The 72,089-nt window shown below is 37.8% G+C and overlaps 1 long non-coding RNA gene across 1 annotated transcript; it reads right to left on the bottom strand.

The window, feature by feature from the left end:
- Positions 1–532: 532 nt before the first annotated feature.
- LOC139046463 (uncharacterized) lies at positions 533–44,221 on the bottom strand. Its single transcript, XR_011506564.1, has 3 exons — positions 44,108–44,221; positions 2,617–2,732; positions 533–1,269 (listed from the first exon to the last, which is right to left on the bottom strand). It is a non-coding gene; the product is annotated as an uncharacterized lncRNA (long non-coding RNA).
- Positions 44,222–72,089: the final 27,868 nt, after the last annotated feature.

A 72,089-nucleotide genomic window follows, 5' to 3' on the forward strand; every position in this document is an offset into this window, starting at 1 on the left:
GGGGTTTGAGTTCCGTTGAAACGTCTTCTAAAGGAAGTGTGCACTTCCCCTACATATAGAATTTGGTGATGGGCAGGTTGCCTGAAAAGATATTTCACTGCAATTAGTTTTCTTTACTCCCTGACAGAAGGTTTCAGCGCCCAGAGGCAACTTCCACCAGGATAAAAATACTCTGCACTGTCAGTAGAAGATACTCTTACATAACATGCACCGATTTCTTTCCCCCATTTTGCAAGAACTCAGAGGAATAGAATGGTGGAGTTTGCTGACATCCCCAAGCAGGTCCATCAGGCATTAATGCTTTACTCCGTTGTCTGACATAACCAGAACATTGCTAATCTCAACTATTCTCTGGGTAAGTTGCTGAAGAGAATGCTAGGTCAAGGGTAAAGATTCTTCTCGTCTTGTATTTAAGCATGTTATTTCTTTAAAAAATATTAGAAAAATAATGAAATATTTTATTAAAAGAGTAGTTCTCAACCAGCGGTGATTTTGCTTTACCCCCTTCCCCACCAGGGCACATTTGTCAATGTCTGGAGACATTTTCGGTTGTCACACCTGGGAAAATTCTACTTGCATCTAGAAGGTAGACGTCAGGGATGCTGCTAAACTTTCTGCAACGCACAAGAGACCTCCTCCCAAAGAATTACCGGCTCAAAATTTAGAGTTGAAAAACCCTGCTTTACAATTAAATGCATCTGTATATTCTAACATAGCAGTCGATTTTATTTTCTATGAGTCTTTTGTTTTCCTTCATAAGCAAATATGAATTACATAGTTATAATCATGGTTTACATATAGTTTAGCACTCTCTTTTTTATTAATATTGCATTATAAACATTTTCACATTCATGTTTATGTCTTCCTAATTACTATTTTAATGGCTGCATGAGAATACACCGGGTTGATGTACCACAATATACAATATCATTCTCCTATTGCTGATCATTCAGGCTGTTTCCAACATATCCCCTTATTGTAAATGATTTGTTATGATAAATTTTCAGGGATGCAAATTACTGCTTCAATGAGTACTTTTAAGCCTTCAGTTCTCCAAAGATTTTTCACAGTTAATATCGAAAGCTGGGGGGCTGGCCCCGTGGCCGAGTGGTTAAGTTCGCACGCTCCGCTGCAGGCAGCCCAGTGTTTCCTCGGTTCGAATCCTGGGCGCGGACATGGCACCGCTCATCAAGCCACGCTGAGGCAGCGTCCCACATGGCACAACTAGAAGGACTCACAACGAAGAATATACACCTATGTACTGGGAGGCTTTGGGGAGAAAAAGGAAAAAAATAAAATCTTTAAAAAAAAAAAAATATCGAAAGCTGGGATAGCTTTTAAGTGACTTGACCAAGGTCACTTAAAAGTATTTACCATACATACATGTATCAAATTAACATGTTGTACAACTTAAAATTACACAACATTATGTCAATTATATCTCAGTAAATCTGAAAAAAAATTAAAAACAAAAATCCCTAAGCTTCCTGTGTAAGCAAAAAAAAAAAAAGGACATGGCAATTGTGCGATTCAAATTTAGTTATTTAACTCGTGTGTTTTTCATTAAAAATACAATTGGAAAGAACAAAGCCAAAAAGCATGGATAATTTACTTTTTCTAATCTCTAGAAATATGTTTATTTCCCAAGCAAAAAGAAAGGGTGACTCCAAGTCCTCATTCCCACCTCCATAATTTTCCAGAGAAACATATATATTACAGACTTCAGTGAAGAGTCAGGTCTGAGCACAGTAACGCATGACACATTTCAAATATCCCCATAGTTTTGCTCCAAGTCCCCAAGGAAGGAAAAAAATGGGAAATGGAAATCACTCTGCTGTCCTAAGTTGGAAATAAATAAGGGAATGGTTTATAGTCAGAAATCACTTTTTCTTAACAATGGTTCTTTTTTTCTCTTTTTGCAGCAAATAACTTTTTGATAGTCTAACGCTGTATTATCCCAAGTCTTTCTACCTCATTCTGACTTCCACCATCTTAGCTTGGAACATAGTGAATTGTCCCTTTCCTCTTGAACTGTACTTTTACCCTTGATTATTGGAAGAGCCAAATAAGTAGAGATTTGAGAAATGCTGGAGTAGACAAAGTTAGTGAGGGCTGGGGAAGCATCGAGAAAGTAAACAATCAACCACCTAGAAGGGTTGTGGAGGATGGTCCAGAGAAAGTAGAATTCAGATTCGTTCTTGCATGTTAGGTAGCAGTTGATCCCATGTGCAGTGTAAGAGAGATGGAGGGGATGTTCGCAGAAAATTGAATGGGCGTATACAAATCCAGTTTATCCTTCAACATTTAGTACAAAATGCTCCCCTTCCAGAGCCTTTTCTGATCCTCCAAATAGGAAGCGATTTCTCCCCACTCTTAACACACAAAGACCCTAAAAATACCCCTTTTGTGGGAAGCTTCATTTTCTACATTTTTATTTTGTTCCAAATGCCAATATCTTTGATGGCAAGAGGCATATTTCATTCATTTTTCTGTTCCAGATGACAGTTGATACAATGTATTAAAGATACTAGCTGCCCATTAAGCAGTTTTCCTGAAATGACAAAAGAATGAATATTGTCCAAAGATTACAATTAAAGGGAAGCCGGGGATACTGACCTTTCCAATGTGCAGATTATGTTTGCAGATACGTGATTCGGTTTGATGGTTTCTGAGAGTAAAGCATTCTGATTCCTATAGCTTTCAATGTCACATACAAATTTGAAATCTGTGTGCTTAAGAACCAAGACAGAGGAAAAAAGAAGAAAAGATAGAAAGAGGTTCAATAAAAGGAATCAATGAAGAGGAGGAACATGAAAGGATATGGGATGCATTAATTATCTATTGCTATATAACAAATTACCTCAAAACTTAGAAGCTTAAAATAATAAACAGTATCTTAGAGTTTCTGTGGGTCAGGAATCTAGGTGGGCTCAGCAAGGTCCTTTGGCCTATGGTTTCTCATGAGGCTGCAATCAAAATGCAAAAATAAGGCTTCAACTATCTCAAGACTCAAGTGGGGGAGAATCTTCTCCCAAGCTCACTCACATGGCTATTGGAAGGTCTCAGGTCTCCAGCTGTTGGCTGGAGACGCCAGGTGCTTGCCAGGTAGGCCTCTTCATGGGCAGAGGGATGGCTCTGAGAAAGAGAGCAACATGGAGGAGAAGCAAGATGGAAGTCAATATCCCTTTCATAATCTCATCCTAGAAGTCACATCTCATAACTTTCATCAAAATCTATTTATTAGAAGTGAGTCATTAGGCCCAGCTTATACTCAAGGGGAAGGGAATACACAAGGACATGAAGACCAGAGGGATGATCCTTGTGAGCTATTTTAGAGGATGCCTATCACATAGGTCAACAGAGGAAAATAAAAAAGCTGATTATGAGATTGGTTAGAAAAACTAAGAGAGAAGAAGAAAGGAGCTGGTAGAGAGAAATAACTAAAAAGAAAACAGAAAAGAAGGCAGCAAAGTAAAAATAGAAAAAATGGGGAAGGGGATATGAAAGCAAGAGTCTTCACTCACACGCTCCCCAGTTTACATCAAAGTTTTTTATTTCCTCCTGCGATTGCCCTAATGAGAGAAATAAATCTCTTCAGAGTAAACCTTCCAAGAGGGGACATGCCACCATAGAGGACCCAAACTGCTGTTTATATTCTCCATCATGACTGATTGTCTCATTGGGCCTGGAACAACCTTTTAAAAAAGAAGTTTTGATCCTCTAGCCTGGGGAAGAATGTGCTTCAAAATTCTTGACCTTTTCCAGTGCTCCTAGGGGCCAAAAGTGTTTAGAGAAGTGAAAAATTCAATTTCTCTGCTTGACTTGTCATTCAGACCTTGAAAAGAATAGAGAGACAGAGAGACCATTGCGAATATCCCCATGGTTTTGCTCCAAGTCCCTAAGGGAAGGGAAAAATTAGGAAATAGAAACCACCCCACTGCCTCATGCTAGACAGAAATAATAGAGTGGTCTTTGGACAAGAATGGGTACTTCCCCAAAAGCAGTCTTATTATTTTTTCAACAAATAACCTTTTAGTTAATTCTAACACTCTATTGTTAAAAATCATCTACATCTCTTTATATATATATTTTTCTTTTTTGAGGAAGATTAGCCCTGAGCTAACATCTGCTGCCAATCCTCCTCTTTTTGCTGAGGAAGGCTGGCCCTGAGCTAACATCTGTGCCCATTTCCTCCACTTTATATGTGGGACGCCTGCCACAGCATGGCTTGCCAAGCCGTGCCATGTCCGTCCCCAGGGCTCTGAACCAGCAAACCCAAGGCCGCCAAAGCGGAACGTGTGCACTTAACCGCTGCACCACTGGGCCTGCCCCCATCTCTTTATATTTAAAGTTTTAAGCAGTTTTGCATGTTTACTCCAAACCGAAAAGAAATAAAGTCATCTAAAACTTCCATCCATCTTATTTCAGAATTCCTCCCCTATCATTAGATGACTACATAGAAAGGACAACACTAATTTCCTGCCCACTCATAGTTTTAAGTAGAACACCAAGAACTTAATAGGTATCTGTGGAATAAAAGCTGATGGTTGGACTCTATTTCAAAAAGTTTTCTATGTTCTTACCAGTTTATGCCAATATTTTCAAAACCAACCAGCAGTTAATATCCCTTTGCGAATGTTTCTCCCGCTATCTGAAATTTCTTCTCTACAGCATCCTTTGCCTGGATAGCTATTTATTTTTTTCACTTAAGGATTAGCTTAGTATTCATTTCCTTCCTAAGACCTTTCTTGCCCATGCCCCCTCCTTGATTGGACTGATTTTCCTGAACCTCCTATGTTGGAAACCTGGGCAGAGCCTAATCAGAACACAGGAATGTAGTTTGACAAACAGCTCAGAAGGAGCTCTCTTTAAGATGAATTGGAGAGGAAGAGCATGTAGGTGGGAAGAAGACCAGCTGAAAACCTCTGACAAGGGCCTAGGCCAAGGTGATGGGAGACTGAGCTGAAGCAGGCGAGGTGGGAACCAAGGGTGGTAGAAGTTTAATGAATATCTCTAAAGACTTTAGAATACGAGTTGTGTGGGTCTTACTTGGAGGAAGGAGTCAAGGAAGAAGGCAGAATCTGTAGTGTGGGTACTGGGGTCAGAGGGAGGAGTAAACCAAACTTCAGTAATAGCCTGCTCAGAGCCTGGTGCTATGATGCATAACCCTCACAACAACCCTATAAACTAGCTAATATGAACCTTTATTTGTTTTTTGTTTCTTAATAGATGTGGCAATTAGAGATACCAAACACTTCTTGCTTTCTCTTTTGAAGCCATCCCTCTAAAGTCCAGTGTGCTCTAATTATACATTGAAAATAGAAGCTGTGTCTTTTATCTGTAAATTATTGGCACTTAGCTTATTGCCTTACTCATAATATATGCTTACTACGTATTTGTTGAATAAATGAGCAAACAGAAATTAGATCTATAACTAGGTTTTAAAACTGATATGCTAGAAAACTCCCTTGTCTTTCGTAGGATATCTTTGCAAAGAGCCAATATGTGCCAAATTGGCGCTGTACAAATGTACTATAATATCTGGCCATTGGGCTATTTCTTAGCAGCAAGGAGCTAGGTCTAGCTTACACTGAGGGACAGGGAATTTCACAAGTGCATGAATAGCACTGGGCCAGGAATGGATATCTGATCCCATCTGAGACAACTACATTATGTCCCACGGGAAATGCAAATCTAGTCTCAGAGATCCTACCTAGTCTCTGTTGAAAATTTGCATTGAGGCATCATATGGAGCCCAAGCTGAGGAAGCCATTGTCACACCACATATAAATGGAACAGGGTGATACTTCTTTTGGGAAATACCAGTGGGCAGGATCTCTGCTAACAGCCAATTCTGAGAATGGCAGGTTTGCAACGCTGTCCATCTGTTTAGAATGTCAGAGTGCCAGGCAAAGGAGGTGGGAGAAGACACCCTTTCACCTCTGTACAGCCAAAGTAGATGCAAACCTATTCCATCCTGGACAACGGTCTAAGGGCTGTGCACATAAACCTGACCTTCACCTAGAGGTCTGAGATACGGTATATCCAAAACCCAAGTGGACAGAGAATAGCCTCAAGGGCAATGCACACACAGCTTGGAAAATAACTGGGACTTGATAGATGTTCCCTTATCGATGCTGAGTAAACTTAAAAGAATCACGTGGAACTTATGAAAAAAAGAACAGATCTGCTTAGTAAGCAGAGGATATTCAAAAGCCTTACGGGAAGATAACAGTTTGAGAAGTTAGGGAGAAAAATCTTATATGTTGTGTGCTGTGATTGATTTTGATATTGATGGTAATTCAATTTTCTAACATAATTTATATATATATATATAATTTGCCTACACTATATTTTAAAACTCCCTTAAATATATACATTCATATGTACTTATGTGTGTATTTTTGTGTGTATGTACACACATGTTATGTACACACATATGTGTATATACATATATATGCATGTTTATATATACGTGTGTATAGAGAGAGAGAGGGAGACAGAGACAGACACTCTTTTCCCTTTGGCTCTATGCCAGGTGTTGCGGAAGGTGTGAGCACACTTGCCTTGGCTTCAGGGAAACTTTAGTACGCATGGAAGGCTTGGCTTACTCACACAATTCTTATGGCAGTAGGAAAAGTCAAGTGGAAAAATGTGCAGTTGGAAGGTTTCTGAAAGGCCATCTAGTCCTTCACTGACTTTCATGGGCCAAACAAGCTGATGCCTAGAGAGAGAAAGTGAGGGGAAAATACCCATACAGACATATGGCTCTCCTGATCTGCAGGTCAAATGTCACAGAAACCCCAATTCTTTTCCTTACTAACCATGGCAGTATTGTGCAGGGTTTAAGAACTCCAGTTTTGTAAGCAGAACGTCAGGTTTGAATGTCGACTCTGCCATTTGCAATCTTTCATAGGCAAACGTGGTCACATTATAAAATCTCTATCAACCTCCATTTTCTTATTTCTATTTGTAGGTTCACTATAATGATCAATTAATTAATATCCATAAAGCATTTAGACACTGGCACACGATACTTGCTCAATTAATGTTAGCTATTGTGCTCACTATAATTGCCATTATCGTCGTTATAGCTCCTTGTGCTCATGGCCATATATTAAACACTTTGGTTACGATAGGAATGATTCAATAAATGGTTCATTGATATCACCTATTCTATGAGGTTCTCCTGGGCTTCCTTCCCCATAGCACTTTGTAAAGGCCTTTGTTACAGCACAAATGGTGTTGTTTATACACACCTGTAGCCTCATCGGATTGTGTACTCCTTAAAGACTGTTTTCTTCTTTAATTAACCTGGCACTAACTAAGGGAATAGGAATGTTTTGAAGTCAGTTTGTTCTGCTTATGAATGGAGGCTAGCATTGTGATTGTGTTAGGAGTGGCCTAGCGGTGTGCTGGGACTGAAAATAAAAATAAAAAGGGAGCACATCATAGTTTCAGTAGTGGGGCTCATCTGAGACCTTCTAAACTGCACATTTTATATCATCATCATCCCTATCCACAGCATCATTGTCACTGGTAAGATTCATTGAGAGCTTAGTACATGGAAATACTAGAGTTACATTGTCATTAATTCACCGCAGCGTTGACGTTAATAATCATTATCCTCCTATTACAAATGAGAAAACAAAGTATCAGAGTTAGTCTCCTAACTAAGCTAGTAATTATCTGAGCTAGAATTCAAAGCTATAAATTGTTTTTATTTCAAAATTGAGGTTCTTAACTACCACGTCGTGTTGCCTCTGATCTATTTTTCCATTCACTCATTTATTCAGCCATTCACTCTTTCAACACCTGCTAAGCACTTAGCATGTGGCAGGCTCAGTCCTAAGACAGATTCTGGTATCATTCCATCTTGCACACAAGTGAGCAGTTTTTTGGAGAGACAGTATGAAGTATCCCCTGGTTCGCTTTGCCCAGGTACACATATTTCACTCACAATCATTACCCGTGCCTCTATCCATCCCATTCCCTATGTTCTCGTTTCCCAATTTATGAATGGAAAAAAAAAAAAAAAAAGAAACCCAATAGCCCCGTTAATTCTCTTGGTGATGGAGCCAAGTTTTCTTGGCTCTGAAGGACTTGCCCTCCCGACTCAATGCACCATGTACCAAAGGTAATTAGGGCAACTTATTTAAAACTTACGATCTAATTAGTGGCTTTTAATGGTAGTTAATTACATAGAGAGCAACAAAGCAGTTACATTTCCAACCAAGCTTTTTCCCAGACCCAGACGGGAACAGGTATTTATTTGGAGTCATAAAGGAGAAGGGACACTACCGTTAACATCTAATTACACAGAATTGTCCCCGGTAATTATGAGCAATGTGATTTTATTTATCTGGCAATTATATGGGCTTTGCAAAATCTTTGACCTGGGAGATTTGGAAAGGGGACAGAGAAGGAATTAAATGCTATGCACCGTCCTGGCATATTCTAAAAATTTTCCAGGTGATTGGAAGTTAGAATGGCCACGTAAGAAAAAGAGGGCGAAATGGTGTCATTTCTATTAGAGAGGTAATGTAAGGTACACTGGAATATGGAATATAAATAATGTAAGATTGAATTAATTGATGAAACTCTAATTCAAATACCAACTTCACTGCTTGCTAACTTGGCGGAAAACTAACTGCTCAGAGCCTTAGTTTTCTAAAAATATTTGCCCTGAATATCTCTTGGAGATACGAGGTCAACATCCCTCAAATGCTTGCTATATGAGTGATTATACTAGTATAATTTTGAGAGGAATAAGACATTCTGTCTCCCTTCAAGAGGCTTCAGGTTTAGTAAGAGACAAATATGTAAATAAAATTCATATTAATAAGACATTTTAGGTTCTAGAGTAATATTCTGAAATCATATGAGTTATGTAATATTATCATTTATTATTGTAATGTTATTATAAGTAATTATTATGATGATTGCTATATTATGATACCATTATTATAATTCAATTTAACAAACATTTATTGAGAACTTACTATATGCTGGATACTCCAGTTTATCTGCCTACCTGTGGGAGGCACTGCCCCGATTAAGACCCAGGCAGCATAAAGTACAATCTCAGCCAAACTGTGAAGTGCGCTCTTGGTGGTTCCAGCCTCCACACCCTTTATACAGATCTCCCCATTCCCTAGTGTGTCCTCTCTAAGACAGCCAGCACCCTTCTTCATACAAGATAGGCTTTGGAGTCAGATCTGGATTCAAATCCAGGTCCACCCGTTTAGTAGCTCTGTAACATTGAGGGACCCAATTTCCTCATGAGTAAAATGTCAGTGATGCACTGTCACTTCTTGGAAGGACCAAATGCCCCACGTGATTTCAAACCCACTCAACATTCCCTTCATTAAGGTTTTTCAGTCTAACTATCCCTAATGAGATATCAATGTCACTGATTATTGTAAATTCTAGGTTCAGAGGCCATATAGTTAATGAGAAAAGGATAATTTCTGGACTCAAACAAAGTAGATATATTCTCTTGACTAATGTACCCTGTTTTTACAGCTTGACTTCTTAAGCTTGGGGATATTGAAAATATATATTTAGCTCTTCTCTGTGGCACTTCTGGATTTTATTTGAATGTAACGTAGAATTTTGATTTTTCAATAAATGCAGCTTAGCGTACGGAAATAGCACAAAACAGGGGAATTGTTCCAAATTGAGAATCATGTGATTTGGGTTCCTACCCCAATTTGGTCATAGAGTGTGCGATAATCGATGAGTCGTCGTTCTAGTTTCTATTTCTGCATTTCTAAAATGGAATGCTGGTGGGAGGACAGGGGACTCTATGTTCCCTTTCATAATTAATAATTGATGGTTCTAAAAAGATTTTTCATTTTCACTTTCTTCCCCACCCCTACTCCCTCTCTAGAGAACATGAAAATAGAGTCTTTTCCCACCACTCAATCCTTCAGAATACTGTAGTGTTCACCCTAAAAGTATTTTTGAGAAAACATTATATGCTAGAAGTATTTTTCAAAAGAAGTGTAAGAAAGAAGGTTTATTATATTTTTCCAAGTTTTTCATTTTGTATTATTTTTACCTCATCGGTGAGATAATAAGACATGATCTATAGTAACTGAATTGTTCTGTCAAATCACTATTAAACGTGGTTACTAACTGGAAGGGACAAGGAAAGGCACTTTTGATCATAAGGAACAAAGAGTTAAATGTATACATAGAAGATTTTATTTTAATTCTTACTTTATACTCACAAACCTCTGTAACCTGAATTTCTATAACTTTCTAACTCCAAAATGCAAACTCATGATCAGGATAACAAGAACCCAGGAGCTGGCAAATGATTGCTCATTATTAAGTCTGTACGCCTGGTGGGGTGGGTGGGTGACGTGGTGGTGAGTGAGAATGCGTGTTGGCTTGAGGCCCAGCTCTGCCACTAAATCACTGAGTGATCTCCAGCGAGTCACTTATCCTCTGACCTGAGTGAACTGGTTGTGACCTCGCAGGGCACTCGCCCAATAAGAGTTTCAATTTATGTTCCCAGGCAAAGCCCACTCTTAGAGTAATTCAAAGTGCTAGTCCTAGGCACTATTTGCTCTTCATTTCTCCCTCCTTCTGCTCCTTCTTGTTTTCCTTCCATGGATCATTTGTTTAAAATACATTTATCATGTATCATTCATGCGTTAGTCATTTTCCTGGACAGTAGGGCTTCTACTGAGTGAAAATAGGCATAAATCCATGTTCTTAGGCAATTTACAGTCTACGGGGGAAGACAATTTTTAAAAATGAGACAAATATATGTTTTAGAGGGCAATAGGTGCTATGGGGAAAAATTAAGCAGAAAAAGGGGATCAGGAGTGTTGGGAACAAGGAATTCTAAATGGATGGTCAGAAAAAACCTCAGTGGGGTGAAGTGACCCAAGGGGGGTGAGAGACACGAGGTAATCAAGGGGACAAGCATGCCAGGGAGAAGTGACAGCAGGTGCCAGTCATGAGGTGTGTCTAGAATGCCTGAGGCACAGCAAGGAAGGCAGACTTGTTGCTTGAACAGAGTGAGGAAGTAGAGAGAAGCTGCAGACAAGGGAGGTCATAGGAGAAAGCAGTAGCCCAATTATGCCCGGCTTTGCAGGCTATTAGCCTTCCCTTGGAAACGGAACGGGAAACGATTGGAGGGCTTTGGGAAGGGGTGCCGCGCCATCTGATTTTAATTTCATAGGATCACTCCAGCTGCGGTGAAAAGAGCAGAGAGACCATTTTGGGGCCACTGCAATATATTGCTATAATCCAGACTAGACTCGATTAGGGCAGAGACCAAGGTAGTGGCTGTAGAGGTGATGAGAGATGGTCAGAATTTGATGAATTTGAATTTACCTTTACTTGATATTAATGACAGAACTTGACTTCCTTCAGAGTTACTCAACTACACTAGATGTTATAAACTACCAAGTACTCAAGATATGAAAATTGACAGGAAATTCCTCTTCCCCTAGGTGAAGCATACATACAGATTATGGCATTTATCCTTCCATCAGGCCTGCTGTGTTTTCTTTCATTCTACAGTCATATTTCTTAATAACCTACCATGGTTCAAACACATGCATCTGAGTCACAGTCTAATGGTAAGAAACTTATAAAATAAATCATTATAATGAAATATCATATGTAACTGATATCTAAACATAACTGCTCAAGACCCAGGTTATGTTGGTTCTTCCTCATGCAGAACCCTAATGGATATGATCCAAGAAGCAGCTTCACCTTGTCCCATCTTGACCCTTGTCTTACATAGCCCCTCTGTTTTCTGACGGCTACTCTATCAGGGGTCCTTCGTATCCAAACCACATTTTACCCAATGAGAATATCCACTCAGGAACTGCCTGTGAGTGAATCAGAATTAACTCTGTGAATGAAATTCCAGTGTTCTATAAACCCTGTATTTTAGAGTCTATATGTACTATATTAGAGAGAGAGAGGCAGACTATTTCAAATCTCTAATAAACTGGAGCTCACACAGTGTTTGTGCCATTCTGTATTCTTTGTTATAAAGTAAAGAGGTCTGATTAATAAATAGACACTAAGGTGTGGATAGTACTGTCTGGCTTTCCTGGTATATTTCAACTTCAAAGGTGTCTGTTGACATTATCAGTGTTAAATCCAGAGGAATAATTCCAAAATCTCTAAATGTTAATAGGTATCATGAGGTAGATTCTTTTGGGTGAGTGTTTTCCAGGGACTTCCCTCATAACGTTGGCTTGGGTACAAGTAGAATCTTAAGTGGGATGAGAGCTTGAATGATCTAAGACATCCCTTCCAATTTCCAGACAAGGAAATTAATCCAGAAGCAGGGACTATCCTGACCATAGTCATAAGATGAATAAGTGGCAGAATCAGCATCTGATTCAGTTCCACTGATCTTTACATTATCCTTTCCCTGTCACATTGTGCCAACCATCACTCTTCAGAATTCAGTGGCCATACAGAAAAGGTCCCAATGGGAAGTAATTCTGCCTCATCCTCATTATATTATATACATGTATTGGAAAAATAACCACATTTGTGCCCCAAATCCTAAGAAGTGAATACTGATATTCAAAGTTTCATTTTTTTCCTCTATAAAATACATGGGGAATCAAGATAGTTAAAAACCATCAACTCATTCCCCCAGGATATTTCTCTGTTGGAACAGGTCTCTTTCTAGGCAAGTAGCTCTAATTTTAGATTGGCTGTAAATATATTTTGACCTTATCTTTCACCTAATAATTTTACTATTTTTAGAGTATGTGCTGATTGTTGCGGATATTTCTTTTACTGGAAGTTCAGTTAGTCTGAGTTAGGAAGTACACACACACATAAACAGACCCCCCCCACACACACACACATATACACACATATATGTTCCAGTTACATTGTCAAGTTTAAGATTCAATATATCAATATGACATCTTCAGCAAACACAGATTAGCTACCTTGAGTTTGTAGAAACATCTGGAGAGCAAGAGATACATTCCAAAATAGAATAGATTTATTAACACATGAAACATATAGATTTTAAAGCACCATATACTTATATTACCATATTTCTCATACTGTATATTACACATCCCTTTATAGCTTAGAAGAATTACAGACTCTTGTCATTTTTTAAATTAAACAATTTTGAAGTTAGTTAAGGAAAGTAATTTTATGTATCTTTCAAAGTTGGAAAAGCTGAGGGTAAAAAAGTGAACTAGCTTGCCCATGGTAACAATTAGTTTTGAGCAAAACCAAGAGTAGGTTTCCCACTTTCTCATACTTTGTCCGTATTTGATCACTATTGCGTATGCCAAGGTAGAACTGATGCATAATGTGAAGTGATGTTGGCTGGCCAGTGGAGGATGGAACACAACACAATCATGGTCTATAAGACTTCCTCAATACTAGTCAGAAAGTCTTAGAGTAATGCGTTTGGCAAACATAACCAGGCATTTGAAGGTCATTAAGTTCATAGATACGAATCATAATGGATTATTTTCTATATTGTCAAAAACATCAGCATTGCCTTACTTATTCATATCTGTGGACTAAGTAACTCTTGGTCTTCTATTTTCTCTAGCAGCACTCCTCGCCCTCCCTGCCCCCACCACCATAAACGTGGAACATCTCTACTTTAAAATCAACCAACCTGGTAGCAACTCTACTACATTGCTCATCACATTCCTGTTCTGTTTGTGTGTTGAGCCATGGGAGAGGGTGATAAAAGATAGAATGTCAGGACAGGATGGGACCATTAAAACCGTCAATCATAGCCTACAATTGTTGATGCTAAATCCTAGCGGGTTCAAATGACTTTCCCCGCAGTAAAATCTGAACTAGAGTGAGGGGTTCCTACTTTCACCTATGAGAACATCCTGCTACAGGATTTTTCCTCCTACTCTAAACAAGCAGAAAAGTGGACAAAATATATTAAACAATTTTTTAAGATATTGGACAAACAAGCAGTACAGATTATGATGCCTGAGAAGTCAACAAGATGTGATCTGTGATCACCCAGACATTCTGTCTGGAGGAAATTTTCAGGTCAATATGCAAGCTAAGTCTAGCAGATTCACCCAAGTTGAAGAAACCGAGATCAGAGTTCAGAGAGAAGGAGAGGGCTGGAAGTTTTAGAGAAGAATTTGGAGAGGAGAGAGCTAAATAAAGGAAAAATGACAAACATCAGTATAGAGGACTCCTGGGCTCTTGGCTGAATATTAATCTGCATGCGTGCAGGGTGAAATTCCACAAAGCCATGGAAAAGAACTGCCAGAGAAAAAACCTGAGAGCTGTAAACTTAGCAATACCCTAAGCTCATACAAGGCCACACATTATTTAACATCCCAACAGCTTGAATGGAGAGACATCAATGAATAGAAAGGCCATTCGTTAAAGACCCCAAGAAGGTAACACCTAGCTCTAGAGCAGACTACCTCCAGACATGCAAAAAAAAAATTTTAATGAGCTTCAAAATTATCAAGTTGATCCACAAATAAATTAACCACTGGATCAAACTACATTCAACATTCTTTAAGGAAAACAACAGAATTCAGCCCCCAGCAACATAAAATCCACAATGTTTGACAGGCAATCAAAACTTCTTAGATATGAAAATAAGCAGGAAAAAGTGACACATAGCTATAAGAAGAAAATGGTCAACAATAGCAAAAAACTCAGAATGGCAAGAGATGATGGAATTAGAAGACAAGAACTCTTAATTGGTGGGATAAGTTTTATAAGTCTGCTGAAGGAATTAAAAGAATGTATACAGACATAATAAAGAGAGAATCATTATCTAAAATGAAATATTCACCAACTTGGCTTAACACTAGAAGACAAATCAGTGAATTAAAAGACATAGCAAGAGAAACTCTCCAAACTGAAGTCTAAAAAGCAAAAATGTTGAAGAAATAAACAAAGCCTCAGTATCCCACAGAGCAATAACAAGCATGGTAATTAGAATTCAATAAGGAGAAAGAAAGAGGAAGGAGAAAAATGATGGAGGAATAATGACTTCATCCTTTTCAAATTTGATGAAAATAATAAATACAGAGATCCATGAATCTTAACAGACCCCCAAAGGAGAAAAACAAAGAGAGCCATACTAAGGCATCAAATTATTGAAAACCAGCGATGCAGAAGAAAATCTTAAAAACAACAAAAGCAAAAAGACACCTGACCTACAGAAGAATAAAAATGAGAATCCCTGCAAAAGTATGGAAGCCAGAGGACAACACAATGGTAGCTTTAAAGTCCTGAAAGTCAGCAAATTTAACCCAGAATTCTCTATCTTATGGAAAACAATGACATTTTAGCAAAAGTAGGGAAAATTTGCCACCAGAAAATGTGCTCTGTAAGAATTATTAAAGGCACTTCCTCAGACAGAAGAGAAAGGATATCAGATGGGAAAATGGAACTATAAAAAGGAGTGAAGAGCATAGAAATTGCAAATAAAAAGATATTTATTATAACAATTTTAAAGCAAAGTTGATAACGTATTATGAGGTTTATAACATATAAACTGTATATTCTCAACACTTCTATTCAATATTGTGTCAATGGTCTTAACCAGTGCAATAAAAGAAAAATATTTTAAAAGATACTAGAACTATTAAGAGATTTTAGCAAACAACAGGATATAAAGTTAGCATCTGACACCAGAACTATTTCTATATGCTAGTAAAAAAATTTGAAATTGAAAAAAAATACCATATTGCAATATCATATAAAATTTTAAATAATTTGAGACTTATTTAATTAAACTTGTACAAGACCCAGACAATAAAAACTATAATATATTTCTGAGAGAATGTAAAGAAGATCTAAATAAATGGAGAGATAAAACTAAAAGAAGAGTTTGAACATACTCTTTACAAAAGTAAAGGTGCAAATTACTAATAAGCACGTGAAAAGATTTTTAACATCATTAGCCATCATAGAAACGCACATTGAAAAGACAATGAGACACCACAAGACACTAGAATGGCTAAATTATAAAACATTGACATTATCAAACATTCTTAAAGATGTGGAAGTTTCACACATTGCTAGTGGGAATGCAAAATGATACATCTATTTTATAAAACAGATGGACACTTTCATATATGGTTAAACACACATAGCACATAGCCCAGCAATTCCACTTCTATGTATTTATCTGTGAAAAATTAAAATATATGTCTCCACAAAACTTTTATGCAACTTTTCATGGTATCTTTATTTCTAATAGCCCCAAAGTGAGAACAACCCAAAGGTCCATCCACAAGTGAAAAGATATACAAATTTTGGCATATTCTTCCCGTAAAATACCACTCAGCATGACACATTTCAGATTCATCCACATTGTTGTGTGTTCGTTGCTTTGTCTTGCTAAGCGAAAAGAGCCTGACACCAAAGACTATATATTGTAGGATACATTCTAGAAAAGGCAAAACTATTGTGACAGAAAGCAGATTGGATGCGCTGCTACTGGAGGACAGGATACAAGGGACATTTTGGGGTTGATAGAAACGTTTCATGTCATGATTATGCTAGAGGTTCCATGCATGCATACATTTGTCAAAGTGTGTAGAATTGTGAATTTCAAATAGGTGCATTTTGTTGTATGCAAAATAGACTTCAGTGAAGATGAATGAGAAACGTCTGAACTACATTGTGCCCTTGCTCCCCTTTACAATCTAATCTTCTTTTTCTCTAACTCCATCCTCTGCTCTCCTCCAGACTATTCTGGCCTCACCAACTTAAATTTCTCAAACATGCCAGGAGTGTTTCTGACTCAAAGCCTTTTTACTTGCCATTACTTCTGCCATAGATTTCTTATGTCTCTCTTCTCACTTCCTTTAGAACTTTATTCAAATGTTATCTTGTGATTGAGGCTCTCCCCGAAAACCCTATTTAAAATATCTACTTCGCTCCTCAACTCAAAATATCCTAGCCTCTTTCTCCTCTCCATTTTTCTCCATAGCCTTTATCATCTAACATGCTAAATATTTTGCTTATTTAATTACTTACCTATCTACCTTACCAAAATTGAAGCTCCATGAGGCAGAGATTATGAGTTCTGTTCATGACTATCATTCCAATTTCTAGAACCACAACTAGCAAAAAAGCAGGTACTCGGTGTCTCTTTTCCATTATATTATTATTATTTAACCATTTTTTATTACATCCCATTTTCTTCTGGTACAATTTTTTTAAATCCATGTCAAAGAAAATTACAAATTACAAAATTTCTCAATGTAGAATGTTCTAGTGACACTTCCCAAGAAGCTTGTTTCAGAAATGAGGGTAAAATTGTGGGGATGTGAGGTGGTGGTCATTTCACGGTATTATGCCAAAGAACTTGGAAATAATTCAATATTTTCCAGTTCTGCAAAAATCCTTTATAACGGAATTTAAGAACATATATATGTATGAAACATTTTCAAATGGTAAGCAATATAATACTTTATTGTTAGCTGGAGCTCTGACCACAAAAATTCTGATCAACAGAACCTGAAAATATGAAGCACTGTTTTCAGGCCAAAACTTACTATTCTTCTATTTTGCCCTCCAAAATCCAACCTTTTGTCTTACCAACATCATTCCAGGCCTTGCAAGGTAGGGAGGAGAAAGAGACGGACACACAGACAGAAACAAGAAAGGGAGACAGAAAGAGAGAAGACGGTGACCATTTTGGCATATTTTAATGACAATAAGTCTTCACACCCACCAGCCAGTGTAACCCAGAGACTTGACATCCTATCAATGACATTGGTATTTCTTCTCCTTGGGAAGGGCATAGATAGGGTGAAAATAAAGAATCTGAATGTGAGAAGAAAGAATGCTGAGTGCCTCCCTTCCCTCTAGCAAGAGGACTCTAGCAATGGGGAAGAAGAAAATAATTTCTCCTTGTAAGTGATTTTCCAAGAAGTTCCCGCAGACCCTCAGTTACTCAAAAAGCTGTATCCTAAAACTTGTAGTAGCCAATTAGCCAAGCCTCTGGAGATAGATGCAATGACCTTACTGTCATCAAGATGGGTGGCCACCCCTACATGACTGGGTGTTGCTGAGGACTGATTTGCTGCCCTTTTTATGGTTCAGCACCACAAAGCAATTAACAGTGAATGAGTGAGCTTTCCCAACCTTTACTAGAAATGCTGGCTGTTTATCATTGTGTCAGACTCTTGGCAGATTCAAGAAATCTAAATTTAACAGGTGACTGCTTCCTCCATGGCTGATTGCAGTCAATGGATCTTCAGGATACCTACTCCCAGTCCGGTGTTCCAGCCCAGTAGAACAAGCTGCTGAAAAGAAGGGGATGAATGAGGTCCACTTTAGAATCCATCATGCAGAAGGCCTTCTACACAATTCTTGCACTCCTGCATAATGACTTTTTCAAATGATTTCAGCAGAGTTTGATGACTAGTTCCAATTTAAGCTGTAGAGGCAGAGAAATACGTAGATGGATAGATATAGCTACAGATACAGATATAGATGTAAATATATTCAGTCATTACCCTATCCTATTTTTATATCATTAATGGCTGTCCTTTTGAATTACTTTTAAATAGCTTTATTTTATGTTTTTAAGAACTTCTGCTCTTTCTTTTCTTTTTTACATTTTTCTTCTCTTTGTGAGGAAGATTGGCCCTGAGCTAACATTTATTGCCAATCTTCCTCTTTTTGCTTGAGGAATATTGTCACTGAGCTTATGTCTGTGACAATCTTCCTCTATTTTATGTGGGACGCCACCACAGCACGGCTTGATGAGTGATGCTAGGTTGGCGCCTGGGATCTGAACCTGCAAACCATGGACCACTCAAGCAGAGCATGTGAACTTAACCACTACACCACTGGGCTGGTCCCAATAGCTTTATTTTTTTAATTGCTTGAGGCCAAAATTGGGCCAATAAAGGCATGTTAGCCAATATTTAAAATCCAAGTCCATCTTAATTGGTCAGCATGGTCCTACATGTACAGTCATCCTCAAAAAAGAACTATATTCTTTTATCTCACAGCTATGCTCACAGGGTAGCAGATGATACATGGCACTGATATTTATCTGTTCTTGTCAAATGGTCAAAACTGACAATTGGGGTCAATGGAGAGGTCTATTTCCATTAATGTGGAAGAGAAGGATTCCCAGAAAATCCAAAGAGCCCACCATTTCTCACACAGAGAAGAGAGAAGAAAAGCCAATACACCCCTGGACTCGGAGAAGAAAGTCTAATAGTGTCATCATAATAAATCTACATAAGTAGTATTATTATCTCCATTTTATAGAAGAGGAAATTAAGGAGAAGGAAATTGTATTACTTGCCTAAAATCAGGCAGATTAGAAGTGATGAAGGTGGCTTTAAGTCAGGCATCTGCATCCAAAGTCTGCCATCGTAAGTAACGCAATACCATCTCTTGTTAGGTCTGATGTAACGCCCTTCTGTGGAAATTTGAATATACTTGGTTATCTGTGATTTCTTAAGCATTTTTATGAGCTAATTCCAAATTTTCCTTAAGAATATAGTCAGAAATACGGAAAATATGGTATATCCATACAATAGAATACTATTCAGCCAGTAACAAGGAGTGAAATACTGTACATACTACAACATGGATGAACCTTGAAAACATTATGCTATGTGAAGGAAGCCAGACACAAAAGGCCACATATTTTATGAGTCCATTTCTACTAAATATCCAGAATAGGCAAACCCACAGAGACAGAAAGTAGATTCAGGGTTGCCAGGAGCTAGAGGCAGAAGGAATGGGGAAGTGTCTGCTAAAGGGCATGAGAATTTTTTAAGCGATGAGTGATGAAAATATTTTGAATTAGCTAGTAATGATGATTACACAACCCCATGAATAAATGAAAAAGCACTGAATTGTACACTTTAAAATGGCAAACTTTATGGTATGTGAATTATATCTCAATCTAAGAGAAAAAATATAGTCAAGAGTGAGAATACAAGGAAATAGAAATAAGAATTACTATTTACTGAAGATAGATTCTAGGAAGCGTGCAATGCTTTAGATATACCATCTCATTTAATTCTCATGACAACCCTAAGAAGTAGGTACTGTTATTACTACCCTCATTTTACAGACAGACAAGATGAAGCTTGGAGAGTTTAAATGACTTAACCAATATAATTTGGTCAGGAGTTGTGGCAGGGAATGAAGCTAGTTCTGTCTGACTCCAAAGCTAGCATGCTCTTCTGTAGCCACTTGCATAGCATCACCCTCTGCATCCCCTTGCTGGTCTGCAAATAATTTGTAAGAAAAATAAAAGTCAAAATAAATGATCCTGATAAATATTTAATATCCTCTGTTTTCACAGCTCCCTTATGGCTAGAGATTGGATGTTTCATACCTGGACTGCACTCCACAAGCAGAGCTGGAAGTGGTTGCAGATATGCTCACAAGCAGAGAGAAAGGAAGAGCAGCCAAGCATGAGGATGCTGACCCATGCTACAGCTGGTATCTGCAATGTGGTACCTCCTCTGTGTCTCAGGCAGGTATCACCTTATGTGTTTTTGGCATGTGTCCCAACATGCCAAGGTTTCTTGGGACACATTGAACTTCTGTAGCTGGAAATCCCCAGAAATTGTGTAAATTCAAGTTGCATTAATAATAATAATAAAAGTTTAGAATTTTTGAGAATTTATTATGTGTCAATAATTGTGTTAAGTTTTGACCATTCTGTAGACTATTTATAACAACCCTATATAGTAAGTACTTTTATTAACCACTTTATAGGTAACAATATTAATTATGCTATCAAGCACTTACTACACCATTGGCAACGATATAGCGTATCATGCCTTACATACATCATCTAAATAATTGAACAGTTTCATGAAGTTTAGAAACTGGGGCTCAGTTAACAATATGTCCAAGTTTACACAGCTAATAGGAACTGTAGCTAGGATTTAAAAGCCAGTTTGAATCTTCACAAAGTAAACCAACCCTTAAAACATAATAGCCAGCATGTAACAGATCAGGAAATTAAAAATAACCAGCATTCCAGAAAATTTCTCATACCCTCTCCAGGTCACTTCCTCCCCCTTCCCAAAGGTAAGGGCTATCTTGACTTCTATCAACCATCAATTCGTTTTGCCTGTTTTTGAACTTTACATAAATGGTTAGCATACAGGAAGCAATCATTATGACTTGCGTCTTCTTTTTCAGTGTTAATTTTATTTATTTGAGATTCTCCTCTGTTGTTGCATTTAGCAGTAGTTTGTTCATTGCTGCATAATAGTATCCCATCGTATGAATATATCACACTTTATCCATTCTACAGTTGGACATTTTTGATGCATTGAGGTTTAAAATATTTCTACTGCCATAAATATTATTTGGTGTGTCTTTTGGGAGTAGGTAAATATATCCACTTCCTAGGAGTGGAATTGCTAGATCGTTTGGTAAACAATGTTGAACTGTTTAACACCGTTAAACAGTTTTTCGAAGTAGTTATAACAAGGTACGTTCTCGTCAGTAATGGAAGCAAGTTCCAATTTCTCTATATCTTTGCCAATATTGGTATTGTGTATTCTTTTTAGTCTAGCTATACTGGTGCCTGTATAGTGGTATCACTTAATGTTTCTAATATGTGTTTTACTAATAACTAATGAGGTTTCTGCATTTATCTAATGAACTCTCTGTATTTTTCTTCTTGATATGTAGATCTTTATTCATCTATCCGTACACGTAAAATCATGCATTGTGCATTTTTCCATGAGTTATATTTCAATTAAAAAATAATTTAGTGAATAAAACAATCAGATCCCAAGGATTAAATATTTAGTCACTAAGTTCACATTTGTAGAATGCTTTACTTTTATTGTTTATATTCTAACCCAATTCTATTTGATGTCTCCCTAAAATATTTGGTAAATAGGTTTCATTATTATTCCTGTTTTTGAGATGAAAAAAGAAAAGAACTTAGTGAGCTAAGTTCTCAGAGACAGTAAAGTGATGGCATTCGTCCTGGAAACTATATCCTCTAACTTTAAGATTTTCATTTCATTGACATTTTTTTCCAGTGTTATTGAGATATAATTGACATATAACATTGTATTAGTCCAAGATGTGCACCATAATGATTCAATATATGTATATGTTGCAAAATGATTACCACAATAAATTCAGTTAACACCACCTCACAGTTACAATTTTTTTTCTTGTGACTTCACATTTTTTGTGACATCACATTTCTTGTGACACCTAAGATCTACTGTCATAGTAACATTGGCATTTATTTATTTATTTTGAGGAAGATTACCCCTGGGCTAACATCTGCTGCCAATCCTTCTCTTTTTGCTGAGGAAGACCGGCCCTGAGCTAACATCTGTGACCATCTTCTTCTACTGTATATATGGGACACCTGCCACAGCATGGCTTGCCAAGCGGTGCTATGTCCACACCCCAGGTCTGAACCGGAGAACCCCGGGCCACCAGAGCAGAAAGTGTGAACTTAACCACTGCATCACCGGGCTGGCCCAACATTGATTTTTAATTGTGGTAATAACACTTAACATGAGATCCACCCTCCTAACAAACTTTTAAGTGCACCACACAGTATTGTTAATTATAGGGACAATGTTATACAAAGATCTCTAGAAGTTTTACATCTTATATAACTGAAACTTCATACTCGTTGAGCAACAACTGTCCATCTACTCCTCCACTCCTTGCCCCCGGCAACTACCATGCTACTTTCTGTTTCTATGAATTTAACTATTTCAAATACCTTATATAAGTGAAATCATACAGCATTTGTCCTTCTGTGACTAATTTCACACAGTACAATATCGCCTACGTTCATCAATGTTGTCACATATGGCAGGATTTCCTTCTTTTTTAAGGCTGAATAATCTTCCATTGTATGCATGTACCACGTTTTCTTTATCCATTCATCTGTTGAGGGACAATAGGTTGTTCCCGTATCTTGGTTATTGTGAATAATTCTGAAATGAATGAGCGTGCTAATGTCTCTTGGAGATCTGTAATTCAATTCTTTTGGACATATACCCAGAACTGGGATCGCTGGATCATATGATAGTTCTAATTTTAATTTTTTGAGGAACCTCCATACTGTTTTCTATATTAGCTGCACCATCTCACGTAGCCACCAACAGTGTACAAGTATTCTGTTTCTTCCATATCCTCTCCAGCACTTGTTTGTTTGTTTTTTAGTAACCATTCTTACAGGTGTGAGGTGATATCTCATTGTGGTTTTGATTTGCATTTCCTGGATGATTAGTGATGTTGGGCACTTTTTCATATAACTGTTGGCCATCTGTATGTCTTCTTTAAAGAAATGTCTATTCAAATCCTTTGCTTATTTTTAAATCAGCTTATTTGGAGTATTTTGCTATTGAGTAGTAGGAGTTCCTTATATATTTTGCATATTAATCCCTTATCAGGTACGTGGTTGGCAAATATTTTCTATCATTCTGTAGGTTGCCTTTTTATTCTGTTGATTGTTTGTTTCCTTTGCTGTGCAGAAGCTTTTTACTTTGATGTAGTCCCACTTTATCTTTGCTTTGGTTGCTTGGTGTCATATGAAATAAGTGATCTCATTATGTGCTCCTTGGTGAATTCCTGGATATGTGATAGCCTCTCTGAAGCTTCTCACTTACTATTTAAATGTCATCTAGACTCGTACTCCACCTTTTTCAAGAAGTATTTCCTGACATCTTCCCATTCTCCTCTGGAATTCTATATAACCCTTTACTTATATCATTCATTTGATTTAAATTATTGGTTAGTTTTTAGTGCATGAACACTCTGGATCCCCAGGTAGATCTTGAGGGCAGAACTTTCACTGATTCATTTCCTCCATGGCTGAAGTTCAAACAGCATTTATCACCACATTGAACCAAAGAAGAGGAGTGTGGCATCCTTGTCCATTGAGATTCATCAACCTCCTGGCCTGGATTCATTGTCTCTGAGTAATCTTGAGTACGCAATAAGTGCTGTAGTTGAAAGACAAAATGGTGAAAAAGCCCAGTGGACTTGACGTGTGAAACCTACTAGGGGACTGGAACACTCGAGGACGAAAACTTCCCAAGTGAAAAGAAAAAGAAATCTTTAATGCTGAAATGCCAGACATTGTGACTCCCTGAGGAAGGTGTTTGGGATCCTGCCTGCTATGGCTCAAATCATATTCTATCAAGTTCAACTGCCTCTGTCCTTGAAAAGTTCAGCTGGGGCAAGGGGCAGAGGGAAGAGTGGGTAGACAATGCTACCAGACACAAATTAAAGAACAACAGAATTTGAGAAGTAGCGATATTTATGTTGATCGAAAAAAATTAAATTATGGAATTGTCAAGATTAAATTGTGCTCTAGAAAATATCTAGTTGAGGCCCCTGCAATAGATGCTTCTTTGTTCCATTCAACAATTGGTCCCAGAACAGCGCTTACAAACAACTTTCATTTCCGTTTTCGTATGCAAAAATCTCATCGAGGACGATATACAATCTCATATTTTGGACTCCATCTACATCAGCCTGTGTTTTCCTGGCTACTTCCCAAGGTGTCACCTTGCCTCTTGGACCCAGCAGCCAGCCCCAAATACATCAGAAGGAGGCTGTGACCTTCCCAACAGGACCCAGAACCCTGGCTTCCATCCTCCAATCTGTTACTTCAGACCTGGGACTGGAGCGAGCAAAGCCAATCAAAATGCCTGTTATTTGTAAAAACATTGCCTGCTGTTGTTAGTGCTTACAAGCTGGAGACAGATAGAGTTGCAGCTCAGAAACAATGCCCTGACCTTGACTGGCCTCAGGATGCTGAGAGACGGCACAGTGTAACACAATGGGATGGACTAGCCTCTCTAGCTAACTGGTGCTCAAGTCCAGAAGGAACCAAAAGAAGATAATCTTGCCAACGGCCAGCTCCCTGATCCTAACCTGCCTCGTTCTTTGTTCCCTGTGACAAGCTGAATGCCAGCTGGACATGCCCCAATTACCATGGTCGATCAAATACAGAGAACTTTTAGGCCAACATTTTTGTTTCTTTCTTTCCTCAGACTGCTATGAAGTCAGCTGTGCTGCCTGTAGAAATGTGACCTGCAGCCCTTTATGTGCCAGATGTGAACAGATGTGCACTTAGCACGACTTCTTTATGCCAACCACTAGCTAGTGGAGCAGCTGATTAGAAGAGACAAGATAGAGAGAAAAGCAAATGTGACTGTGTAACTGGCTAACACAGCAATATAGCCTTGCAAGCTCAGCAAAGATTGAGGATCCAGGTAAAAGAGGACCAGACTTGAGTAAGCAAGGTCAAGGGAAAACAAACAAAGACAGAATATAAAGGAGGATTGGGGAAGACTGGTAAACCTTTATTTGCTCAATCTTTTTGGTCTTAAGAAGTTGCTGGTTAATTCTGAGCTTTGCTAATTTAGAAATACGCACATGTACACACACACATAGGTGCATTTACTTAAATGCTGAAGCTTTTCGGGAAACAGTGAATATATCACTAAAACTGGAGTGTAGGCTTCTAGCAGGAGTTTAGGACATCAAAGGAGATGCCCTGTAACTTGCAAAGGGCTTTGGCCTATGGAGGAATTAGGGCTTCAGTTTCAGGTACATAGGCAAAAGAGTCGTAGAAGATGTAACTCCAAAATACTGTCACTCACTGCATAATGACAGTTCAGTCAATGACAGATGACATATATGATCGTGGTCCCATAAGATTAGTACCATAAAGCCTACGTATGTAGTAGGTTGTATCATCCAGGTTTGTGTAAGTACACTTTACGATGTTCACACACTATGAAATCAACTAATAACACATTTCTCAGAACATACTCCCATCGTTAAGCAACATATGACTGTAATGTTAAGACAGTTAAGAAGTATTAGAGAGGAAGAGAATGTAGATGGGATGGCCAGCTGAAAACTTCAGACAAGGGCCTAGGCCAAAGTGATGTGAGACTGAACTGAGGCAGGAGAGGTGGGAACCAAGGGTGGAAAGAGCTAAATAGAAAACTCTACAGACGTTAGAGTATGAGTGGTGTTGGCTGTGCCTGGGCGAGGATTCAAGGATGAAGGCAGAATCTGCAGTGTGGGCACTGGGGACAGAGGGAGGAGTAAACCAACCGTCAATAATGGCCTGCTCAGAGCCTGGTGCTATGTTGTGTAACCCCTCACAACAACCCGAAAATAGCTATTACGACCCTGTGCTTTTTGGTTTTGTTTTTGTTTTTTAACAGATATGATAATCAGAGTGACCAAACACTCCAGATCCAAGAGCCATGGGGCTTTCAGTGCTAAAATGAAGAAAGTCCCAGCAGATGGGAACAAGATGATCACTCCAGCACCTGAGCTCAGGGTGTTTAGATCACTTGACCAAATTCACACGCCTGGGGAAGCAAAGCTGAGACACTCTCTTTCTCTCCATCACCCACACTTTTCTCCACATGCCACGCGGACTCTTAAAGAAAGAATGATGGCATTAGCCAGAACAGCAATGCAGAAGAAAAAGCACATTTGATTCAGATCTGGGAGGAGATGGGGGTAAAATGTTCTATTTTGGAAAATCGACATTCAAATTCTCTAAAATAGAGGCTTTCATGATTAACTATTTTTTAGTCTTTTTCTCTCGTACCCTCGATGTTCATCAGGCCCTCCTCCCTCATTTTGTTTAAAGGCTTGATGCAGAGTGGTTATTTTTGTGACTGGATAATTATCTATATTTTAAGCTTAGGATCCAGGCTCTGTGTAAAGGTGTGATATGCATCCGATGAATAAATATCTGCCTGGTTAATGTGATCCGCTTGTGTCAGGTTGTCTTCCTCATTTTCTCCAGAAGCAATGACAGGTCAAGTATTAGTCAGGGTCAGGCTGCAAATGTCCGGTAGAAGTAGGGTGAGGCGGAGACCGTCAGACAAGGTACTGTGAAGGGAACTCAGTGAGGCATTGACCAGTACAGTTTCATCCTCTCCTTTGCCTTGAATCCCTGTTCGTTTCCTTACCAGGTCAGAGAAAGTGTAGCCCCTGACCAGTGGTGTCTGGGAGTTTGTAAGAAGTTCAAATCCACGGCCCCATCCCAGATTTAGTGAATCAGAATCTTTGGGGTAAGTCCCAAGAATTTACTGTATTAGAAGTTTTCTAGGTGATTCTCATCATCCCGAAAGATTTTAAGCTTTGTGAGCCAGAAACAAAATCAAGGCTATCGTGTAGGTACTTGTATATGATAAGGTCTGTATTGCAGCTACTTGACTTGGCTCTTGTCACACAAAAGCAGCCATAAACAATACATAAAAGACTGAGTGTGTTTGTGTTGCAATAAAACTTTATTAATGCACACTGAAATCTGAATTTCATATCATTTTCACTTGTCGTAAAATACCATTCTTCTTTTGATTTATTTGTCAAAATTTTAAAACGCTAAAACCATTCCTGGGTCTAATGAGCACAAAAATAGGCAGGCAGGCTTTGTTCTGGGCTTACAGGAATTGTACTTTAGAGAATCTAGATTGGGTAATGGAAGATGAGGACAGAGACAGACAATGCAAAACTTCCATCAGTCAATATCAAATGTCCTAAGAATGCCAATAAACTTCCAGACTCCTGTTGCTAAAGAAAACATGAATTTCATAGCCTCAGAGTTTCAGGTTCTTTCTTTTGAGCATTGGGGCATTGTAAACACCATAAATATCCATTAAGAGGGGTTGGTTACATGAAATAGGGTATAACCATCCCTAGCCATTAAAAATCATTGAGGGAGGGACATTTGAACACTGAACTGGCTATTCGATTATGTTGAAGAATTAAAGTTATTTTTACCAATTATAATAACGTTGTCTTTTTCTTTTTTTCAAAAACAGGCTCTTGTTTTTTAGAAAAATATATAGAAATACTTTTTGAGTCAATTATATAAAATCAGGAATAGAATTTGCTTCAAAATTTCCTTCAAAAGAAGATGGAGAGTGAGGGGGTGTAAATGAAGATAGTTGACCATGACTTGATAATTGTGGAAAGTACATACTGGGAACATGGGACTAAGACTTTATTTTCTATAGTATTTACATTTAAAATTGCTTATAATAAAAAATACTTTTATCCCAAAAAATGATGATTGAGGCAGATGTAGATGTTTTGATGTGGAACTATATACATGCTGCATTGTTTATTAAAGTAAAAGCAGGCTACAGAATAATATGCAGAAGATGATTTATTTATGTGTCTCCCAAATGGTTCTGCACCATATAGACTCTTGACATTTTAGTCTGTCTCACCACCCTCCAGCTGTCTTTTTAAAACACAACTTAGATCACGCCTCACCCATGCTTCCAAAACTCTAGCTGGTGTTTCTTTGCTAACAGAGTGGAATCCAAACTCCATTGTATGGCATTCAAGTCCCTTCACAATTTGTCCATAATGTATCTGTCCAGGTATTCCTCAACCCACTCCTCTTTTCCAATACATCCCATACCGTGAAATAAGTGCACAGATTTTAAAGTCATGAAGCCATCCCATAACCAAATTCTGGCCCCGATCATGGCTGTGTGACCTTGGACAAATTCCTCTGCCTCTCTGAGCTTCAATAAATTCAATTATAAATGGGAATCATAACAATGCTTATCTCCTATGGCTTTTGTGGGAAATTAAGTGATATAGTACATGAAAAATATTTATTATTGCATCTGACAGAATAATTCAATAAATATTAGATATCATTGTTAATAACTATAATTACTTAGCCGTTTATTTCCCCATTAATTCAGTAATTATTTATTGAGCTTTCATTAAATGCCAGACACCATCCTAGGCTGATATTATGACATTCGCAATTCCAGAAATATATCATGCCCTTTCACAGTGTCATACCTTTGCTTGAGCCATTTTACTTTTATGGATTATCTTTTCCACTTCTCTGTCTGGAAATTCATACTTATTTACTCTTATAACTGAGTTAATGCTTTCTCCCAACTCCCCTCTTGCCCTCAGAATTACTCATAGCTTCTTTCCCCATACCATCTTAACCCACCAGTCAATCCATAACTTCAGTGGTTATAAGCTGGCTTTTGTCTATATATTGGTCTTTTTCCATAGACTGTGAGATCCTTCAAGGAAGGATCCCTTTTTAATTTACCTCTGTATCTCCAGAGCCTGGAATCTGGCCTCATTAGAGGATCTACAAGGAATCTCTTGAAAAGGGATATATCTTTCCTTTAATGGAGAAATGAGGTCTCAAGTAAATGACTGACATGATCATCAGAAATTAAACCAAAGGATGTGAAACATTATAAAGACCAATCTCTTCATTTTTCAGGTGGTCAATGATGTACACTGACAAAGTTTCATGACTTTTAGCTCCTTCATTCATTCAATAAGAATGTACATTGTGCTTCTACCAGAAGCTGAAGCTAGTATAGGTTTTTACCCCCTGGCAGCATGTCTCTATGCCTATCAGTAGAGCTTTTCCAGAGGGTATGTTTGAATATGAAGGAGACACTTGGCTGCCTGAATGGGGGCAGCATTGCCCTAGAAAAGGAGAATTAAATGAGGAAAAGTGATGTTTAAGAAATCACCCTGGGATGAAGCCACGTTTTGCTCTAGGGTCAAACATGTAAATTACTTCCTCTCTGGCCTGGGGATTCCTGCAATCTATTCTGAGCTCTTTCTCACTAGTAGTGATTTAGGGAAATTATCTTTTTTTTGAGGAAGATTGGCCCTGAGCTAACAACTGCTGCCAATCCTCCTCTTTTTGCTGAAGAAGACTGGCCCTGAGTTAATATCCGTGCCCATCTTCCTCTACTTTATACGTGGGATGCCTACCACAGCATGGCTCGACAAGGGGTGCATAGGTCCACATCCGAGATCTGAACCAGTGAACCCCGGGCCGCAGAAGCAGAAAGTGCAAACTTAACCCTGCACCACCAGGCTGGACCCCGGGGAAATTATCTTATCACATTTTCTCCTTTCTCATTTTTGTAGTGGAGTAGACTAGCCAATGGATCAGAGCTTTGTTAGGTCACAAGAATACATTGAGACCTAATGAAAGCTGTGGGGTTTCTCTGCAGGAGAAACACTGCATACATGCAACACACACACACACACACACAAATACACACTCTTGCAGCATTCATGGGAACACTGTCAACCTAGGGGCCCATATTTTCCAGATTAAGAACTCCTAGACTTGGGGTCTCCATGACACTTCCAATTGTATCCTTCTATCCTGTCGGTTTTGTTGAAAACATTCTTTCCTGCTGGATCTTCCAGCCATAGGGTGTGACTGAGAATTTCTACTCCAACCTGCTACTCTATCTTCCTCCGCTTAGGGCCACAAAGGAAAGTATTTGGCCAGCAGATGCACATCTAGCCATTACAGTCTGACAGGGGTAGGGAGAGGAGAAGGAAATAGGGTTTCCAGACATAGTACAATGTATGTCTCCTGCCTGCCTTGCTGGGTCTCACTTATTGAATTAGGACAAATTGGAACTTTCATAAACTGTGATATAAATCATTATCTCGAGTTAGCAGATGCAGTCGCACCAGGATAGAACACTGTTAATAACTCTGCTGGATTAGGACTGATTGGAACAATTTGAAACTTGTTTCTCTCAGCTTGATCAGCCTCATTGTAACCACGGCAATTATCCCATTTCACTTTCAATGGCTCAGCACAGACATGTTGCCGCTTTCTATCCATCCTTCTTAATGAAGCCAGCTCAGACTTTTGTTCGTTTGTCAAAGAGCTATCCTAGGCAAACAATAAATAACTCCACCCCTTGGGGTATAAGGTGGATGCTTGCAAGGCTGAGATCGCGGATGGGCTAGACAACACAATTTATATGTTAGTGATTTCATAGATTTATTTATTCATTTCATTCTTTCATATTTGAGCAGTTATATGCCAAAAAGTGATGTGTTAGGCTGTGGAACATAGAGAATTGGGTTAAACTGTATTGTGTTGTACCCACATCATTGCGACATCTCCTGATGGGGTTGACATTTTGAGGGCAGAGAACATCCTTTAATAATGACAATGGCTATAAGGTACCAGCTCTCCACAATGGTCCAGGAATTATGCTAACCAATTTGGATCTAGAAAGTTCACAGCTAGGGATGCCAAGAGTTGCAAAGGAGTTTATAAAAGAGATATCCATCTTTGTCCTGAACTGAGCAGTAAAGATTTCAAAGATAAAGTATTTGAGCAAGATCTTAAAGAATAGAGTACAGTGAATCTGATAGGTAGAGAATGAGGAGGAAAGTATATTTTGCTCAGAGGGAAGGGCATGATCCAAAGACATCTTTCATTACTTTGTTAGAGATCAAATATTAGGTGTCACAGATACAGTGGAGAATTGCCAAATAAGGATTGCTTTTAAAACCTTATAAGCTTGGGCTAGTTGCCAATGAAATATAAATAAAAATTAAACATAGATTCAACATTTAGCATATTTGTGACCCTCAAGTTACATGAGGTCCCAGATTTCATCTTTTATTAGTGTTCAATTCAACATAACAAAGATTTTGCTCAGCACTTTAGTGAATACAAAGGCAAATAAGACTCAGTTGCTTAATGGGCTTCCTGTTTAATTGAGGAGATGGCATAGGTTTCAGGTTGGAAATTTATATCAAAATGCAAACAAGGAGGTTAATAAGGAATAGACAAATTTAGTGGAGCATTTTTCCTTTCTACTCCTCACTCCCACACTTTTCCTGGTTAATTCCTATTGAAGTTATTTCCACAAAGACACCGAGAAGCCATTCCTGTTACATGCGCCCTTCCAAATCAAACACTCCTGACTTTGATTTAATACCATAGTGCCCTTTAAAACACTTTTTACAACCTGTAATATCTTTTTGTAGGAATATTTTATTTTAAGAAATATATATGTTTCATATACTCACCTTCCAAAGTAAGAAATAAAATTTCCCTTAAAATATTGAAGCCCTCATATGCTTCTGCTAGATTCCATTCTTCTTTCTCATTCTCAATCCCACCCTAAGGTAAGCGCTATCTTGAATTTGGTTTCTAGCTTTCTTTGCCTAAACTTACAAAATCCATAGTAAGATAATATAGTGTACTAACATCATACTTCCTTTGTCTACTCATGTAAGTTTTTGAGATGTAGTGATATCTGTAGGTACAACTTTAACCCATTCATTTTTACTGCTATATAGTTACCCATGTGGGTGAAGTTGGTGGTTTACGCAGTTTTTGGTATATTTACTTCTCCCTCTAGAGCCAAAACTCCACATTGGTCTTAGAGTAGGCTGTCTTCATCTCTGCTTTCTCTGTGTCCGGCACAGTCCCTGGCAAAGAGCAGCAGTTTAGTGACTATGTGCTGAGTGAATAAACACGTCCATGAGGGAACAAGAAATTCGTTACATATGGAAATTGTAGGGAGAGAAGATGGCATTCAAGCTTCAGCCTTCACAATATTTTTTTGTCCTTTGGTAGTTGGAGATAGGATAAAGATAACCATCAAGGAAGGAAATTAAGGGTGTATGTGGGGCCCTAGTAGACCGGCAGTGACATATGTAAGAAAGATAAATGAAAAATCCAGCTGGATAGAATTGATGGGTCTCAGCTAAAAGCTTAGGAATGACATAAAAAGGAGGCCTGTGATATTCCTACCAGTTTGCTTTGGTGACACCTGATGGTTCTATTCCATACTTACCAACAAGAAGAAAAAGGGAGCAAACTCCCACTTCAACCATTGTCAATAATGAGGAAAATTCAAACATCATAGTATAATGGCATCTTTCAAGTAGGAGTCTTCAAAATCTTTAGTTTAACTAATCTCCTAATACTTGAACTATGCTACTGACAACCACCCCCTCATTCCCATATGGTCTCATCAGGATTTGGCCAGTGACAGAGAGCTTAATACCTTGTAACGCAACCCTTTCTAGCTCTCTGACTTTTAGCAATTTATTTTTGGTAATGGATTGGACAATAACAATAATGATACAACAGTGATGACCACTCTTAGGATACGTGCCATGTGTCAGGCGCTAAGCTAAGGGCTTCCTATGAACTTGTGTATTTAATCCATTAAGGTATCCCCAAGAAGGTACACAATAGAGTTTTAATAAATGTTGAATGAAGAAATATCAGCATTACCTCCATTTTACAAAGAAGGAAATAGAAGTACAGGAAAACCAAAGCTCGCACACACTCATACAGTTAGTGAAAGGCAGTGTTGTTAGCCACATCTCATCTTGACTCAACAGTCAGGGAATTTGACCTCCAAATATACAAGTTTCTTGAACAGAAGGTCCCTGCCTATAACTGTCTCCTGGTGATTATACTTCCAGATATCAGTCCGAATTTCCTTTCTCATGTCAACATCTGACATATTTGAAGATGGCTAACTTCGACCTTATAGTGTGTCCTCTTTCTACTTATCCCAACCTTCTTTTTTCCTTCAAAGATTTCATTTAGACCAGTTTTCTTTACCCACATTATCTTTGTATGGGATTTAGAAATGAGCTAGGTCAGACTGAATTCAGTCAAGGTTAATTTGGAGCTGAAACACTCCACAAGAGTGTTCTCTTTGGCACCTAGGATCCTAGTAACTTATTTTATCTACTGCTGTTGTAGCCTTCCTGCAAAGACCCTTTCTGTTCTAAGTTTCTGCCCTGAAGTAATTGCTGGTTGGCCCTGCCTGCTTGAGGTAGGAAGTCTACCTTTATGAAAACTGTGCCATTAAAGTGGGTCATAGAAAATTGCCATAGGAGTCACTGAGTCCTGAGGGGTATAGTGGATGTGATTAAGGGTCATTATGTCCAAGGTCGTGGGGTAAAATCACATTCATGCATGGGTCGCCATGGAAACAGAGCTGAAGTGACCTGCCTCTTTGCCCCCACCTGGATCCCTCCCTGAGAAGCTGATTGAAGAGGAGGCTTTGGATGGTGCTCAAAAGAGTAAGGACCCATTAAATGACCTTTTATTTGGCAGCTGGGGCCCCATGTAAAGGCTGCAATACAATGAACAGAGGAGGAATGATTGATGACAGTGGGAAACCTCACAGCATTATGGGATAGAATGGTGATTATGCAGTAAATTGGAGAAAAGTAGACAGCAATTTAAAAAATGTCAATGTCTAGAGTTTATCTAAATGGTGTTGATTCCTCACTGCCTAAATTCACTAGAATTATATCCAGAACAAATTATATGTTAAGAAGTATTAAAGAAGAGATTTGATATTTAGCAGGAGAAAATGAAAAATTGAACATTAGTTCTATTTGTTCCTTCATCTAGCAAACTTTGAATACTTTTTAGAAGCATCAAAAGAACACAGGCTTGGGAGAGGAACGTTTATCCCTCTGTTTCCAGAGGGACGTGAAGTTAAATCCAGTTCCATTAATTACCAATCTTAGACCAAGTCATTTCAACTCTAGAAACCTCAGTTTATTCATCTGCAAAATGGGAATAATTATATAAACAATTATTGAAATGGGTGTATTGATAAATTGAAGATGATTTTACATAAATATTTATTGAGAGCTTTTTATGGTAAGTGGGTAACTAGGTTATCTCCAATAATCCTGTCAAGTCAACTCCACTTATTAGCTGAGATCTTGGGCAACTCACCTAACATTTTCTTAATCTGTTATCCCATCTGTTAGATGTAGACAATCTATCTGAAGGAGATTGTAATGCTTAAATGACAAACTACATGTAAAGCGAATATTACAGTGCATTGGACATAGTAGCCACTCAATAAATGAGAACAATTATTCTGATTTAAATTTTACAGTTGGGGAAACTGAGGCACAGAGAGGTTAACTAACCCTCGTGGTCAACAGTAGGTTATTGGCAGAACTTCTTTCTGGCTATGGGAGTAAAAAAACAAACAAAAACATAAGTAAATTATATAGCATATTAGAAAGCATAAAGTGCCTTGGAAAATAAGAATATGAAGCGAGCATCGTGACAGGGAATTGGGAATGTTGAATGGGTGGGAAGGGGTAATTAACTTTAAACAGAGTGGTCAGGACAGGCCTCACTGAGAAGGCAATGTGCAAGCAAAACTTTGAAGGAGGCCATGGAGTGGGCCATGTGCATATCTCATAAAAGACAATGTCGGAGGGAGGGAAGAGCCACAGCCTTAAAAGTGGGGACGGCAATGGCTCCAGTGTGGCCAGAAGAGAAGGAGCAGAGGTAGACGAGATGAAGACAGCAGAGTGGTGTCCAGTGATCAGAATGCATATGGCTTCACGGCCCCATAAGGACACTGGCTTTTACTGAGTAGAATGGGCAGCTATAGCAGGGTTTCAAAACTAAGAGTGACATGATCTCACCTATGTTTAAAAAAGATGCAAGTGCAAAGGCAGAATATAGATATTCTGAAGCAGGCACACAGTCAAGGAATAGCGGACTCCCTAATCACTTCTTTGAAAAACTTCTTTGTTATTTTTTTACAACTGCTTGCCAGTCTACAATCATCATAACATAAAAAGTTAAAAACAGTAAAACAGATAAACAAACTACTGACACTCCAGGGATCCTTTCTAGGACAGAAGTCCACAATTAGGCGTAACTGCTGGGGTGGAATCATAACTTAACCCAAAACAGATAAGTGAGACAAAGAAAAGGAGGAAGTCTAGAGCTGTGCTCTCCAGTACTGGAGCCGCTAACCACGTGTAGCTATTGAACATTTGAAACATGCTACAGTGACTGAAATGTACTCTAAGTGTAAAATACACACCAAACTTCAAAGACTCAGTAGGAAAATGAGACTGTAAAAAAGTCTCATTAATGATTTTGTATTCATTATATATTAAAATGATAATATCTTTTTTTTTCCTTTGGTGAGGAAGATTGGCCCCAAGCTAACATCTGTTGCTAGTCTTCATCTTTTTGCTTGAGGAAGATTGTCCCTGAGCTAAGATCTGTGCCAATCTTCCTCTGCTTTGTATGTGGTACACTGCCACAGCATGGCTTGATAAGCAGTGTGTAGGTCTGCACCCTGGATCCAAACCTGTGAACCCTGGGCTGCCAAAGCATAGCATGTGAACTTAACCACTATGCCACTGGGTAGGCCCCAAAATGATAATATCTTGACTAGATGGGGTTAAATAAAATATAGTATTAAATTTTTAAAAAACAGAAAGCTTCTGGAAGATGAAATCAGGTAAACAAAATAATAGATGATAACAAAGTAATTGAAAATGAGCAAGCCATGGGAACAGGATCAGAGGTGAACACAGATTCCTATTCAATATACAATTAAAATGAAAATTACAGTTTCAGACCAGAATATGTAAATGTTGCAAACCTTACTAAGAATAGCATATGAGAGAAGGAGAACTGGAGACAGAGAAAAAGAGAGAGAGGATGGGGGAATGCTAGTTTCCTCACAGTAGGGAGTCAATAGACAGGTCTAAAATGGAAAGGTATAGCTCTTTTTTTAAAAGACTTGAAGAACTTAAAATTTCTTCTATTTTCCCTTAACTCTAGAGATATTTTAGATGCTAATATCTTCTTGTGGTGAAAAAAATATGTATTTGACATTTGTCATTTTTTTCATGTTTACTTCAATATGTTTTTCTTAATGTTAAATTCAAGTAAACCTAAATTTGTCATTTTATTTTAAAATAACCCTTAAAGTAGCATCACATTTTTACCTATTTGTCTCCCTAGTAATCTATAAATTTCTACATAGTCCTTAGGGACATATTCATCTGTATAGTCCTTAGAGAGATGTCTGGAGTGATATTTACCAAACAGCACTGACAATTTCTGCTGGGTGGTGGGGTTTTAGTTAATTTCTTACTTTCTAAGCTACACATTTCTGCATTGCATGCTTTTTTGGTGATGATTATTTTATCACTTAAGAAATCGTTTTTCTGAAGACATAAATCAACTTTTAAAGGACCTTCTGGCTGCTATATTGAAAATTAACTCTAAGTGGGCAACCGTTGATGCAGAGAAACCAGGTAGTAGGCTAGTAGAGAGGAAACAGAAAAACCAAGCACACTTACATGCACATTTGATTAGCATCCTTGGTGGGGTAGGAGCATGTTCCATTAAAAAATTCAGAGAACTCAAAAATAATAAGCCTTGAGTAATTTTTTTATTGTAAAATATTTTCTTTAAAAAAATAGCTAGGTTGGAAGATAAATTTAAGGAACTCTTTCAAAAGTTGAACAAAAGAACAAAGATATAGAAAACAGGAGAGAAAAGAGAATCACATCAGAAGATAAATCCAGGAGGGCCAATATGTGAATAACAAAAATGGGGAGAGAATATAGGAGATAGAGGAAGGAAATTATAAAAATACATATTTATAAAAACAGCCAAGACATGAAGGGCATTTGATCTGAGATTGAAGGGTTCCAACAAGTTCTCATCCAAAAGAATGAAAAAAAAATATCCATACTAAGGCAATTCTAAGTAAATTTTTAGGATGCAGGAGGAAAAAAACAAAAGAGTCTTTAGCATCTTCCATAAAGAGAAATTGCATTCTTCTGCCCAATCTAGTCCCATTACCATATGCAATGGTCAAGTATCCTAATGGCTTTGACAGCACAGAAATTGGAAGACTACAGAAGAATTCCATCAAAATTCTGAGGGAAAATTATTTCTAGCAACAGAAAAATGTTCAATACAAATAATCCATCCTCATGGATCAAAGTAGAATAAAAATACTTTTAGACAAGCAAAATGTCAAAAATATATCTCCCATGCAAGAAGATACTGGAAGATATGCTCCAACGATACAAGAGAATAAACCAAGAAAGACAAGATGCAGAATCTTGAGCAGAAGATTCAATTCAGAAGAGAGAATGAGGCAATTTCAAAATTATACTGAAAGAGATTCCCAGACGATTCTATGAATTGCTGCTAGAGAATAACGAAGCCCCGAATTCAGCAGGTCAAAGAATTCCAGAGGGAGACATTTTCAAGAACACACATACACATTGAAGTTCTACAGTTAGTTTTATTGGGAAGCTTCAGAATGAAATAATGCCTGAAAACTAAGAAAATGGAAAAAATAAAGAAATTATTAATTCCTGAAGGCAAAAGTTAGAAGAGAAAGAAAATATAATCATAGTAAACTATATAACACACCTGCGGACAGTATATAGTCAAATAATATAAAATATCTCCATATTGTAAGGCAGCTATATGCAATAATGAATATACGAGAATTAGATGTCGTTCAGGAAAGTCGTTTTTGGGAGTGTTTTAAGAGAGTAAAATCCTCAACCTCCTTCATAGAAAGTCAGTATCTTTTACCAAAAATAAAAAATAATAAGATACTCTAAGAGCATATTATTTGTGAATTAATGAAAATATCAAAAGAAAGTTGCAATGCATACATATTTGTGCATTCATTTCATATGTGTGTGTGTATATACATATGTATGTATGTATTTATGCATGCATGTGTGTCAAGAAAGTGGTATGCTTCAGGCAATTTTCAAGAGTAGACATGGGCAGGACACACAGATGGATCTTGATTTTTCAAAAATGCACATGGCGCCAGGAAACAACCACCAACACTTGAGTGCTCTGGGCCTAGGGTTTGGGGAGACCAAAGAAATAAAGAGAACAAAAAAGTACCTTCAAGTTAGAGACGTCAGGGCTTGGCAGCAGGTGAGATGAAAAGAAATGGAAAGGATCTCCTCACTATGCTCCCTCACTCTGTTCATTCGCAGTTACGCATCTCTGCTTATAGTGGACTCCCAGCCGTAAGACTCACACCTAACATCTCAGTGAATCTAACCCGTCTGCCGTGCTAGTCTCAACAGCCAACCGTCCCGTGAAGCATCCCTTAAGACCCCAAACTGTTCTTCCTCTGAACTTCAATAACTCACCTCCAGGACCATTGCTGCTTCCATTATGCGGGTGTTGCCTCCCCAGGTAGAGTCTGTTTTTATCAACTCAACCCCCTTACCTTGCTTTATTGTTCTTTATAGCTGTAGTTATTACCCAAAAAATACATCCACGACCAGAAGAGAGGTTTTCATTTCAAAGTACCTTCAGACTAAGTGGAACATTTAAATGCATGTAAAAATTTTGAAAAACTATAAACTAAAAAAGTAAAAATAGGGTACTCTGGCAGAGAATAGCATTAGTAGTACTCTCATTTTTAATCTAATTATATATTTATTACATATTTTCAAATGGGCATACTTTCCCATTGCACTTTTAAAATGGGGAAAGGTAATTTTGCCGTGGAAAACAGAAAATACGCCACTAATGAAAATAAAATGGAAGGAACAGTGGAAGGAAATGAGAATGATCACATTCAATCAAGAAGAGTAGAGAAAGTGTTGAGGAAGTTTTGGCTTTTGAAGCAGCTCCTGATAAGTGGAGTGAGTATACAAGGGGAAGAAGTTAACAGGGATAATTAGGAAACAGAACTATAGAAAAAAAATAGACATGGAGAGGCATTTAGAGATGTTTGGGATGAACTGGGCCTGATGGCCACAAGAGAGCCCAGTGGTCTGGTAGCTAGCAGAGAAATCTCCTTTGGCAGATAGAGTAGTATGATATGACATGGCATCTTCTGAAGTGACTTTTCTCCCTTCTCCATGCAAGGACTCATGAGGTCCCAGAGGTTGGTAGATAAAGATTCTTGCCTCTGTTTAAGTGACTATTTTCAATGGAATCATGACGATGTCCATTTTCTCTCTCTGTCTCAGTTATCCACCCCACCTCTATTCTCCAAAACGACTAAAATTAGCTTGCTCTGCTTTTTTGTCATCAATGTTGTGAAAATAAGGAAACAAGCACCATTCCCCAGGGAGATAAAAGCCCATTTGCAGGAAAATTAAACATTTTATATCTTACGAAACTATTATGGGAGGATGTGTCAGTTCTCTTCTTAGTCTGAAATGACCGTTGGAGATAACGATGACTGGCTGCTCTATCTGCCACCTTGTGGATTGCTAGGGGAAACATAAGCAGTCATCTTATGCATTATGATGTTCTTATTTCAAAACTCCTTCAACTCTCCTACACATTCCCCCGAGATAAAAAGAGCAGTGATTATGGCTGGCAAAAGTACTGATTATTCAACCAAGGCCCAGAGAGGTTAGATGAATTGCCTAAGGCCACACAGTAGTTGCAGGTGAACCCAGGTCTGCACGGTGATTAAGGAAACAGGCTTTGGAGAGAAATGGCTGAGGCTGACTCTGCCTTTACCACGAACTGTGGGAACTCAGCAGGTCATTTAAGCTCCCTCAGCTTCAGTTTTTCTCGTCTGCAAACCTGAGGCTAATAAACTTATCTGCCAACATTGTTGCGAAGACTGAACGATTTTGTCATTACTGTTGTGATTATACAACTATTAAGTATGTATTCTGGAGCAAGTTGCATGTTAAACATTTTCCACATTATCTGATTTTATCCTAATAGCAGCTTGTGCATAGAAACATCAGGCTATGAAATGATCACACCCAAAGGCCTCTACTCCCTCCTGGCTGGGTGTCTTTGGGTAACTACTTCATCTCTCTAAGCCTCAAATTATACATATATTAAACAAAATAAGAGTATTTATTCAATATGGTTTTGTGTGACTCAAATAAGAAAATGAATGTAAAGCACTTAACTTATAAAATTACCCAAAATCTACTTGCTATTGTTATGAAGATGATGATTATATGGCCTATATCCTAAGGACTCTTTGAGCTGAGTAGCTAAAATAATAATAATAATAATAATAATAATAATAATAATAATAATAATTTCAACCAAAGATCAATGACACCTGAAGACTTCCTATGGGAAAAAAATCTATGGTTTTAGAGTCAAGAGAGGAGAAGAGGGATGGGGTAGCTCTTGGTAAAGTGCAGAAGTGGGAATTCTAGGGTGATATAATTATGGATATAGATATATACACACATAATATACACACATACAAACAAGTATAGTGTTAACATGAGTGATTTCATTTATGAAACTCTCAAGCTGTACACTTAGGATTTGTATTCATATCCTAGTTCAATAAAATGTGCTTTAATTCTCGTAAGCCATAGATATCGTGATTCATTTCTAAGTTCTTTATTCAAATTCTGTGATCTATTTCATAAATAATTCAGCCAATATTACTTGGGCACTTTTCTATGTGCTTGGAATATACAAGCAAACCAAAACTTATCCTTCCTCTCCTGGAGCTCACAGTCCATCTCTATTCCTACACCACCTGAGATCTATTTAATTACATTGGTTTTATACTACGTCCTGAGAGCTGTTAAATATTTCCCTTCTCTGGTACTCTTTTGCACAAACTTTTGGCTCTCCTTTGCCGTCTATTCTTCTTTATAAACTTCAAGATTGTGCAATTTTATTCCAAACTCCCTGTTGGGTTTCCAAGTGGAATTGCATAATTTTAAAACTATAAATTAAAATATTAATTCATTAAAATATTACTTAAAATTAAATATTTGTTAAATTATTATATTGATTTTATAGTTTCATGTAGATACTGTAATTTTTGTGGTTAAACTATTTTAAATTATATATCACTATTGTACATGATGTTAATGCAAATTTTCTCCTTTCAAAATGGTGTTTACTGCTAGTTTAGAGAAAGTATATTGATCTTGAATATATTATCTTGTATCCAACCGCCTTACCCAATTTTGTGTATTGTTTCTATTAAGTTCATTTTTCCCAATCAAATCTCTAATTGTTAACCAATTATCTTGAACTATCTTGACTTAAATGGAATTGCATGTTACCCTTTCGGATCATATGTGAGGTAGGGTTTTCATGCTAGCCTTTACAAAATCTAAGTTCTTTTATTTTATGCTAACTTTATTTAGTAACGCTTCTAATTTTTATCAAATGCCTTTTCAGCATATATTGATACAATCATCTGATTTTTACTCTTTTATTTGTTGGCATGAAAGATCAACCAGTAGTTTGAACCACCTATGAATTCACAGGGATAAATCTGTTATTCTTTTTTTGGCTTCATTTCTTGATTGTGTGTGTGTACATATATATTTGGTTTTAAAGCTCTAGTGCCTTCATAAAACAAATTGAGATGATGTATTTTCTACAGAGTAGTATATTTTAAATAATATCGAAAATATTTTCTTTAAGGATTGGATAGACTCGGTAGCAAACCTGTTTTTTCTGGTGCCTGTTTTGATTGCAGCTGCTCAATCATATTTTCTGTTTCTTCTATTGGACTTGGTTTTGTCACCTTTTCTATTTCTTCGAGGTCAATTATAATGATTTACAGATTCCTAGGATCCTTTTGCTCTAGGTTTTCAAAATTTTATCATAAAATGTATGCAGCAATGTCTTGATCACATTTATATTTGCAGTTATACCACCTTAACATTTCTGAAACTTTAACATATTTTGATCCCTCTGTTTTAGTCTTAATTAACTTAACAAGAAGTTTATCTATCTCACTTGCCTTTTCTATTCACTGGTTTACATGCTGATATATCTTTTCTACATAATTTGGTTTTTTTTCTTTGTGAGGAAGATTGGTCCTGAGCTAACATCTGTTGGCACTCTTCCTTTTGCTTGAGGAGGATTGTCACTGAGCTAACATCTGTAGCAATCTTCCTCTATTTTATGTGGAATGCCACCACAGCGCGACTTGATGAGCAGTCCCAGGTCCGCACCTGGGATCTGAACCTACAAACCCCAGGACTCCAAAGAAGAGTGAAGGAACTTAACCACTATGCCACCCTGTAATCTGACTTTTGATTTCCTGTTTGATCCAAAGGTTATATAAATTTAACTTACTTCATGTTCAAGTGGTTAGGATATTTTAGTCAAACTTTTAATAATTCATCTCTAATGTAACTAGATTATTATGAGAGAATGTGGCCTACAGTCAGTATGCTATACTCCTTTTCTTCAAACTTGAATCAATTCTGGCTCTTTTAAAATCTCTTTGCACTTCGCTTTCTGTGTTGTGTATGTACGTGTGTGTATGCGTGTGCGTGTGGTATATGTCTGCCCAATTGCCTCCACTGGAGTGTAAATCCCTGGACAGCAGGGACATTGTTTATCCTATTTCTATCCCCAGAGCCTAACATCTTTAGGCACATTACTGGTACTCAAATATTCATTTGATTCGAATTTAATTGAACACAATGAATATACCTCATAAGCTAAGACTCTCAGACCCCAGCGCACGGATTGTGTGAAGGAGGTATATTTTGGTGAAGGTGACTTCCAACTCGACTCCCACACATTAATATTTCTAGCCCCTCCTCGCCGTACACTCCCTTCCCCCCACTTCCCGTCCCCAGCCCCAGTCGTTTCCACTCTCTGCTGCCAAAATGCCCAGGGAATGCAGGAGTATATTCGAAAATGTTGTGAAATGTAGCCACGTAGTGTTTAACAAACAACATAACAAAGGCAAGTGTCACAACACATCACCCCCTGTTCCTGGGAGACATCTGCAAGTACGGCGGCGGCTGGCTTACCGCCTTTTCTCTTTCTGCTCATTCCCTCTAATTACACGTGGCGTTCTTTTTCCATCACACAATGAAAGAAGTCCTCATTTTGGCAGGAAAACGGAGAAGATTGGCTAGGGAATAAATGCTGCCGCAAGCAACATTTCCTTCTCAGGCAGAGAATCTGGGCCGGGTCACCTATATGAATTGGTGTACAAGGATTGAAACGCTGCTTCCCACCTAAATAAGCCCTGACTGACAGAAAACAGAAAATGTCTCTGTTTTCTCACTCTTGTCCTTAAAGCTCCAAATCTTTAGAACCACATTCCATGTCCTCATCAATCTGATTCATACCTACTTTTCCATCCAAACCTCCCTCTGCATTTTATCAAAAAACAGAGCCAGCTTCTCATGTCTGCATTTTATAGACTCTTTACCTCCAGTTTATGCTGCTTTGTCCTCTGAGAGGCAAACTCAAGTATAATAATAACATCAATAATAACAGCTGCTTGTATTTTGTATGTATCGTGTGCCAGGAACCATGCCAAATGATTTTATGCATTTATCTAATGTAACATTTATAATGATCTTATGAAAGATATGGTATTATTTTCCCCATCTGTTAGATAAGGAAACTGGAGTTTAAAAAGAGGTTGAAAATAAAGGGAAATAAAAATAACACCGTACACCTAGGAAATGGGTTGCAGAAGTAGGATTTATAATCTTTGTGTGTTATAAATATATAAATGTAATCGCGAGGCTCTTTCTCTCTTCCTACCTTTGTGGATCCATCTCTCCACCCCGTGAAAGCCCAGGTGAAATGCCACCTTCCCTACAAAGCCTGCTCAGATCCCAGCAATGGAGTCGTTCCTTTCCTGTCTGTGCCTCCCGTCTCTTTGTCAGTTCTCCCCTCCTACTCAATACAGCTGAGCCCACTATGCCGAGGGAAGAAAGGCGCTCCTCATGGGACCACCTCTGCTCTCTTCCACAGGAGTGACATTTCAGCAAGCAGCTCGTTATTCCTCTGCTCCTGGAGGTGTATGTTCCAATTAAGATCTGCATTGTGTTCAAGTAAGAGGAAGGCCAGATAAATCAATTTTAAATTCAAATTAACTTTTAGCCAGTTTTGAAAGCTAACTGGTAGATGGATTCCATCTTTCCTTACTCCTTGAAACATGTGTTATTTTCCCTCCCATTACTCTTCCTGACAATCATTTGCATTCCAGCCAGTGTTCTTGAAATAATGAAGGCTTAATGATACTGACAGCATTGGGGCCTTTTTAGAATACTGCTTTGACTTCCTCTTTGTTATTCAATCCTTTTATTAGTTCATCCCATATTTACTGATCACCTAGTATGTTTCAGGCACTGCCCTAGGTGTTGGAGACTCAGCAGTGAACAGTCTAGACATGGCCCCTGTTCCAAAGAGCTTCCTGTCTAATCACATTTGCAGCCCAGCTGGAAGGAAGACAATGCAACAGATTACAGCAGAAGGCCAGGCACTTTTAAGAATAGTTTCCACACATTGAGCTTGTTTCTTTTAACACTGTGCTTTATGAATATTAAATTATTGTATCTTTATGAAATCAAGCCCATCATTATCCCCATTATACAGATTACTTCTTAAGGTAAATCCTGTTGTTATCCTTATTTTACAGGTGAGGAAACTGAGGCTCTGAGAGGTTAAGAAGTTTGGCCAAGTTCACAGAGTTGGGAAATGGTGGAGCTTGGATTTGATCTCATGGCTGGCTGACCCAGTTCCATGCTACTACCTGCCACATTAACACCAGAGCAGCAGAGACTCCCTGAAGGAGCTGGTACTCTCTTTACACTGTGATAACAAACCATCACCCTCACAGTGCTCAGCCTCAAGACAAGCCCACTCAGGCTGTGCCTTCCATCCTGATACTAAAGAGAGAGTTATAAATTAGGAACGGTTATTCTCAACCTGGGCAAATGTTGCCCCTGAGGACATTGACAATGTTGGGGGACTTTTTTATTGTCAAAACTGGAGGTGGCGGTAGGTGCTACTATCATCTAGAGAGTATGATGCACAGGACAGCCCCACCACAGTGAAGAATTTATGTCAACAGTATTGCTGTTGAGAAACTCTGGGACAGAAGAAAGAGAGTAGATGACCTGTCACCAACAGTCTCACATTGAAATCCAGGCTCCAACCTGTCTAGGCTGTGGGACCCTCCTTCAGCTACATACCTTTTCTAACCCTCACTAGCCTCAGCTGAGGATTGAAAAACTAAAGTTTTGTCTCTCATAAGTTGTTATGGGGTTGAAATAAAATAGTACATCTGAGGTGCTTTGCAGTATGAACTTGGCACCTGGTCACTGCTCAATAAATGGCAGTTACCATTGTTAATATTATAGATAAAGATAAAGTGGGTCTAGAAGGCTAAAGCTGCTTTCTCAAGATCACACAGCTAAGTATCGTGATTCGATGGAAGATGCTAAGACCCACTTAGTGGGTCTGAAGTGTATCATCCTCATGTACATCTTCCATGGTACGTATTTGCATTTTCATTTTCCAGGGCTTTCATGTCTGGCCCAAACCTCAGGGCACAGAATTACTTTGCTTTTTCAACTACACACCTGGATGATTGTCCTCATTTGGTTGGACATCTCCCTCTTCCTTAGGGCGTTGCAACTGGAGTCATGGCTACCTTTCATTTGTAAACTTGGCCCTGTCTGATTCCTGAGCCAGCCTGACTAGGGCAGATGGTGCACCAGCCTCAGGCCCACCAGAATGTGAGGTATGGAATGAATCCTACTGCCTCAAGTATTCACCTAGTATCTGGTGCTTAGGACAGACTCCCAAAACCTGTGTGCAGAGTAATTTTTTTCCCAATTTTCCCTGTTGTCTTGGTCCCATTTGCATGCCTGGGACTCTGTCTCAGTCTCCTTGTCTGGCATTCCAATTCAATGATTCATCTGAATTCCTACTCTCTGCCTCAGCCTATTCTATTATGGTCCTGACACTGTGATAGACATTGGTAGAGGATTAGGATCTGTGCCTCCCAGTTCCTCCACATCCTACTATAAACCTCTAAAAACAGGCTCTGCCTCCTGTTTCTCTATGAGCACCAGCTGCAGGATCTCATTATGCTGCCACATCCACTGAGTTATCCTTATTATATTTGTCTACCATAATTGAAAATTTACAATGTGCCAAGCACTGTGAGAAGCACTTTACAAACATTAATTCTTTTAATCTGCACAGCAATTCTGAGACATATTACCCCATTAAACAGAAGAAACACATGCTGAGAGGCATTAACTAACCAAGGTCACATGGTTGCCCAGAGGCAAAACTAGGATCTGACATACTCCTGTTCACTTCCCAAATCCATGATTATCACCTCGAAGCTAAGAGATGTTATCTCGAATTACATAACTTCTCATTTCAGATTCATTGTATAGATCTGCCTCAAAAACCTGGCTCATGCCTCTAGCCTCTCTTCCTCCTGGTGCCTCTAACTTCTCTTTTCTGCCAATCTGCAACTGTTTAGACATCCTTTACATCAGAGTCCATTGGTTTATACCAGACTCTGAACTTAAATTCGTTATCTGAATACTTAGTACCCACACACTCCCTCTTGCTACATTAACTAGACAATTTCCCATCTCTCCTTTCTGTGACTATAATCTGGACTTCTCTGATTTATATTGGTCCGGTACCACTTATTATCTAGAGTTGGCAGGCTTTATCATCATCATCATAATCACTATCAGCACCAGCATCATCATTGTCCTCACTGCAACTATCACCATCATTATCATCATCAGCATCAGCATCATCATCACTTGCCTTCTACAATGTACAAAGAATTGAATGACTCATGCTGACCTGGTCCACAAAGTTCCGTTTGATTGAAGATGTAAGGCATGGACATATGCAAAGATAAGTAACAGTAGGAAAGAGAAAGGACTAAATCCACCTGTATATACTACAAATGTTTAAGAAAGGATTAAGTTGGAGCTGTGGGAGGAGAATAATCAGGAGGGCCTGTGAGAGAAAATAAAAGATGATGAATATGGGTGGAGCTTACCTGGACGTGGAAGGGTTGGTGTGATTTAGGTAAAAGAATATAAAGAAGGCATAGCAGGAGGCACAAATGGTGTGAACAAATGTTAGAGGTGGAGGAATTCATGAGATTTTCAGTATTTGGTTAGGAGACCAGTTTGGCTATACCCAGATGTCTATTATGGAGGAACAATGAGAAACAGTATATGAAATATAGGAACTGAGAAGAGAATGAGCTTTCGATGGAAGTTTTCTCCCTGGTCTTAAACAGACACATAACTTGGAGTAAGTAACATCCACAATCATATGAAAAACTGATCAACAATGAGCAAAAGCATCTTAAAACTCTTTGTTTTATACTAGGTCTTATAAAACATGTTAATATTCATTATTTCATCTGCTACTTTGAGCAGTCCTCTGAAATGTATATTGTTGATTTCCCCGTGAGCTAGCTATCATTTTAGGAATGAGAAAATGAGAAATAAGATACATTACAGATTTACTCAGGGTCATCCACCTAGGAAGTAATGAAGCAGGACCTGAATCCAGGTCTGCGGGCTTCAGTTAGCGCCCAAGAGACCAATATTATGTTTCAGGGTAAGATGTGAGAAAGGGAAAGTTGAAGTTGGTTCCAAGCAAATCAGACAATGATCTTTCCTGATTGAAAAGCATGTGGGTGGATTTATATAGCATGCCTGGGCTTAGAAGCACTGAAGTTGCAAAGCTCTTGGCTTCCTCTTGGCTTGAGCATCCCAGCCTACCTTACCCATTTCAGCCAGGTGGTTATAATAACCTCTATCATCAGGGCTATAAAGAAAAAAATCAGAAGAAAGTCTATAATACAGTTTGTCATTAAAAATAAAATACCTGTAGCTCTGTGCTTAAAAACAAATTATTGTTATCTTGGGAACATTTCAATTGGATCAAATTCTTTGGTGTCTACTCTGTGATCATTTTTTCTCCCCCCAAGAAAGAAAAGGCAAAAAGGAAGAAAGTCCAGCCAATGTATTTCAATAACAAAGTAGCCACACTGACTCCCTGTGGTGCTGGTAAGCAGCAGAGAAGCAATCAGAAGGAAGGGGAAAAGTTCAGCAGGAACTAGTCTGAAAAATAGCAAGATGTAGTTTGACAAACACCAGTCTGCTACAGACGCTGCCATGAGTGGCCATTTCCCCTCGGAGTGACACTTTTCAATTTCGAGATGGCAGCTGAGAGGATTCTGGGCGTATCTGCAGCTGGCTGCTATTTCCTTGCCCAATTCTTTACACATGCCGGGAAAATGAGCCCTTGTGTCTATAGCCACTCTTTTCCAAATAGTAATAGTAAAAGTGTGGGATGGATATATATACATACATGTGTAGTGTGATGGGAGTCTACTCTGTGCCAAGGTCGTGATTAGTGAAGCTTCCTGGGGAAAAGATCCTTGGTCTGATTTTGGGGGGTTGATTAAGGTTAATGTTAACTGTAAGATGATATCAAAAACATTCCAGACAGAAGAAAATGAATGCCCATTAATTGAAAGCTTCAAGAAGCACTGCCTATTCAGGAACTAATAAGCAATTTGGTATGACGAGGGCATAGCGTGCAAGTTGGGGAGTAAGGACAGAGTTGAGGGAGAACTATAGAGGGATGAGTAGATGGTAGTTGATCACCTGTTCTTCTACAAGCTATTTTTGTCTGCTATTTAAAAAACACACCAAAGACAAGCAGCTAATCCAGTACTTAGAATAGTGACTTGCTCATAGTAAGTGAATTTTTGTTAAACTGAATTTTGCCAACTCTGCAAATGTTATAATATCAGACTCATACTAAAAATCCTGTTATGCATACGGACATTTAAGATGTGTTCCCTGACTTCAAGAAGCTGATAATCTACTTAGAGAAAGAAAAAGAAAAAAAAAGTGCATCCAGAGAACACAAGAGTAAGGAATACAAATTAATATCAAAATAGCAAAAAAACCCGATAGGGGTAAAATATACTTGCTGTAGAGTATTGGAAGAGAGGGAGACCCCTAATGGCTGAGTCTGCATGGATGACATCTTCAAAAACATGGAGACCTAGAAGAATAAGTAGGAGTTGGAGAAGAGTTTAGAAGTATGAGACATGAGAATGAAAGATAGATGTGTGGGGGGGTGAGACTACCACGTGAAGGACAAATTGGAGAGACTGGCTGAGTCAAATGGTGGAGTGATTCTTCGGGTGGCAATAATCAGCATGAAGTAGAAGAAACTACATTTACACTGGAATAAAAAGCTTTAGGTTTGAGCTTCTATCTGACACTTTGTGTCTTGGAGGCAAATCACCTACCCTTTCTTAGAATAGACACCTATTACTTTATTTGCCTGGCAACCCTCTGCTTCTTGTAGCATTTGTTTCTTCTCTCATTCAAACCATCTCTTTACACAGAGAGCCATACTGTTAAAAGTTTTATCCTGCGCTTCAGCCATTGGCCACATTGATAGGTCCAGGAGTGAGCACTTAACCCAAGCTGGGCTTAACAAGTTCTTTTGAGGGAATTTATATTCAAATTGCATTAAGGAAAACCATTTGTCTTCCTCTTGTGATATTAGTTACAAGATGTAAAACTAGAAAGCTGTCAGCACCTATGTTTTTACAATATTAAGTTAGCTCTTCTGCAAGGCTAGGGAATAAATATAATATATAGAAGAAGCGAAGAGAAGAGGTTTAGAGAGAGTCCTAGTGGGAGAGAATTCCCTCAGTTTTGTTCATTCTGAAACCTAATTTATCTATTTCTTCCTTGCGCATTATGTGTCCATACTTTGGTTGGATTCTGTGAGATCCTTCAAATAAATTCTCCATTTTGTCTAAGTTAGCACAAGTTGGGCTTCTGTCTTTTGCAACCAGAATAATCCCAACTAACACATTTCTAAAGCAACTTCCTCATTTCTAAGACAGAAAAGGCAATCCCTCATTTAAATGCGTTTTTGAAAACTGAATGAGTATACATGAGAGCAACACATTAAACACAAATAAATTGCTATTATTACTATTGTTAGAGGAGAAGAGTAGATAGCTTAGCCTCAGTAGAATGTGTTATTTCCGGTTGGAGAACAAGATTGACTATGGTAGAGGAGAAGGTGAGGCTGACTGTACTATTAAAGGTTATTTGGCTGGGGCATGCGCACTTGGTTTTGAACCAATAACCTCTCTGTAATAATCACAAAGCATAGGTGTGTCTGTGTGTGTGTATGTGTGTGTGTAGAAAATGAGAATTTGGGGAGTTGAACAACAATGTAATCATCATCCTGTGGACAGTAATCCTCAGAGCAGAACTCTCTTATAAACAGCGATAGCATATCATTTAGCTTCAGGTCCAAAATAAGGCCTCTCCCTCTCCTCAAGTATAATATTTCCCACCACTGGCAATCACCCAAGGAGAAGAATCTTGGGTTGTGTGAGCAAAAGGAAATTGAAAATGGTAACTAAGCATGAAACATTTAGATCTTGGTCCCCAAAAAGGCGAAAGAGAGCAGCCCACTTTTGGACACACAGTGATCCCGCCCACTAGTAAACAAGGCTCCGTCATTCAGAGTCAAGAGACCTGCCCCCATCATGTTAGTCTGCTCTCCCATAAAGAGGGGCAAGGATGGACCCTGTGGTCCAGTTTACGGCGGTGCTCTACTATCGTTTCCCTACCTGTTTCTGTCCTCTCCCAGTTGACAGTACATCTGCTTACATTTAAATTCCCATTTCCTCATTTTACAACTTAAGAATAATAATTACTAGCCCTCCTAATCTCTTACAGAATTAGGAAATAAATCGTTTAGCACATGGTGGGTGCTTAATAAATGTAATAAATCTGCGTTCCTCTAGATAGCATGACTCTAAGAGATAGTCCAACCAATTGGTTTTGTTCCATTTTAGGTCACCAAAAATAGAGTTAGATGTAATATTTTTAGTTTTCCCTCAACTATTCCATTGGTCTAAAATATTTGCAACTACAAGCAACAGATAACACCATATTTTTGTATTTTAGTGCTCTGGGCTGAGTCAGATAGCATTATGTAACCAAGAGACATAGTTCATACTGTAATTATGGTTATTATTAGCTGTAATAATAGATCATAATAGCATCTGCTAAGAGCACCACCAGCACTCTGCCTAGGCCTCATTAATCTGGACCTCACTAATTTGCAATGTGTACTTCTTTGACAATGGTTAGACCAAAGTTCTTCCCCATGTGATCTCTAAGTTGAATTTTTAATGCAATTCAAAAAATATTTGGTAAAAGCCTGAATGTCAAACACTGAGCTAGGCTCTGATGTAATTAAAGAGTCTCTAGGCTACAAAGTCAGACTTACTTGGATTTAAATGGCACTTACGAAATCCTGTAAGTGCCTTGTTCATGTTTGCACGACCTTGGCTAAATTTCACTTTTTTAGTTTGTAAGATGGATATAATAATAACTGACTTGTTATAAGATCATTCTTGCAAAGTCTAGAAATGAGCGTGTAACAAACACTCAACATATCATCGTTATCATTTTTATTAATCTTGTCAATAATGATGATGAATAAGTCAGGGAGTGTATATTTAACACAGATACATAAGAAAATAACTGCAGTATCATGAAATAAAACACTGTAGTTGAAATGTTTATGCAGTGTCGTGGGATCATAAATGGGTTTCCAATTAAATCTATCTGAAGAAGTCAGGAGATGAGCTGCTATCTAAGCAGAGTCTTGGAGAAAGAGGATTCATCCCCTTGTGTTCAAGGAGACAAAATGATTCAAGGCATAGTAAACAGCATGCATTATTCTGGAAAATATAACAATCTGGTGTCATTAAGGCAAGGGTTAGCCATAAAGTTAAAATTCTAAAGATAAGCAAAAGAAAGAACTCATTGAATACATTAACAAAATAAACACTTATTTTTCCAGGGTCAAAGCATTTAGGATGCTTTTAAAAACTCTAATAGAATAATTTTAAAACCCTGTGAACTGTAATAATCATATATCTTGTCTATTTATTAAATAATTATTTTAAGCCTCGGTAGCACTGCGAGCAATGAATTTATGGTGTTGTCTCTATATGAGATAAAACAAATATATTTATTTGAAAAGACTAATCAGGTTAGATGTTTTGCTTTTATTTTTTTCAATATGAGATAGAGTTATATTAGCACCATGTTAACTAAAAGAGAAAAGAGCAGCCCATGTAACTATTGCTTTGTGCTCTAATATTTTAAGTTTTCTGTTTTATTGAGGTATAATTGACAAATAAGACTGTAAGAAACTTAAAGTGTACCACATGATGATTTAATATACATACACAATGTGAAAGGATTCTTCCCATTAAGTTAATTAACACATCCATCACCTCACATATTTTTTTGGTGAGAACATTTAAGTTCTACTCTCTTAGCAAACTTCAATTATACAATTCAGTGTTTTCTACTGTAGTCACCAGGTTATACATTAGATCCTTAGAACTTGTTCATCTTACAATTGAAAGTTTAGATGTTTTATTTCTTTAGAGTAATTTTCTCCTATTAGTCTGTATCAGTGGAGTTGACTATTGAAATCATTATAGAGGACAAATTATGAATCACTTTGATAAGTTATTTATGTACTCTGTAACTCAGTTTTCTCAGCTTTAAAACAGAGAGCATAGTAAATACCTAAGCTGCTTTTCAGAAATGAACAGGGGCTGGGCTGATGTGAATTCATTGTTTATGTGACCACATACTTTTATATGACTTATATGAGAAGAGATCCCTCATCAAAATCTCTCTTACATCTCCAGGGGCTGACATTTAGTTGGTGGTTCATAAACATCATTTGGAATAAATGAAAATAGCTCTGTAGTAGAAACAGTATACAACGCTATATGAATGTAAGTTATTATAAAGTTGAAAAACATCATCAAGGTGGCCTTCTTTCTCGAACATTAAAAAACTGCTACAAATATCCATAAAGAACAAAAATAAATATTGGGAAGGATTCAGTATTTCCAATTGGTACAAAGTATGCATATTAGATAGCAAATAGCCATTTCCTTCCACAATGTCTCCAAGAATGACTCAGTCCCCAAGGCGCAGAATGGCCCTATGGCCATCTAAAGTTCCAAAGAAGATTAAAGAAGTGTGTCTAGACTGCTGCTGATATCTGTATGATCAAAATCAACTCTTAAATGATCCCTGACTCCATGGATTAAGGACAATTGTCTCAAACAAGGGAACTTAAGAGTTACAGCTAAATCTCTTCCATTATTGTAGTAGAAGAAAACACCAAAAATGACAACAAAACAAAACCGAACTCACACCTTGGATGAGGAAAGTTGGGATGGGATCTATTGAGAGGAAAACATCCTTACTGAGTGCCGGCCATGTTCCATAAGCTAAGACACATCCTTGTATTACCACGATAAGCCTGAAAGAAAGATATCGTATGCCCATTTCAAAGATGAGAAAAGTAAGGTGAAGAGAGGTGAAAGAACATGTTTAGTCTCACAAACTGGAACTGGCAGAGCTCGTTTTCTCTGCCAAGAAGGAGTAAGCCACCTTCTTACTCCAAACGCCTTGTTCTTTTTTCTTCAACAGCTTTTTCACAGCCTCTTTCTCATAACTTAAAATTTACATGAAAAGAGTTGCTGCATAAAATAAGTTTGGAAAGCTATGTTAATTCAAGTTAGACAGCCTTAATTAGGATTATCTGCATTGAGACTTTCCCAGATGGAAATATAGAATGTATAACCTTGTAGCATATTTCTCAACAGTGTTCTCTTACTTGTTTTTTTAATCCTCATAGAGATTTAAAGCCACTTGTGTTCATTCATTTATTCATTCATCCAAAAATATTTATCAAATGACTATTATATAATTTAAATTTAAAGATAAAAAGATGGATAAGATTTGTATTATAAGAAGTTGAGTTAGTCAATAAATAGTAAAAATTCACACCTGACAAGACAGTTTGTCATGACAGCATTGAGTCTACTCTGACTCTGCACCCAAGGAATGTATCTGGGTGGAAAACAATTAAACATGTAATTATCATTATGTGCAAAATGTGCTATTTATTCATTCAATGAATACCCATTGAGCACGCACTTTGTGTCAAGCATTGGGCTAGACTATAGGACACAGTGGTCAATTAGTCAGATACCTCCTGCCCTCATGGAGCTTACATTCTAGTGTGTAGACAGAAAAAAAATAAAATTACAAAATGTATGTTTTAGAGGGGTAAAAAGAAGCAGGAATAGAGGATAAGGAGTAAGTAGATGGGAGGAGAGTAGTCACAGAGGCTTGGATGAGGAGGTGGTAATTAAATTTGTTCCTACGTGCTGAGAAGTAACTAGTCATATCCACCACTAGTTCAGAGAGAGAGGAGGTGGAGGGGGTCCAGTTCATATAATACTTTGAAAATTTTGATAAGGAATTTTGGCTTTCTTCAGTGTTAAATAGGAAACCACTAAGATATTTTAAGCAGGGAGAGTAAAAGAATCTGATTCACATTTTCAAATAATTATTCCTGTCTATGAAGAACAGACTGTAGGTGCCCACAAACGGAACAAGGAGGTCACTTGAGCGGCAAAGCAATAGTCATTGGGAAGAAAATGGTTACTTGGGCTAGGATGGCTATGGCGGACGTGGAGAAAAGTGGATGAATTCAGAACATATTTTTAAATATTGGCAAGATAATTTGATAAGGGATTGTACTGGGAACAATATAGGATAATGTGGGAAAAGGGAATATCAAGAGTGACTTCCAGGCTTCTGACCTGAGCACAGATGAGAGTATTATGTACCGAAAAGGGAAAGAAGACTGAGGTAGTAGAAATAATAGTTACGAAAGCCTTTAGTTAGGTTATCTGAGTGCCTCTATATGAGTTGAGCAATTGTCATTGAAGACTTCTCAGGGGAAGTGATATTTAAGATATACCAGAAGAAAGAGTAGGAGCTAACCAGGAGATGTTCCAATTGATGAGTCTGGAGAGGGTGCCTCTGACAGGGGTAAGAGCCTGTATTTTGGCCTCATGGCAGAGAATATGGTAACTTGGAAAAGGTGAAGGAGGCTTAGTATGCTGCCTAGTGAGAGCATTAGTAGGAAGGTGAGAGGATGGATTCTGGGGGCGGGGGGTAGGGGGGGAAGGGAAGGGAGATGAACAATAAGGTTGGTACATTAGACAGGAGCCAAATCAAAAAGAGCCTTTTAAAACTTGCTACCAAGTTTGGATTTTATCCTAATGGCAATGGGAAGACATTAAAGTTTATTAAGTAAGGGAATGTCAGGATTCAACTAAACTTTTAGAAGAATCACTCTAAATGCTTTACGAAAAATGAATTAAAGTGAGCACAAGAATAAGACTGTGTGTTCCAAATGTGTTCGAAATGATGCACTTTGAGAAACACTGACCCCTTTAAGAGAGAACGAAATTTAGAACAAAGCTTAGCTTAATGGGGTATTAAGACAATCTTTGTGGAAAGACAGTTCTGGTCCCAATATTAAGAAAGGATAAAGGGTAAAATCCTTCAGTGAAAGGCAAAACATAAGACATGAACGTCTATGACTAGTCTCTGCCATTTTATAGATTAGAACAATGTTTTGGGGACCATAATTATCTCTATGGGATAATAGGATTGACTCCAGAAATTCATCGGGGCTTGCAGTTCTCAATGGCTTCAGTTATCTTTCTCCATTACAAAAATTTCCAAAACGTCTTCATCTTCTAGCTTATTTTTTGCAGAGAGGGAAAGGTAGTATTTCTATCACTTACGTCTCCCATTATGGTGGTTTTGAGGTGGTTTTCTAAAAGGATTTAGGATATTATAACAAGTATGCAATTTTTTTTCTAGATAAACTGCCTGAAATCCCTGTCAGATGGCTGATTCTGGCCCTTCTTCCTCCAATATGTCAAGATGTGTTCTGGAATACAGATATTTTAGATGAGGTTGATTTCAATTTGTATATTTCTCACGAAAATATAAAATCTCTTACTCGTCTTCCTAACCCAAAGGTAATTGTTTGTTTTAACAAACTAATGAGCTCATTTCCAATAACATCAGCCCTACTATGGGTCTCCAACAGGTTCATAAAATAAAAGAGAGAACTTACAAGAACATAATGAAAACTCTAGCACCCTCTCTGCCCCAGTAAAGGGAGATGAGAATGGTGGTGAGCCAGAGGCAGGAATTGTGAGTGCATTTAACGGTGACATACCGTTTTTAGACCCAATTATGTAAATTCATCCTGTAATATTGTGAGTGAGGGTTGGGTGATCATTTTCCCCACTACCACCCACACACATACACACCCTGAGATTTATAGCAATTATGTCAATTGTCCTATTTAGGGTACTTGACACATTTAATGTAAGAAAGGGACAATGCATCCTATTACCTCTTATTACAATGCAGCATGGTGATGAATGGTATAATAGTGATGATAATTAAAATGTGTTGTGCATACTTAAACATGAGATTCAAGGTTTGAAGAAGACCTATTATCTCATCCCTTTTTCTGCATCTCATCTTCTAAAGAAAGACTCAATATCTTCCTCTGCTCGTCTGCAATTAACTCAGGTGGTTCAGAAAATGCTCATATTACTGGGAGTTGATTCCCCTTTGTGCAATTCTTTCTTTCTCTTTGCTACTCTGTGTGGGACCTCAGAGTGCCCTAAAAATCTCTATCTTTAGCTCTTGCTGCTGACAGTTCTTCAAGCAGAGGCCCCTGAACTCTTGCACCTTCAAAAGTCATTAAATTGTCATAGAAACACTGAGGAATAATGTTAAGGTTCTGAATGTCAACTTTCTTTCTTCTTATTTTAATATATCTGTTCTTGTTCTGTGACCAAGGCTCTAACATATAAATCAGCTGCCCCGAGTTTCTATAAAAGCCAGAATGGACCGGGTGACGTTGGTGAATCACTCAAACTATCTGAAACTTCATCTCCTTCTCTACAAAATGGGGTGATATTAACTGCCCTAGTTTACACACAATATTATGATGGAGACAAAACAATTGTTAATGAATCTAGCAAATATATATCATAAAACATAAAATATTATAGATATATTACTATATAGATTTCAGATGAAAGCTTAAGAAAAAGACTCATGTCAATATAGCGCTTGAGAGGAAACAAAGCTTTTTAACATAAAGTAATTTTTTGAACATTACACCAGTGTCACATATAAAATCAACTCCATGTTATAAAAGAGGAAACTGAGGTCTAAGTTTAACAAGCCCAAAGTCATACTGCAATTCAATGGCTAATTTGCTATTGAAATCTCGTATTTCTGTGTTTGGACAAAAGAGGAAGCCACAAATTTATATTTCTCTTCTGTATAAAAGAGATAAAGAAAAGGACAACTGAAAGGGAGAAGAAAATAACCTTAAAAGAGGTAGAAGGAGAAATAGTCAAAAGCAGAGTCAGCCCGAAGTCCAGCCTTGCAGCTCCCTGGCATCATATGACTGATGCTTGGTCCAGCTTCTCTCCTACTCTTCTACATGACTTTTTCTACCTTTTCTGTTCTGTTCAAGCCTCCAACCTCTTCATGTCCACGCCCAATTTCAAGCAATGATTTTGCATCCTATTTCATTGAGAAGATGACAGCAATTAGAAGAGAATTTCCATAAGCTCCCACCTTCCTGTCAGCTATATGTCCATATTCTCTGGTCCCCATCTAAATTAATATTTAAACCTAAACATTATTCCCCAGTGCTTCTTTGACTGTCTATACCCCTGTCTAAAGTCAATTCTTCCACTTGTCCATGAGTCTCCATTCTTTCTCACCTACTCAAAGACACAGTTCTAGCAATCATTCCTTCCCTTTCTCTAATATCATTCATTTTTCTTCTCTACTAGATCATTCTTATCATCACACAAACATGTTTAGTTAAAACAATTAAAGAAGAAAAAAAATATCTCCACCTCTTATGTCTTTTCACCTTCTTCTGCCCTATTTCTCGGCTTCTCTTTACTGCAAAGTTTTCTAAAAGTCTTATCTAACACTCTGTCTCTAGTCCCTTTCTCCGATTACCTTTTGAAGTATACCTGTGACTCATAACCAGTAAAACTGCTCTTACTATCAAGGTCAGCAGTGGTATCCACATTGTAAAATTCTATCACCAATTCTCATGGAAAGGATTTTTGTCTGTGTTCTTCAATACTATGTTCCAAGCTGCTAGACTGAGGCTTTGTATATGGGCAACGTTCAGCAAACACTTAGTGAATGAACAATTAGTGAATGAACAAATGTATATAAGGCAGAGCTGGGTTTTAATCCAGATTTTCACACCTTTTTGCTCTATGCCATCGTGAGTTCTTTAATCCTCCCTGAGCCTCCATTTGATCATCTTTGAAATGGGGACAATAATAATGACCTCTCAGGAATATTGTAAAATGGAAATGAAATCATGTATATACATTAGTGGCAAATAGAAAACACTTTGTTGTTACATGTCTATTTCAAATGGCGCGTTATACATTATTTGTAGCAAGGCAGCTTAATAAAGTAGGGGGTTTGTGAGGATATTCTAATGTTTAAGTTTGCTTTAAGGGTAAAACACATTACATAATAGTTTTGTCAGTTTGTTTGCAGTTGGAATTTCTTGATGAGGCTGGGACCTCCCAAACATAACTGTTGAACATATTGAACAGGCAAGCATCTCCAAGGTAAAACAACGGGAAGTTTGCTACATCATTATCTTGTGTGATTGCTAAATCTAGAAAAATAAAACACATTGCCCATTAAGACCTCCTAAGGGTGCAGTGTGGAAGAGAAGTGAGTAATTCATTCCAAACGGGGGATGACTGCTAAGTGAGGTCTTGCTCATTTAACAGCTTAGAAAGGGTATCCTGTCAGCAATGCATGTCATCAATGGATTTCAGTGAAATTCCCTGGTCTTTAATTAGTGGAGCTGATGACCTTTCAGAGGTCAACTTGTGTAACCAAGGCCCTTGATTGGTGATCTTATCGTTTCTACAAAGGCAGCATAAAACATCAAACGCTCAGTTCTGTTAAATACTAACTTATTCCCATATTCCTTACCAATATTTTCTTGTTGATTATTTCATAATGATACTGATGGGACTGATCTGTTTATCTAAAAGATGGTTCTGTCTTCTTTTAGGACTATTAGTACCCAGGAGTGAAGCTAACAGATGAATAAGTAGAATACTGAATCTTGGAGGATAAGGGAAGTTTTGGGACCATCTTTTCTCTTCCCATTTTGGACACCATCAGGAATGTCAAGGCAAAGACACTTAAATCAAAGACACAAGTTGTCCCTACTTCATTAGAGACAGGTACAGAATTAACCAATTTTTGTTTCATCAGCTCTATATCACTTTTCTCTTCTCATCATCATACAAACATGTTCACATATACATATGCATGCACATTCAAAGAATAAATGTATCCATATTGGGTCCATATTTTTTGCATGCACTTTTTTCTGCTTACAAGCACAAATGAACACACATACACAAGCTAAAACATATATGCTATACCCATTCACCAAGATGAATATTTTCACATACAGCAACCAAAATACATGCATTCACACATGCACATTCATGAGTACCCATGAAAACATGTGTAAACTCATATAAAAATGCACACAATTCACATATACTACCTATATATACTTAATGTGTGTGCACATACACACAAACATATACATATGCAGTGAAAGAAAATACCAATTTTACAACTAAATCTTTCTAGGAGGAGAAGTGCTTTGAAATGGACAGTGCTTTTATTCATTTATTTTCCTTTCCGCATACATTGATAAATTTGGAATAAGCAACTGTGGTAGGATTTTTAAAAATATGCCACTGTATTCTTGCATATTACTTTGCATAAAGTAAATAATCAATAACTATTTGATCATTGAGAGAGCAAATGGATGGGTGAATAAATGAATGAATATGAACAGAAGAGAGTGAATTACTATGCATAATATAGGGCAAAATTTTGCAGCACTGTGGTCAATGTGAGAAAGAGGAGGTAAGGAGAGATGGGGTGAGGAAGAGGAAAGCAAATAAGATGTACAGAGGGAATGCAAGTGTTGGCCACTTTCCCATGCAGCTATTAAAAGAATAAATCTGTTTTAATTGTGGGGCTCACAATCATTGGTCATTTCCTCTTATGATATCATATTTAAAGATGACACCAACCTCAGTCTTTTCACCTATATTTCCTTTTAGGGACAAAGAAAGACACTTATGGAATTCCCTTGAATTCCATGACCCAATGTAGCACTTATCTATTTCCGTGTAACAAACTATAGTTTAATTTAGTGACTTAAAACAACAGTTATTTATTACTTCTCACAACTCAAAGGGTTGGACGGACTGGTTTCACCTGGTTTACTCATGAGTCATAGTCAGTTTGGGCTGGAAGGTGCAAGATGGCCACCTTTATGGTCTCAGAGAAAGTTTCTAAAAATAAAAATACAGCAGTTGAAGGTGTCTTGAAGCTTACGCTCTAGAATCTGCATGATTATACATCTGCCAGTTTATGTTAGCCAAAGTGAGTCACAAGGCCAACCCAGATTCAAAGGTAGGGAAGGAATCTTCATCTTCTGACAGAGGAGCTGTAAGGAATTCTGGGCCATTTCAAACCTACACCAAATTTTCCTCATAGCTATACTTTCTTTCTGCCATCTGGGAATTTCTGAACCTCCTCACATGAGTTCCCATCCACCCTCAAGGTGCGAACTCTTTCTGAGGCCGATTGATAGAAGGGGCATTGAGGTCCACAGAGACCGTCTCAGCCTTCAAAGAGAGGATGAAAGTTTGACTGATTCTCTGCCTTGGTTATGATATGACAGCCATGGGATCCAGGTATGCCCATTGTGAAAGGGAGTATTTGTCACTGGGACAGATGTCCATTAGAAACTGGATCAAAGCCATAGACTCATTAGTCATAGTTCCCAAAGGAACTTTCACTGGTAATGAGTTCTGGGCTATAGAGGCTAAGGTCAGTGTGATTAAAAGACCTCTTTGAGAGAGAAAAAGCCCATTGGGTGAATTTGTGTGTGTGCACATATGTGTACGTGTGTATGTTTTACTACAGACTGAAGTTATTCTATTGGAAAAATATAGAAATTACTTCAACTCACTTTAGATGCCCTTTTACTTATTTGTATGCTTTTACATTCTTGTAATCAGGGCACACATTTATTATTTTCTACTCTCATTCTCTTAATTAGCATAACTTATTTCCTTTAATCTTATGAATAAAAATACATCTCCTTCTTTTGAACATCCCTTGTGAAATATATAAGCTTCTTGTAGGGTATTCATGACATCCTACTTTATATTATTATTGCAACTTATGTAGGTCTAACTTCCCCTAATTCATCATCAGTGTTGCTTTCATCATCATTGTCATCATTATTGTTATTATCATCATCGAGGGCATTCATTAAGCAACCACCATTAACCATACACCATACACTTTACAAATGTTATCTCCAGTGTTCACAAAACTCTAGACGTATTTACTGTCCCCATATATTTAGAGAAGAAGAAAGCTAAGTCTTGGAGAAATTTACAAACTTGGCCAAAGTTCTGTTGTTAGTCAATAATGGAAGAAAGCTTTAGTTCCACAGCCTATACTGTGATTATAACCAGGTGATAAGAAATCTGAAGACAGGCCCCATGTCAGAATAATTTTCCTATATTCCATTATAGCTAGCAGGGTCTGTATATGTAAAACATACTAATACATATTTTAGAAGAATATATGATTTTATATAACATGTCCATTTATGGCAATGTTCATGACAGGTTATATTAATAAAGTATATAATTATATTTTTTTACTATATGCTATCATATAATATAGCATATTATATCATTACAAGACACTTTGCTTGACCATGTTCCTACTGCTGAGAATGTCTGAAATTTCCATGTTTGATTCTATTATAAATATACTGGTATCAGTTCAAAAACAGGACAGCAGAGTAATTAAGAGTCAAATGGATCTGGGTTGAATCCTATTGACTTGAGGAGAATCAGTCACCCATCCCAGGCCTTAACATTTTTAATGATAAGATAGAGATTATGATAGTACCAATCTCTTAGGGTTCTTACAGGTATTGACAAGAATACGTGCTTACAACAAATACTATTGAACACCCAATGCACGCTAGGCCAGACTCTGTTGTGGGTAAGTAGGAAACAAAACAAAGTCCCTGATCAGATGGAACTTAAAATCAGGTGGAGGACACGTGATATAAGCAAAAAATTATAAATATACTATTCAGTCAAAATAAGTCTTCATGAGCAAACCTCTGTGTTCTCTATTTCAGATTGTCTCATACCCTACTCATTCTTCAGATTTTAGTTTTAATAAAACTTCCCCAAGAAAGGGCATTTTAAAACCTCAGATTGGTCAAATCCCTATAGATTTAGCTTCTTTCAAAACACTTACCCCTGTTGCAGTATTACACTTACTTCTGCGATTATTATTTCATTCATTTTTCTTCTTCCCCTAGAAGAAGAACAGAAGCCATGATGACTGTGCTCATAGTGTATCTCCAGAGCCTAACTGTGCACTACCTAGCAGAGAATAGATACTCTAATAAGCATTTATTGAGTAAATGAACTTGATGGATGACGGAAATGAATAAAGTCAGTTTTTATTACAAGAACAAACCTCCTAATTTCTTCTCCTAGAACTCTTCTAATTCAAGACACCATAAAGTCCAATTCTCTGGCTGTTTACAAATCCCTTTAAAGCAACCCTAGCAACTAGGCAAAATCAAGGGTGCCAGACCAGCCAAGAAGTATCTAGAATATTTTTAATCAGCACCAAAAAGGACTTGAACACATCTATGGAGGGTTTCATCATCATTTGTTTTATTGAATTAAAGACCTACAGAGAGATTAGCTCTCTGCTTTCCCAAGAAGGAATTCTTTAACCCAGTAATGATTTATGATTTACCAGACAATGTTTAACTGACTTTCATCATGCATCTGGAGATGTTTATCATACAGCTGGTCACTTGTGTTAATGAAAAATGGATTCCCGACAATAGTAGTATGTCTACTTGAATTTGGATAGCAAGTGACATATATCAATTCTGGGGGAAGAAATAGAGGTTGAGCAAGTTGGGAGAGAGAGAACTTTGTAATTAATATTATGGTAAGAATGAATGGGTGTGGCTTAGAATTCCCATTAACGGGCTTTCTGGACTTGGGCTTGTACATTTGAGTAGAGAGGAATGTCTCATGACTTACATATATGAATATGTATATATAACCACATGCCTAAAGATTTCTGTGTGTGTGGGGTCTTGGGATATGCACAGGTATATGGGTATGGTACATATCTCCATGTATGTGAATAGTTGTACACATATGCATGTGTATGTGTGTGTCTGTGCAAATATGTTTAATTTATGCAAGAACGTATGAGTGTGTGTAGATGCATATGGCTATCACCTTGATTTTTCATCTTGAATTTCATTTAAAAAGGACAAAATTAGGAGAGCTCAGATAGGGAGAGAATAGACTTCTATCTATTTCCAATTCATACCAAAGCAGTTCTTTGCCATTTTGAATGGTTTTGTTTCTTTTTAATAGCAACCAAAAAACAAATAAAAGTTTAAAAGTTGATACCTCATCTCCTGCTGTTTGTGAACCATCAAGAAAATCAAGTACACGATTTGGGAGAAATGTGTTGCCACTTAAATATGCCCACAGCCCTGCTTCCTATCGCCAGCACAGATCTGAAGACTAAAAAGCTCTTGAGCAACACTCCTTTGTATTATTGATTAGAATATATTTTTAAATTAAAAGCAAATAAACATGTTTCTATGGAGACTTTGGAAAATAAAACACAGCAGCGTAGTCACTGAGACATAGAATGCTAAATATCAGAAAAGGAGGGTACTCAGACCTCTCCCTGTCCGTTGGTCCTGCTCAGCAGAATGCAAATCAGGATGCTTCCTAATCTAAGTCATTGCTCTTAATTTTACTTCTAGATGTGTGTGCCTTTGCAGCTGCAGATGCATTTGCAAAATTAAAAGCATAATTTATCTCTGAAAAGCAATATTCCGTCAGCTTAGTGACTTAGTCCTGATGAAAAACTGGCTCTTAACAATGTTCGTTCACTGTTCAGTCTGGTCTCAGGAACAGCAGCAGGGTAATAATCTCCAATACCCAGGATGGGTTATGGAGAAGTCAGTTCCTCTCCCTCCTTTGAACAAAAAGAGGTAAGTCAAACCAGACTTGTCTTTTCCCCTATCCTTCATCCCTCATCATCAGCCAAGTGGTTCAAAATACACGAATGCCAGGAATAGGCAAGAGGGCCCTGTCACTTGAAGATGCTAAAAGCAAGTGTTTTTCCCTAAATAGTCAGATAGTGCCCTTTTAATTTGTGAGCACCAAAATGGCAAGGGAAAGCCACAGATAAATTTTAGTCTAAATAGCATCAAAGGGGAGCTATACAGACCAAGTAGAGTTCTGGAGACTCCAAGGTACAGTGCTGAGGGGGTAGGTTGAGAATATCACATCCCACAAATGGGTGTGTCCATATCCGAATCAGATAGTAGAAATGGAAGACCAGAGCTGAGAGTAGAGGGTGTATATCAGTTAGTAGCTTACCACGGAAGATTCTGAGTCAATAATATTTCACTTTGACTGGGCCTCTTGCCAATCCTCCTCACCATCACTCCAGAACTCCCGTAATATGTCATGATATACTAATTAACACATTTCAGTCATAGATATAAGATAGGGTTTATTCATATTTGTGTATGTATTTGTTGATTTATTTTACTATTTTATAGTGATAGGTATTCTTAGCAATCACTGAGGAAAGAGAGTAAAAGGTACTTATCCTAGTCATAAACAAGTTGAGAAACAGCCAAGCTTGAAAGACAGATTAACTGGATTCATGTCTAGCAATCCTCTCTTGTGTACTTTCTGTTAAATAAAGAACCGATCTCATGGTGAGCATGGCTATGAATTAAAGAGGATGATAAGCAAGTGACTATGCATTAGGGAACTTATGGATGAGGGCTGACCTATATTTTAACTCTCAAATTTTCTTTGGGCTGATACTTTTACAGCATTGGTCGAGAATCAATTCAGATAAAAGTGATCTCAGCTCTTCTCTTAGGATGGTTGGGATAATCCTCATTTAATATAAAAATAACTCCCTTTATTGATGTCAGTATATTGCTTTTAAAATAAAATTTTAAAAAATCAATGCTCGTGGAGCACTCCCATACTTGAGGAACCAATTGGGGAACAAATTATTGAGAGTGTTTTATGAGTTTGGGCTTTTTTCTTTCTTTCTTTATTCTCCACTTTGGTTGCCGTTGTTTTAAAGTTAATATGAGATTATTTCTTTTCTTAGTGGATGTACATTTCCAAACTTCCCAAAGGTTCTGAAAGCTAATGGACAAGCAGGGGACAAAGGTCTTCACTGCCAGTTTCTGATATGGGCAGCACATTTCCAATAGCAAAGAGCACCCGTCTTGAGTTCCTTGGGAGGGAGCATCTGTAAATGCTTGGGAAAGATATCTTCCAGGCATTGTTTAGGTGAACTCACTGAAGTCCAATTATAGGCAGTGACAATTGGATGTTATTTCTCAGGACATATTATCTGAATATTTACCTCCTTTCAAGATTTAAAATGTGTAGCTCATGCTTTGTCCCTGTCCAAGAGACATAATATGCATTGGGTTTTGTTTTCATCAACCCTGGACACTGAATTCCTGGTTTGTCCTCCTGTTTCCCCCAAATCACTTTAATTCAGTATTTCAAAGCCACAGTTTTGTGGATGTATGTTTCAGACTTTCTGCAACCAACAGACTGGGCTAAGCATAATGAACCAGACTTGAAACTTGAATAAGAGGGAGTGAACTGGCAGACTCTGTAAGTCAGCAGGGCCAGAAGCCATGTTCAAGAAGGGCATCCAAAAGAGAAGGATAGGCAGGCTGACAAGGTCCAGAGTCCATGGAAGCAGCAGTAGGGATATACGCTCAAGCAAAGATGCTGGTGGGGAACTCGGGCAGAGGATGAGACTAAAACACAAGTGACAAACCAAGGTCAACCTTGGCTGCAAACTGTAACATTCATTATCTCTTTAGCCATATGGGAGTGAAACAATGGTCTGATGGGGTGTGTGTGATCTATCATGACTTGCAGCTTAGGTGTTATCTGCTCCATGACATTCAGCTGGACAGGGTATGTGGTCAGAACTTTTGGCCGAGGACCCAAAAAGGCCCACTCTTTCACAATGGATCTTGTGTGTGGAATTTTTAATATACTGAATTAGACAAAGGATATTAGTGTGCTTAAAACTTCAGGCAAAGGAATATGGCTTCTCTGTTTCAAATCTCAGCACTGCCAGCTATTACTTGTGTAAATATGAGAAAGTTACTTAAGCTTTCTAGTGCTCAGTTTCTTTATAGCTATAATGGGGATCGTATAAATTAGGACAGTGTCAACTGCTATAATAAATAGATAATGGTTCAAACATGCCATAGAAGTGTTCTTTCCCCCCGCCCCCCTCATTTATATAACACATCAATGGTGTTGTTTCTGGTCATCAGACATCTCTCTTCCATATAGTGAATCAATAACCCAGGATCCCTATACTCATGACTCCACCACACTTGGGGACCTTATAATCATTAGCAACCCCCCAGATGAAAAGGAGAAAGAATACAGAGATTATCCTTCTTCTGAAAAGGCTTACTTTTGCTTATATTCCATTGACAGTAACCAGTCACATGATTATACCTAGATCTAAGGAGAACAGAGGAATGTAAAATCTAACTGAACCACTGTGTCCCGTTGACGGTTCTATTTTATAGTATGCTGAATAATGGCTGCCCAAACACATCAGGTCCTAAACACCGGAACCTATCTATTTTACCTTATAAAGAAAAGGAGTCTTTGGAGATGCTATTAAAATAAGGATTTTGACATGAGGAGATTCCTTTAGATTATCTACCTGGCCTTAAAGAGAGAGCAGACAGAGATTTGATACAAACAGAAGAGGAGGAGGCAATAGAATCAGGAGGAAGAGACTGGAGTGATGTAACCTCAGGTCAAGGAATGCCAACTGTGAAGGAAGGGTCTAAGGGCAGCCCCAGGCCTCCTTTGTGTTCCCAAGAAGAACGTGTTTCCGGTAAAGGATGCATTGGCGAGCTTACAAATTACATTGCATACAAAGAGCTCAGAGCACAGACAGTAGGATTCTTTTCTCTCTGGGGGGCACATATAAACTTTTCTGGAACTGGTTAGCAATGCATGTGTCAATGGCCCTCAGGCATGCCCCCAGCAGCTTTCTTTATTGCACACTCCATAGGGCAAGAACCCTATGGAACCCTGGGAACCTTGATTTCCATTCAAGGAAACATTTCAGACTTCTGGCCTCCAGAACTTCGAGAAAATAAATTTCACTTGTTCTAAGTCACCAAATTTGTGACCAATTTTTATAGCAATTGTTATAATACATCCCCTATGCAAGAGGAGAACACATTTGACAGGACAGCTGGTTATTTATGCCACAAAAATATGAATTTCCACTTTATAGGATTATGGCAGCATTAAATGATATAATTCATGTAAAGAATTTAGGAAAGTAAGAATTCAATTTGCAGGTAATTTGTTAAATATCAATAAACTTCTAAAGTTTGAATGTGATTTAAATATAGGTAAGAGTGGTTCATCATACACGTACTTGCATTCTGATGTATTTTTTTATATATGAGAAGAAATGGTCGAATTACAGTACCCTGTAATTGGCCAATGCCCATGAGAGCTTGTAGCATATGTACATGCCATCAGTAATGGGTGACATGACAAGCAGGGGTAAAAAAGCTATGAAAATTGCTGATCTAAATAAAATATGTGCAAATCAGTACAAAGTAAGTAAGCCACTGACTGGGAAAATGCTTTGTGAGCTTTAAAGTGTTACATTTCTTCCATCTTCTTTTTCCTCTTCCTCCTCTTCTTTTAACAAACGTGTTATTAGTAACTCTAGGAAAACATAGGCAGCTTGAGAAGATGGCAGAAATGGACAGGCATTGCTGGAAGGGAGGGTGAGAGGTCAAAATTCTTTTCAGTCACCTCTGTTCTTCATTTCTTATTCGTAACATAGCAAACTCAGGAATAAATTGAAAACAATATTCTCAACAGAAGATTTGTATTATGCGTGATTCCATTTATCTCTTCTTATCTTTTCACTTGCGGACACTCAAAAATTAGCTATTTATTCAAGTCATTAGATTTACTGTGTTATCAGAAACCTTCTGGGAATGTTTACCTAAATAAATTTTTTAAAAATCAGCTTCATTTTCTCTTGGACTGGTGACATATGTATGTGATCAGCAACTGAATTCCGTAACATTTAACAGGGGGACTTCAACTCTTATAGCACAATAATTTTTAGCTCCTTCTTCCTTCTTTCATCCTTAGAGGGTCTTAAATTCTATCTAAACATATCTACATAATCTACCTGAACGAAATTTATCTAAATAAAAATATTAATACAAAAATATGTGATATATATTAGTAAATTATGTTTCAGCTAGAAAGAATGAAAATGTTGTAGTTAGCTTATTTTTAAGTCTTCAAGACCCCCTACCTTATCATCTTCAATAACCAGAAATATAAACATTCAATTAACAAGAGTAATCATATTATATGTACAATATTAGCTGTTAATCCTTTCCTATGAGTCAGATTCTAAGAAAACATTTTAGCTGCAATATCTCATTTTTCAATTCTCCCAACACGTCTTCCAACATGCTATTATCACCATTTTAGACACGACGAAATGTATACCCAGACAGTTGAAGTGATTTGTCCAGGATCAGATAGCTAGAAATGTCAGAGTCAATGTTTCAACCGTGAACTTCCTGATCTCAGAGCCCACGTTCTTAACGACAACAAAGAATGCACAGCAAGAATAGACATTCTGGATAATCCATGGTAAAAACCCCATCTTGTTTATTTGCAAAAATAAAGGTACACAGGGGTTACAGGACTTAACTAATGCCACGAACATTTTCAGAGAAAGTTCTCAAACAAGACTTCAAGATTTGAAAATCCTAGTTTATTATTTTTTTATTTGTTCTCACATCATACTGATTTTAATTCCATGTCTCAACATAATATATGGTCGAAAAAAACAAAGAGAAGAGCTCACACCAAAAACATATTCACTCATCCCTGACAAGGAGATCTTTTTTCCATGAGCAATGTGAATTGCATTGATGTACCTACGATTTCTGTTTCAAAATGCATCATTATACAAAATAAAAAACTAAAAATCAGTCTTTATTGGTTCTGAAAAAGCTCCCTACTAGGATGTCCCAAAGGCCTAGTATATTTGTACTTGACTGCAAATTGGCTGCACTGTCACATGTATTAAACCCCTGCCTCAAGGCATTTTATCCCAGACAATCAAACAGGAGTTCTACTGTTCATATCTCTTAATTTTATTATTCTCAAAGATTTTCACAAAAAGAATAGATCATAAAGGTTAATTTGGCCAAACCATCAGCAGTTATATAAATCTATCTCTAATCTCTTCCCAAAAAAAGCCTTATAATCTGTTCTCATTCATTAGTTCATATGTAGTAATCATCTAGTGCAGATTATAAGGCTCAAGACTCAATAACTGTTCTTCAAAGCTTTTGTGGTGCGTTAGAAAGACAGATCGGGTCTTAAATCCAGCTTCATTGCTTCTTAACAGCATAATCTTGGGCAAATTACTTAACCTCTTAGATCTTTGGTTGCCTTATTTGATTTTGGTAACAAAAGTATTCGTCACTAAGTAGATTCTCAGGAAATGATGATTATTATAATCCTTATTGGAATTTCCTCAGATAGAAGACTCCAGTGAAGTTAACCAACTTTTCCTTGCCTACGTTTCCTCATTTGTTAAAACGATAGTATTTAGGGGAAGATTAAATGAGTTAATACGTGAAACTGGTGCCCGGCACATAGTGAACATTTAATAAGAGTTCTAACTTATTATTTTTAAAAATAAGTAATGTTCACATGTAAGCATGCATCATCGACGTTTAAAATAAGGAGCAATTCCAATCGGATGACATGAGTCAAGGAAAACTTTTTAAAGAAAATTTGAACTGAATGGTCTAGAAATTTATAAGGGGGTGAACTTTTGTTCCATATGTTAAGATTATATGGAACCAGAAAAGTCTGCTTTGGACATAGATGTCAACTATTGCACAACACAATAGTGTTAACAGCCACAATCCAGAAGCAATTTTTCCTGCCTGAGCTCATGCAGTTCATATTCTTTTACTCTTCTTTTCCATCTTGGGGCTTAGTAGGAGTCAATCCCTCACGGACCTCTAGTCAGCTGTCAATGTTGAAGCATGATTTTTTCCATTTAACTTTTGAGTTATTAATGGGGAAAAAATTTCCTTAACTTTTTCAGCTTGAAAAAGGACTCTTTAGTCACTCTCTCATAATTCAGAAAAAGTTGTATATGGAATGTGTATGTTTGTATATGCTTGTATGTGTGTGTGTGTACACTTAGATGGTGATTATGTGTATGTTTTTGCTGGCAAACTTTTTGAAAAATTTCACAAGTGTACATGATCCTTTTATGTTGTGTCGTTGTAAACTAGTTAATGTTGTTGCAATTGTGTTTGCATATATGCCATGTTTCTATTTTCATGTATAATTCAAATTTACATGTTCTTTTTTCCAAGAGGTTTAAGTGAATTTCAATATATTTACTTTATATTCCTACCTCAACTTTCTCCTTAGCAAAATGCCTTGCATATAGAAGAAAGCTAATTAATACTTGCTGAATACCAAGTCAGGAATGAGGCTTCCTGGACACATGTTGCTTGACACACTAAAGAAAAAAGAGAATGATTTAGCAAGAATTTAATTCAAGGCAGGACCTACTAAGTTCCTAGCAACAAGTAAAACATTGCAGGCAGAGGTGATAGGTACAGATATTTGAGTCCTAGTACTTTTTCTGTGTTGTAGGACCAGGTGAAGTTGAGTTTTCATGATTTGCAGGACAAGCCTGAGCTAGGAGAGAAGAATTAAGGTAAGGTTTGTTCATAGGTGTAAAGTTTACTAGAAGTCAAAGAATGGCCAAAAAACCAGACAAAAAGGGATGATTATTAGATAGGAGTTATAAAAACATGAGTTACAAGGTGAGTTCAACCACTAAGATTGATAATCTTGTATAAGCTGCTTCACTCCCTGTATGATGTCAGTATACAATCATGCACCGCATAACGACGTTTCAGTCAATGATGCACTGAATACGCAACAGTGACACCAGAAGATTAGTACACACAGCCTAGGTGTGTAGTAGGCCATACCATCTAGGTTTGCATAAATACACTCTATGATGTTTGCACAACAAAACTGCCTAACAATGACGCATTTCTCAGAATGTGTCCGTGTCATTATGTGATGCATGACTGTATCTATATGTAAAATTAGGGGCTAATTTATAGCATCTGCCTGGAGCATGAGTTTCTCCTGCCCCCCATCAGTACGATCTTAAATAGTTTAATATACAAGTTGTTTGTTAGTTTGGTTGTCTGCTACTATATAACAACTCTCCCAAAATCTTATGGCTAAACATAACAATTCTTTGAAATGACAGAGCTCAGCCAGGCAGTTCTTCTGCTCCATGCAATGTTGGCTAGTGCTGCAATCATCCAGGGAATTGACTAGATTCCAAATCTAAGATGGTCTATTCACATGGCTGGTGTTTGA

This window comes from Equus asinus, chromosome 10 (assembly GCF_041296235.1).
Source record: "Equus asinus isolate D_3611 breed Donkey chromosome 10, EquAss-T2T_v2, whole genome shotgun sequence".
Classification (NCBI taxonomy): domain Eukaryota; kingdom Metazoa; phylum Chordata; class Mammalia; order Perissodactyla; family Equidae; genus Equus; species Equus asinus.